Source organism: Python bivittatus, unplaced genomic scaffold (assembly GCF_059951505.1).
Source record: "Python bivittatus isolate LINGU-HERP-01145 unplaced genomic scaffold, Pbiv_v1 ctg000850_np1212, whole genome shotgun sequence".
Lineage (NCBI taxonomy): Eukaryota > Metazoa > Chordata > Lepidosauria > Squamata > Pythonidae > Python > Python bivittatus.
In genome coordinates, this window is record NW_028277112.1 from 57,276,098 (window position 1) to 57,348,186 (window position 72,089).

Below are 72,089 nucleotides of genomic sequence, written 5' to 3' on the forward strand. Positions count from 1 at the left end.
ATTAATATTTGTATCACACCTTTCCTCCTCCTCCTCCTCCAAAGAGTTCAGGATGCTGTAAAAAGTCCTTTCTGATTTCATCCTCACAGTCAGCCTCTGAAGTAGAATGAGCAAGGACTCTGGTCTGAGTGACCTAGTAATTTCAGGAGAGGATGGGATTTCAAGGCAGGAGCCATATTAGTGAATTGGGAAAGAGGTGAGCATCGATGCATCTGCAGCAACAGCTTTTAGATGGTGATCAGGGTATACAGTGTGTGCAAGAGCTTGGAGGTAAGTGAAAATGTTGAGAGTAGAGGTAATGGCATCTGCTGGGGGACAAAGGGGAAATGGGACAGATGTATGTAATTGCTGCATTTGCATGATGTCACCACGCATATGCCATCATTGCACTTTCTTGCAGCCACTGTTGAATAATGTAACGGCATTTGATACATTCCTAGCTTGCTCATCACCACTGCCTGTTAAGAGTTTTTACAAATGCTTTCATGACCTTTGGAATATTGACATCATGATAAATGAATCAGCCAATCATGTGTGCTTTGACTACATAGCCTTGGCCTAGGAGTAAATACAATCGCATGACATCAGTCTAGTGGAACGGCAGCCAACCAGGTGCCCAAAGAGAGAGGGGCACGTTTATGGGATCACCTCTGCTGAGAGATTTAGCTAAATATCAGTGCAAAGAAAAGATCTGCCCTATTTTCCTGCAGTCACTCCCCCAAATGAAGCAGATTAGAGTAAGACATCGGAGACAGTATTCTGAATTGATGAAATGAACAAGGACAAAACAATTCAGAATGTTTTACTCATGGCAAAAAGCTTTTCACTTTTGCGGGTTGGTGTGGTGAGTGATAACTTGTAATTAATCGACTATGTGCTGTTACACTTTCTTCACTAAGTTTATTAAGCAGGCTCAGATGGCCGGGCATGTATGAACTAAACAGGGTAAATATTATTTCTAAGAGAATTTGTCCAAGAACAAACTAAAACAAAACAGTAAATTATTTGTCTAACTTTATGTATTACTTTTATAAGGCAGTTTTGTGAAAACATGATTATCAAAGACTTGAGACAAAATCCAAAGAGAGCAAGTATAGATGGCCAATAGAAGAAAGAAACACAAATAAAGAGACAGACATTAGCTTAACAATTAAAAAGGGAAACCTAAAGTAATAGACAAGAACGCAGAAAAATTTGAGAGTACAGATGTCATGACATTTATTAAGAGGCATGCTACAACTAGAGTTTTAGAAAAAGAGTTAGGTAGATACTCAAGTAATAATCAGCAAGTACACAAAACTTAAAAGAAATGGAATAAACGGCAGTGTACAGAAATTCAAATTAACCATGCACTACGCAGTTAGAAAATAGGTTTCTTTAATATTTCAACTTCTTTGCATTTATAACATCAAGTCATCTCAACAACACAGAATTCTTTCTCCCCTCCAATGCCACAAGCTGCTTAACAAACAAAAGCTGGTACTGTTGCTTATCAAAATATACAAGACAATTGATGTTCTTTTTTTTTTTAATAATATAAAAACCATTTTATACTTGTTCCCAAAAACCTTTTTTTTTGCCAGGTAAAAAAATGTTGTTACAAATATTTACAGCATTTTCTTGTGTCAGATGAATATTTGTACAAACTTAAAACGGGATTCGTGAACACATGAAAAATTAGGGAATGTCTGGCTCCTGTAATTGTGTGCCTTTATTTCTCTGAATACAGTATTAAATATCCATTCGCCCCTTCCCTTAGGCCATTTCATTTGGTTCACATTTTTAAAAAATCTTCTCTCTCGTCTCATTAATTAGTCCGTTCACCAACAGCAATCACATAAAAGGCCACTTTACATGGAGTCTTTCAAGAAAAATACCTCAAGAGGGAACTGGCAAGATGTCTCAGTAAAACCAGAGCAAGCAATCTTTGGTCATTGCAAATGAGGTGACAATCTGATGCAACGTTTTGTTTGGTCGGCAACCATATTTTGAGAAGGTGGGATGACCCCCCCCAGAAACTGGAGAATGAATTGGGGGAAAAATGAAAACACAGTTACAGAGATGAGTCAAAGTATAACTGGTTAGGGGTTTTTTTTTTCACTATCATCACTAATAATGCACATTAATCCAAAACTGGGAATTTCTGCAAGAGATTATTTATAATAGAGGATTTTTGGATATAAGGATCCTCCTCACTCATTTACTATTTTTCAGGTTAAAATCTGTGAGAACCGTTAAGCCAGATGTCTTGAATTCCTGGATGGCGCAGCATGATTCATGTTACAATGGTAGAAAGCAAAAGGGTTATAAACTGATTGAAACAGTAAGCAACTAACTGCACATAAGGACATTATGTGTTCATGGGTCATTTGGTATTTTACTCTATATAAATACACATTTCCTTGAACGTAAGCATACTGACTTTAAAGACTGAAACAGATAGCAAAAAAAAAAAAAAAAGTTACAGAAATCTACTGAAGGCACATAAACTTTGGTCCCATTTTGTTTTCTTCTTTGTAAAAACCCTGAAATTAAGATTTCTGAAGCTTTCAATTTTTAAAAAATAATTCCTAATTGTTAAGATTTGCTTTAAAAATGAAGAACAGTCTTATATACTACACAAAGATTTTTGCAGACAATTAGGAGTTTGTTTGCTTCAAGAACATATTTGTGCAAACTTCAACAGTTTTCAGCACAATTCAAATCTGACAGTTGTAATTAAAATTACCAGTCCACAAGAGTGTCAAGGCAAACAAAATGGCTTTAATACAGTTATCTACTCAGCTCTGCTCCTTTGAACAGAGCAATATATACTATGTATGACAGGATGAAGACTGGAAGGGCACAGCTCAGATTTGCTATTCCCAGAAGCACCACCATGGTCTTACTCAGATTTAAATAGGCAGCAATGGAGTTGCTTCACAAAACGCACCCTATGTGCTAAACTTTAGAGTAAGTTTCCACTGCACATCGAGCCTTTCAGTCTGGGAAGAGGTGCTGTACAGACAACTCAAGGCTACTATTGAAAATATAGGCACAAAGAGCCTACAGAGTATCCTTCAAGCACAGTAAGAGTACAAAAGGTAAGAAACAGGAAAGGCAACAAGTTAGGGCAAGGCTTCAAATGAATGTTGCTTTGATATTCAGAAACTTGTAAATATGTTGGGTAGAAAAAAATCTGTGGACTAATGCTGAAATTAAACCACTGACTACATATTAAAATTTGGGCACACATATACCAATTATTACTAAAGATAGAATGCATGGTATGAAGAGACTAAGAGGTTGCAGCTCTGCTAGCATAATGCAATCATTCTTCCTGAGCCAGTTTTGAAAGAGTTTATATTCAAAGGTAGCCACAGTCTTTGTTTCATTGTTAAGCTATTATGGCTTTACCTCTAGGAGTAAGTATCCTAAGGATTGTGGGTGATTACTTGGTTGAAAACTTGAGCCAATACTGTTTTAAACTTAGGCCCTCCACAACCCTGAGGAGGTTTGAACTTGGTTGTTTCTGAAGGCATTTTAGCTCTGATGTATTGCTGTCAGATCAGGAATATGCCACATTCCCTAATTTAGAAGGCATTTCCATCACAAATGATGTTGATCTATGAAACTGCAAATCCCCATTCACAGAAGTGCTATTTAATATATTAAAAGGGCACCTTTGCTGCTGCCTTTTATGAATGAATATGCACTATATGTTGATTAAAAATCAATTATCTTCAATGCTTCAACCTGAATACTAGAGGTAACAGAAATGCCTGACAAGATTGTTACTTCAACTGCACTTCCAAAAGAATTGCAAGGGCCACAGAGCTTTACAGCTTAACTATGGAAAATAAAGGGTAAGAGAACAAAAACTGATAATGTAAATGATCAAATAATTTGGAAAATTAATTTCCTATACTAGGGTGCTTAACAAGGCAATTTCTGCAGAAAATTATGCTACCCAATAATCATATCCTTAATTAAGCCCCTTAATATTCTATGTTAACATTAATTATCTGCTGCTAATATTCCACAGCAAAGGAATAAAAGGACAAGAAAGTGGTAATGTCTGTTTTTATCTTAATCCAAATTCAAGAGGTTGCCTTCTAAAACATTTGACCGAAAGGAGAAAATCAAGCTAACTATTGCTGTAAATGGAATTCCTGTTTTAAACGCAAAGTTTGTACTGCCATTTCTTATATTTGCAACTCATGGAAAAACAAGTTTGCCAAATAAAATCAAACTCAAAATGTTAAACACACATATACTACAACCATGATTTATACAGAATATAATATAATTATGATGAGACCTCACAAAATGAATATATCCAAAATAAAATCCAAAACATTTGCCAGCATGTAACTATAAGTGTACGTTCAAAAACTCAAGAGTGGAAGTAGGAAGTCTTATAGAACTAAGGTATTTTTTATGTTAAATTGACCATTTATTTCTCTTAACGCTACAAAATTGTTTTGTTTTTTAAGATTAGTAAAATCAATAAATTAAATGCTTGCAATGTTTATCAGCATAAAACAAGGTATTTCACATAATACACATGCGCACGCGCACACACACAACACTCTTGATATTATACATGTTAATGCTCACTCTCATTTTCTTCCTGCTTCAATTACATTCATCAACTCCAATTACATCCCCCTCTGTAGCAGCATTAAACACATGGTGACCAAGCTTAAAAGTAATTTAGCAAGTTACAATATGAGGCAAATTTATTGGTTCTCTAATCCAAGAAGCTATTTAATGGCTTATGGGGCTGTCATCCTGAATATACTTGCTCTGAGCCATGGTCCACTAAAACTGATAGAATGAAGGGGACATACTAAGGCTCATGTGCCATGCCAGAATCAGGCACTCATTTTAATCACTTTGCTAAACTAAGAAAAGACATTGCTACTCTAGGGTTGGTCTGTTTTAATAGACTGTTATTTTCAAACAGCTGCAAGTCATAGTTAGAATGGGATCAGATCTTACTGGACACTAGTGTAGCTTTACACAAAGAAACATACATGTTGACAAAACAAAACACACATATGCTAATTGTCCAAATTGTGATTATCAGCGAACTACCTTCCACACACAACTATATAAATTTAAGGCAGCCAGTGTCTCACTGCGTATCCTTTCATGCTACAGCAATGTTAGTAAGAAACTTGCATCTCAAAGGTAACTTATGGTTTTATCTTTTTAAAGGAGTTTAGAGATTGATCTAAAGCTGTGAAGTACTTTTTGCCAAGCAAAAGCTGGTATTCACAGAACAACCTGACCTACTGAACATTCCAAAGACAATGAGCACACTACATATTGTCACATTCCATTTCTTTTTCTAAACCTTTGTCTCCATTTTCAAATCAATGGAAAGGATTAACCATCCTTATTTACGAGAGGAATATTTTATAAAACAATGACATTTTTCAGTAGACATAACATCTCGAGACACCTCTAAAAACATTGTATTACAATCATAGAAATAACTTGAGTATACCTATATTTCACAAAAAAATAGTAAGATTGCATCTTCCTCTCCAAAAAGGAGTGAACATTCAGTCCTGAAGTTTTGACATTTATGAATGTAAGCCCATCTGCACTGAGCACAAGCCCATCACTGTTGGGTGAAAAGAATCCTGAGGCAAAATATTCTCAGAGTCAATAACTCAACTGTTAGACATTAGCCAGAAACTGAGAACATTCTCTAAAGCCCAACAAGGGCCTCACTCAACTGCAACCCCTAAAATATTGTGAAGAGGTCTAGAAGAATGTGCACTGAGTTATCTTCAGTCCCAACCTACCCATCCCTATACCAAAGCACCAAAATCTGATTTGACTATTACTTATTAAAAACATCTTTAAAATCACCAAATGTTTAAAAACTAAGACAAGGGGAAAAAAAAATCACAAAGCCACAATACAGTTAAAGATACTTCAGATAAAACTCTAAACTATTATATCATTATAAGCACATAATAAGGCACATAAGAAATTAAGTAAATACACAGTAATTCTGATTTAAGTATTAAGAGATTATAGTGGTACAAAAAACCCTTGAGGTTTAACTTTATATTTTTAAACAAGACCTTACCAAAAATAACCTTTCTAAAAATTTGTCAAACCATATGACAGACCTGATTTTTTTTTCCTTAGGAGTGTAAACAATTTTTTCTGAAAGAAATGTACAAAACTTGAAATCAGGACATATTTCTTCTTTCATTTTCTCCAATATCTTATTACACTTCATCTCATAGTTAAAACAGCTAAGTTATCTCTCACACCATGACTTAATGCCTAGTTAGAATTGTCAGCATGGTCACCTTAGGACAATTTACCTGTGTTGGTTACAGAATTTATTGAATTTCGTTAGTTTACTCCATGGAGAAATAAGGCACTGCCCTTTCTCCAATATTTTCAGTAGAGAATGATTAAAAAGTTAGCTAATTGGTAAAAAAAAATATTCCCACCAAAAATATTTTGAATGTAATTACTATATAAAGTAAATTGCTAAAATTATTTTTGGAACATTCCGTTGATCACATTGTTTGACAGGGAACAGAAGTGTTGTGTAACATTGTTTGGGAATTAAAACTAAAACTATGTTCCTGAAATCACCAAAAAAAAAAAAAGATGGGTTCTATTAAAGATGGTAGATTATTAACAGAAATTTTTGTGGAGGATTATTTGCCATTATAGCAAGAGATATGGAAAGGTAACCCCATGATTTGTTACAAAGTATAGAACTACACATGAACCACACAAGTTTCATTGTTCAAGGATGCAGCGTTGGTTTTGCCTACTACAGTCTCTGCCTGAAGTTTTTACTGGGATTATGGGCAAAGCGTTGAACTTCAAAAGGTCCTCAATGCATCAGATTCAGATTGTAGATTTAGAAAAGGAAACTCTGAGGTGATGATTTTCTCCAAGGTCATGATTATGAAGCTCAGTAAGGGCCTGGATTGCTTCTTCCACAGTGCCCAATTGGATAAGAGCCATTTTGCGGTCTTTTCTAGAAGAGAAAAAGGTAACAATTAAGTTCACATATTTACAGTGCATTCAAAAAGTATTCAGACCCCCTTCATTTTTTCAGTGTTATGTTGCAGCCTGATACCTCAATCATTCAAATTCATTTTTGTTCTCATTAACCTACACTCAGTACCCTATAATGACAAAGTGAAAAGAGAATTTTAGAAATGTCTGTAAATTTATTAAAAAGGAAAAATTGAAATAATACATTGGCATAAGTATTCAGACCCGTTAGTCAGTACTTTGGCAGCAATTACAGCCTCGAGTCTTTTTCGGTATGACGCAACAAGCTTTGCACACCTGGATTGGGGGATTGTCGGCCATTCTTCTTTGCAAATCCTCTCAAGCTCAGTCAGGTTGGATAGGGACCGTCGGTGGACAGCCATTTTCAGGTCTCTCCAGAGATGTTCAATAGGGTTCAAGTCAGGGCTCTGGCTGGGCCACTCTAGGACATTCACAGAGTTGTCCCTAAGCCACTCCTGTGTGGTATTGGCTGTGTGCTTAGGATTGTCATGTTGGAAGGTGAACCTTCGGCCCAGTCTGAGGTCCTGAGCACTGTGGAACAGGTTTTCATTGAGGATGTCTCTGTACTTTCCTCCATTCAGCTTTCCCTCAAGCTTGACCAGTCTCCCAGTCCCTGCTGCTGAAAAACACCCCCACAGCATGATGCTGCCGCCACCACCACACTTCACTGTTGAGATGGTATTAGGCAGGTGATGAGTGGTGCCTGGTTTCTTCCAGACATAACATTTAGAACTGAGGCCAAACAGTTCAATCTTGGTTTCATCAGACCAGAGAATCTTGTTCCTCACAGTCTGAGAGACCTTCAGGTGCTTTTTTACAAACTCCAAGCAGGCTTTCACGTGTTTTGCACTGAGGAGAGGCACTCTGCCGTAAAGCCCAGATCAGTGGAGGGCTGCAGTGATGGTTGTCCTTCTGGAACTTTGTCCCATCTCCACACAGGATCTCTGGAGCTCAGTCAGAGTGACCATCGGATTCTTGGTCACCTCTCTTACTATGGCTGTTCTCCCCCAACTGCTCAGTTTGGCCGGGCAACCAGCTCTTGGAAGAGTCCTGGTTGTGCCAAACTTCTTCCATTTGAGAATGATGGAGGCCACTGTGCTCTTGGGAACCTTCAGTGCAGCAGAAATTTTTGTAGCCTTCTCCAGATCTGTTCCTTGCAATAATCCTGTCTCTGAGGTCTGCAGGCAGTTCCTTTGACCTCATGGCTTTTGCTCTGATTCAGTATGCATTGTCAGCTGAGGCCTTCTAAAGAAAGGTGTGTGCCTTTCCAAATCATGTCCAATCAATTTAATTTACCACAGGTGGACTCCAGTCAAGGTGTAGAAGCAGCTCAGCAACAATCAAGAGAAATGGGAGGCACCTGAGCTAAATTTCAAGTGTTCCTTTTCCATACATTTGCAAACATTTCTAAAATTCTGTTTTCACTTTGTCATTATGGGGTACTGAGTGTAGATTAAGGAGAAAAAAAAATGAATTTGAACAATTGTAGTATCAGGCTGCAACGTAACAAAACTGAAAAAAGTGAAGGGAGTCTGAATACTTTCCGAATGCACTGTATAATGCATCGTCCTCATTACCACCACCCTTATGTTCTGCCTGCATGGTATTTATTTCTCAAAATCTTCACATCGGCCCTTCATTCTGCTTACATTGCAAGAGAAAAACAATGCTGGACTACTTAGTTGGACTACTTCTGAATAATTTTTTTCTTCTACGTCAGTGTGCTAAAGTCTTGCTACCATTAACTCTGTTAAAGCAAACACTTTTCAGCTACAGCTTCCCAGTTCTATGCTTTTAATTTTAGAAAAGGAAATACAAAAAGGCAGCCAAGCTGTTCAGATTTATGTAACTATGTTTTTTTCCTCCCAATGGAGTTCAATCAATATTAATTCAGTATCATCTTTTCCTATTCCTACGGATGAAACTGATGCATTCTGTATACAAAGCATGGAAACTTACGGAAAAAATTTGAAGGCTTTCACAGTACACCCAGTACCAGCAAAAAGATTCTTCAGGTCATCAACTGTGATAGAAGGCCTGTAACATGGAATTAAGTACCCAATGTTAGTGAATATTCATGGATTTTTAAAAAATTCTTGTGACATCCCTTTGGTCCTGTTCCCATTTGCACTTAACTATAGCATAATCCTGTGCTGACAACAGCAATTTCCCCCCTTTTCCTCAGGATATTCTTATCTCATTCCCAGCCCCTGAGTAAGATAGCAGAACCAGCATAAAAGTTCTATTTTCACCCCCCTTTGGCATTATCTAAATATACACTCAAGGTACGTACAATCTGCAAAGTTTCACTACCAATTATTGTGAGTCAACACCCCCTAACAGATGCAGGGGAGTCTTGGGAGGGGCTGGCGTGGCCCATCTGCTCAGTTCACTAGCCAGTCTGCAGCTATTTCTGTCCCAGCTCTTGCCCCTGCCACGGTGCTTTTGTTTCCCAAGTACCTTTCATACCTTTCACTCCCCTCCATTTTTGAAAACTCCTCTCCAGGCTTTCCATAAGTAAAGGACAGGGACAACTCCACTATTTGATCTGGGGAAGCAGAGGGGATGTTTCGCACTATTTCACTTTAGCATTTTTACTTCTAAATGCAACAGCTCCACTTTTTCTCACTGCAGTATCCAGAATACAAGTAAGAATGTTGACCTGAGTTTTTGTTGTTTATTTTGTTGTTCCCTCTATTTGTCAGTTTCACTCACTCACTCACTCACATGCACACCCAGGCAGGGACATCTTTACACAGCTAGTTTGTTTTCTGGTTTCACAGAACTTAGCTAGTTGCACAACCAAGGCAGAATCTGACTCTTTCCTCCCTGAGGCTACCCTGGAGGGCAGAGAAATGAATCTAGTGAAACCCAGGAAGACCCTTGCCAATCTTGCTGCAGATTGGTGGGAGTTTTTTCTCTACTGGCTTGTGAGGTATTGAAAGGAGAACCACCTTGCCTATAAGAAGTGGCCCACTCATAGTTCAAGACACTCCACCAATAGTAACTCAGAAAAGTTCAGTATAGTGTTAGGACTGTCTAGGGCAGTGTTTGCCAACCTTGGCAACTTCCAGATGTGTAGACTTCAACTCCTAGAATTCTCACCAATGGCCATTCTGACTGGAATTCTGGGAATTGAAGTCCACACATCAGGAAATTGCCACAGTTGGGAAATGCTGGTCTGGGGGACAGCAAATATTATGTCAGCATTGTTTTGTGACAACTCAAGGACGAGTTTAATTCAGAGGTCCGCTGTCTACAGTATCAGATGTACCAAGTGATGCTAATTCATGACTGTTTGACGACATAATAAAGGGTTAGTTTTAAAGTTGCCAAGAGGTTGTTTGTTGCTGCATCACATGAATACAGCTTTTCCTCTGAAAACAAAACAAGAGTCTTTAGATTATGAAGGCCAAGAATGGAAAAAACTTTATTCCTGCAGTAGTCAAATTATCTTGAGCTAAGGCACTGCGTCTTTCACTGAATGGGAACAACTTTACACCTACAAAGATATAATGCTTAGAAACAACTCAGTTAAAATGCATTAGAACTACGCTTAATGTTCCTCAATCCATGTCAAAGGCACTTCTTTGGCTGGAACTGGGCTGTGTCTCTCTGTAGACCAGCATGAAAATGAAATATTGGCTACATTTAATTTTCTGCTGTAGGTCCTTGATCCAGTTAATCCTTGCAGGTACGTTTACCTCCTCCTGGTAAAAAGTATAGCCTCAGATTTGCCTCACTGTGGCCTTTCAACTCAATCCCTGCTAACGTTTGGACCAGAGAAACACATGACAGAGGTCAAACAGTGTCTCTGATTTGGATCTGCAAAATGATAAAATCTCAACCCATTACAAATGGGGCCTCTATAAGTAGACTTTTTGCTATACTTAACTTATTCTCCACCAGTCTCTCCATCTAATATTTATATTAACGAGGCTTAACCATTTGCCCTTGCACGTATCGGGGAAGAGAGTGGAAAACATCACACACTCAGAGTACATCTGTCCATATTTGAATGAGGCCATTTAGACAATTCTAAATGTCTCATTGTGCTGCCCCTTGTACCATAGTTGACACTCCAAGTTAATATTACTAAATGCACAGGTTAGCCTGATATTGAAGTTGCACATATTTTCCCCACAGATCAACCTATTGAGATTTCTATGAAACTTGCCAAATTTTGTTCAAATGCAATTGCTGTTAGAAGATGCTGCATATGAACTATGCTCAGGCTTGGATGTTCTGGCTAAATATGTCTTGCCCAGAAGATTGTCAGCATTTATGTTTGTCACTAACTTCTGCCCTAATATGTTAATTTCTCATCTTGTTTTATTAGCTAATACTGTTTTACTGCTTTCCTTTTGGTCTTTGACTGTAAATTAAACTCATTTGAAGTTTTATTTATTGTCCCACAGATAATTAAGGCTTTTTATAGTCTAGTGGCATTATAAATACATTTCATAATACAAAACTGCAGTGAGACAGCAGAGTTCATTTTTGGGGCAAAAATAAAAGACTGTTCTCTGGATTAATGATTTTGCCACTCTGATATTTCTGATAACTATAATCTACCCTTCATATTATTTAATGTATGTACATGAAACTCTACAGCTTATAAACAGGCATAACAATTCTGAGGTTCAGATTCCTACAATTTCTGAAAACAGCTTATATATCTTATAATGCAAACTGCTGCTAGCAAAAAGAAAGTTCATTTCTACCCCATATGCAAATTTATAAATTCAGTTTTTTGTATTTTTGTTGCACTCTACCAATCAATTTCATATCCTGGTAATAAATATTGGCAGGAGAATAATACAGTGGTCTCTGGATACTCCATATAAAACAAGAAACACCCTTCTTGAAATGCTCTCTTAAACTCAGAAGTGCTGTGCCATTACCAATCTCTCAAATCAGCTACGCATATCCAGAACTGGCCTTATGATACAGCAGTTTCCCTCAAGTAGCCGATGAAGAGGGCAACAAATGGTTAACTTTGTTAGGCTGAATGCAAAGGAGGGAGACGTGCCAGCCGTCAGCAAGCCCTCTTTATAGCAGTCGGATGTACTTACGGAATGTTGGAGAGGTGAAGAGTGGCAGATGGAGGGAAGATGTTTTGGAAGTTCTTGGAGCCAGGCTTCTTAAAGCGATGCAAAGGGCTACTGCTATAGTCCTTGGTTAGACCCTGGTCCTCTTGACCCTCACGAGGGAGTTGTACTGTCTGATGCTTTGAGAGCGTAACACGGAGCGCTTTCCCATATAGTCTTTGCCCATTTAAATGATTCATGGCTAAAGTGTTTAAGACAATGAAGATTGGGGGAAATTAGATAAAAAAAAATACTGTACCAAGGGGTACTTTTAAAATACCTGTTCCAATAATCAGCCAGTAAATTAGATTCACCTTTTGCTAATTCTCAACTTCATTTTGTATGCTGCTTTCCAATATGCTATTTACAGCAAAAATGCTTCATTTTATAATTTTTCTGTGTTAAGATCAGGTGTACTCTAATTATTATTTATAAGAGAATCAGATCCCTATACATAACAAATGAAGTGTAGGAAATGAATCACACTTTAACTTCACATTGAAGAACCTTCAGTTGAAAAAATAAAGTTCCATTTTTAATCAAATGGAATTCAATATCCTGTTACAGGGGTAAAAGCAGCAGTAATGTTTAGTTTCAATTTTTAAATAGTTTTGCTGGATTTCTTAAAAAAAAGAAAATGATCATAGATGCCTACTATAAAGGAAAAAAAATTAGCAGTTTATATAATGCAATTACACTATATTTTATTAGCATTGTTAATACCTAGTTGGGCTTGAGTTGCATCTGCCATCTGAACTAAGGCATTTTCCTTCTTATTAAACATGATTTTTACACGGTGGACATCACCATAAACACCTGCAACAGTAAAACACATTTTGAGTTCACTTTGTGCAACAAGATCATTCTAGTTATTATAATGTTCATAGAATATAATGCCTGTGTTATGCTAAGAATAGCTTCAAAAAGAACATACATTAATCATATCAGAGAATTGTGCAAGCACCAGCCGGGCATCATCACAAAACAGATATAAAAATCTACAAGTCAGATATACTCTTATTATTATTTACAAGAGAATCAAGTTCCTATACATAAACCAACAAATATACAGATGTCACCCAGTATTTTTAAGAACACAAACCAACACAATTTGCATTCCATTATGAAGCATAAGCTTTTTAGACAATGTTAATTTATGTATTTATTGTATAAACTTACCAAACAAGATAAAAAGCCCATCTGGTGTGATTGCCTGCACAGAATAACAAGACAATAATTTTGCAAGGAATAATTTGAAAAATCCTGAATTATCATATAGTTATCTAGGAACTAGGCTCCAGGCTAGAAAGCAGGAGACCGCACGTTCTAGTCCCACCTTAGGCATGAAAGCTGGCTGGGTGACTTTGGGCCAGTCCTTCTCTTTCAGCCCCACTCACCTCACAGGGTTGTTGTTGTGGGGAAAATAGGAGGAAGGAGTATTACGTATGTTCGCCACCTTGATTTATTTATAAAAAATAACGAAGGTGGAATTAAAAAATCTAAAAAAACAAACCCTATGATAGGAATTTAGTACATTAGTAAATATATTGGAATACTTTTCGGCTGTGTATGTTTGCTTTAATATATCCTATACTGTAGTACTGTATATATCTCACATCGTTTTAGCCACATTTTTCATTGATAATATTGATCACAGGCCAAATGATTATTTAGAACTTAACAAGCAACACAGATCAAATTAAAATAGTCAGCAGTTCAGTCTAAGTCTGAACTGTGATGTTGGGGGCTGCAATGTTGTTAAAATCATCTCTGTTATATATCTATGGCTGAATTTAAGTGCATTGTTACTGGAAAAAGTAAAAGAATTGCTCTAGCACTAGAAAATTTAACGTGTTCTTTTTATATAACTTGTCATAACTATATTAGATACTCAAAAGCATAAGGAGGCATGGAATAAAAAACTGGAATGTCTGGCACACAAATATAATAAAGACCATTCTGGCTATATGTCATATTTGTACAGATTTATAAATAACTTAAAAATACCACTGCTATCAGTTAGGCATGCATGTTTTTAGGAAGAAATTGGCAGGTTCAGTCAATAGTAGAAATATGGTATTCAAAATGCATCACTGGTTCATAAAAATGAGGTCATGTACTATAATATTCTCTTTTCAAAAGAAGTTACTTAACATACTGATTTTGTTCTGAAAGACTCAATATTTTTTGTGGATGCTTACATTCTTCTACCAGCTATTCAGAAACTAACAGGAAGACAATGGAAAATGTCACTCTGCTTTTACAGTCACAAGAAAATCCTGATACTAGAAGGTGGGAATGACACTCAGTGAATTACCCAACTGTCTGAAGAGCTTACCTCTCTTTCTTTACTTAAGCAAGCATTTTACTAGGAGTCCTACCTGGAGGATTACTTAATATTTGGACTGCATATATTAGTTTGTATATTTGATTACCCCTTTCCCTGTTTTAAAATGCACTGACCGACATTAATTAAGGGCATGAATATCACATTAATATATGTAGGAGTTTTTTTGTTTATAAGATGTGCATGCTTTTGTGGGATTATAACTTTTTTTCTTTTTCAAAAGAATAGAAACGATTAAAACAAAAGCTATGTTTGAGTTGCGACCTGTGCGCCACATGCTAGCCTTACATCAGGATTAAGATTGCTAACAAGTAACACAGAATTTCCAGGCAGTCCTGTAACTCCTGGGAGAGCCATCCGCCCAGTCATCGCAGAGGTGGAAATTGCAAGAGGACCAAGTGCGCTAGGAACAGCCGAGACCGATAATCCTGGAAAAGCCAAGAGTTCCAAGAAGCATTTCAGTAGAAGCAAAGGTAACTTCGTTTTTCTCTCTCATTTTAAAAAGCAAATATAATCTGGAAATGTACTGCAATGTATTTCTCCTCACCGAATTAAATATCACAGATTATATCTCCATTTTGAAACAGCAAATCAAATCAAATCAAATCAAACTTTCGTCCTAATCTTTTAATCTCCTCCCCATGTTTTATGGAGGAAGGATTCCTTCAAAACACCATATTGCTCAAGGCCTTGGTTCTCATGCTTCCTGCTAGTAATTAAATATAGATAAAACAACTCTCTTATATTTTCCTGCCCAATGACAGTCTAATAACCAAATGTCCTTAATTTTCTAACTGGAATTCAAAAAACCCAAAACAAAAAAAATAGTCAAGCAGTATTAAAAGCTTTGTTTTTAGTGCTTTGTTGATGTGCTGTTAAATAAAATAACAAAATGTGAACCACACAATTAAAAAGCTACTAGCACGTTTGTCAGCTTTTGGTTCTAATGCATGTATCAACATTTAACAAATCTAGACAAAGTATTAAAAGCAGAAAATCAGATCTTTAATATACTAAGAAAGACTCACCTGCAGCTTGGGGAAAGCCAATGGCAGGAGCAAAACCAGCTGCCCCTGCGTAAGGTGAGGAGATGATACTTGGAGTGCCTGAAGAGGGAAAACAAATTAGTCCAGATTGTAGAAGGTTAATTTCTAGAGAAAGCAAAAAGTTACTGGATTCCTAAAGCAAAGATCCCTGTCTTAGACTTATTGCATGGGATGAATATACCCTCTTGTCACTTCAGTTTATGTGGCTTCTCCACTCTGCTTCTACTTGAATACTATACTGGCAATTAAGGGATGAATAATAGCTGTACAACCTTTCCCCTCAATATTGATATAATTCCGATAGGCATTTTAGGGCCTGCTTCTCTGAAAGGATGCTCAAGAACCAAAACCCAAGTGCAAACAGCATGTACACATGCAAAACCTTCACCTTGGTTTATTAACAGGAGCCAGATGTTTCATTTTCCTTTTTATTTTAAACTTAAATGTTACTTAACCTTTTCTGGACTCAGATGAGATTGCAGAAAAAAATGTAGCAGCTGTGTCACCTGATTCATGCTATCAATTGTTTAATCTCTGAAGACTACTGAACTGATTGAAAATATCCTTTTCAATTTTGGGGGGAACCATAGCATTAAAAACAATTGGAGCAACTTGTGCAAAACGTAGACTATGATGTGCAGAGGTAAGCCCTGAACAAAGAAATCAAGGAGGCTCTATTTCATGAGGCCTGTTCACATGCTACAGCTATGATGCTTTGGAAACAGCAGGAAATTGCCACATTCACGGCTGCAACCTTTCATGCTGCCTGAACTCAATAGCTTCCTAAACCTCTTATCTTTAGTCACAATATGGCAGTTACACAAATACTGCAAAACACTATATATTTTACACTTATAATACAGCATGCATTGGTACTGTGACTTGTATTTGGCAATATAGGCATTCATCATTTAATTCACACTTCTGCTCTCCACTATAATTCATTATGCAAACAGCCAGCAACAAAGAGCTTATTCAACCAGATAGGGCCTGCGTGAATACTGATACCAAATACATACAATACCCTGTATTTTTACCACAGAATAGTAAGAGTTTTTGCATACTACATGTAAACTCTCTTTGCTGTGTATCACACAAATGGATATCCTAATGAACTAATTAGTTCACCTGATACTGGGTCAACATATGGCTGCTTGAAAGAGAAAGTGAACATGTTTCCTCGCTCTTAACACTGCCACTTACCTGCTCTTCCAATTCTTTAAGCTTAGGTCCAAAGTTTACTGTGGATGTTTTGTATATTTAGATAGTTTTTGATAGAAACAGCGGAACAATAGGAGAGGAAATTCACAAAATCCTACATTCATGTATGGTGAGCAAAAATATCTGGGTTCAGAGTGCAGCTTGTTCACAAAGATACAAATGCAGTGTTTTGGAAATTCTTTCCACGACACAATTTCTGCATGAACATTGCTCATCTGGAGCTCCCAACTAAGTAAGTACGTAGCAACCGATTACCTGCCTGAATGAATACCTGAAAAAACTACAAAGCCTAGGCTAAATCTGAGATCAATATAATTCTCAATAGTCTGATTCTGTTTTAGTTTTGGGGACACCCCAATTCCTGTTGGGCTGCCCCCAGAGAATACCACGGCTGTCCCCAGAGAATACCACGGCTAATCAGAAAAGAAAGTCTGCATATAAAAGAATTGCAAATACTTTTCTACAAGGGAGAATGTTTTCCATTGCACGTTTAGAAGCAAGGGTAACAGTTTTTCCTCTGGTTACTTTAGAAATGCTCAGATTTAAAAATAAATAAATTACGAGCTACCTTGAGATCAATATGTTAAACCTCAGCATGTTAAATATAATTAAAATAAATTACTGATTATTTTCAAAAGTATCATTTCTGGGCAAGGCTGACAGTGATTACTGCTTAACACTGAGAATGTATGGATAAAGCTGAGTTTGTTTTGGTTCCAAAAGCTTATGGGTCCAATGCTAGACTCAAGAACATGTTTCACAGGAGATGGACAGGGCAGCAAGAACCAATTAGTTCTTCTGCTCCACATTCTACAATGATAATAATTACCCTCTAGAGTAGCATCACTGTGGGCAAGATGATATCCTTATTAGACCCTTCTAAAATGTCAGTGTCCTGTCACTCTTTATAAATAAAATTCCCCCTGAAATAAGGGGAAGCAAAATTCACCTTCATTATTCTTCTGGGCTAGCTAAGGAAGAAAGGTTTGGTGGTGATTTCCAAAAGATGCTGGCAAAGGGTTGCACAAGCATGCACAAAACAAGATTGTCAAAGATAAATCTTGCCAGTTACTTCTAGTATGCAGGGTTAACAAACACATGTTCCTTCCCGGTTTTTTTGTTTTTTAACAGACCAAAAGTGACAAACTCTCTCATATCCTCAGAGATTCATAGGACACAAAAAGTACTTTGTTAGAGAATCTCAACTTTTGCTTTTAACAATTTCATAATTCAGATACCTTTTATAGTATTTCTTAAGCAGTAGTGCTAGAATTAAAAAAAACATAATTATTAACCTAACACCATAATCTATAATAATAAACAATATTTTTCAATGCCATTTTTTCCAAATGATGGGATGCACGTTTTGCAGCTAATACAATATGTCTCTGTGCAAAGAAAAATCTCAAGAGCCCATGGTAAAGGCGAGAGCAATTTGTTCTATCTCCATCTACAAGGGAAGAGTTCTTACCAAAAGCAGCAGCCATAGTGGGGTCAAGGGAAGGCTGCCCATCCCCTGAAGGAAGGTCCAGACGCGTGAAGTCTCTGCTTTTATCATTGTTATATTTTACATTAAGGCTTGTTAGCTTGGAGAAATCAATACGAAGAGTGCAGCAAGCATTATAGATATTTTGACCATCCAGAGCCTATGGAAATATAGAAAAGTTGAGGTTATGAAATGCTAACTTTTAGGATTTTTTTTATAATCTAAATCACAGACACATGTAGAGTTGCAATGTGAACATACTCTGGCTGGAGCAAAGAAGCAAGTGAATTCACATTTCAATGTTTCTCTACTGTTTTATGTGCTTTGTAAAATGAACTGTGCTGCCAGAGTTTTGTAACTCTGTGATACGTAAATTATACATCCAAACATAGTTTTGAAATTGTATTTGTTTGAGACTAAGCACCAGTCATGCTTGTATTGTATCATTAATGCTGTCAGGTTAGTAAAATATGGCTGCCAAATGGTAGAGAGTATTAGGAACTGCTCTATTAGATGATTTGAAAGGTTTGCACATTTAGCCAGACTGGTTTCTTGGAGCACCTGCTTAAAACTTGCAGAGCTGTTCTCTGCAAGTTTCTCTAAAAGTTTCTATTATCAGCTTAAATGCCTGTCAGAGTAATTTTTCAAAACTGCAACAATGATGTTAGCATCTGACTTTTATTTACAGCAGCGGCAGAGTAAAGGAAAAAAAGGGAGGGGAGGCACCTCTGACAGGCAATGAAATGGGCCTTTTGAGAGCTGTGCCCTGTCATCATTTAAATGAAGCATGCTTATAATTTACAACTATGTGCCATCATCACACATGAACTTTTATGCAAAATCTCTGAATGGTGAACAGATGTATGATACCATAATGCAAAGAAATAACTATATAGATGATTATGCACTGGTGTGGGTTACAAATATATTTCTGTGCTGTAAAATTCCAGCATAATACTTGTGTGACATAACACCAGAAAAATAAGGCAGTTCATATGCAGAAAACTGTTAGAATGCTAACCTATTAGGTATCTAGTTGCACACTTACCATTTTGGCATACTGTGCATTCAGAGGATCAGCATATTGAAGCAAGGCCTGAAACTGATTGTTCTTTGTAAAAGTTATGATCTTCAAAACTGTTCCAAACTTGGAGAAGATCTAAATAAAAAGTTTAGATAGTCAATTCATACATTAATACTTTCTTGGGAGCTTGAGATAGAATAGATATTTCAAATAATCTAAGTTTACAGGCATGGGGATTTTTACCATAATTCTGAAGTTTAGCACTCTGAACATAGTATTAATGTTAAGAATGTTATATGCTGGGAGTTATAACAAGTTTCGTAAGTGAAACAGTTCTCTCAATACAGTAAGACAAAAAAATACTGTTTCTTTCCAATATCTACAAATTAGAATTGAACATTACATAGTTGAATTGGCCAGTTACATTACTGTTTATGCTGCAAGGAAAATTTCACTTCAGCTTGGAGGTTTAGATAGACAGACAGACAGACAGACAGAAAGAATATTTACATTAAAAAAACCAGTAAAGACTGAAGTGTACCACAGCTCTGACAGTATGTTCAGATGACCAAACAAGGCTGCATAAAGCCTTTGAAAGAGTTGCCTTGCAACACATCTCTCTTTGAATTGTTAAAGCAGCTGTGTCTTTTGCAAGGCTCATGCAGCTGTTTTGGAAGCTATCCCCAGCTATCTCCACATGCATGTGTGTGAACATCTGTTTTGCTTCACTGGGGGAAAAAAGGCTTTCTTTTCCAAAAAGCAAGCAAAACAAAATGGCTGTGCATACACAAACAGGCAGAGATAGTCAGAAACAGCTTTCAAAGCAGCCATGCAACCCTTGCAAAAGACATGGCTGCTTTGAAAACTGTTTCTGGCTATCTCTGCCTGTTTGCGTATGCACAGCCAAACAATCCAAAGAGAGACGTTTCATTTGCAACCCTGCCCTTCAAAGCTTTGCACAACCCTAATAATACACATTAATCTTGGGATTAAACGTACCCTACAGCTATGATCTAACAAAATTTATCATTCCACTTTTAAGTTTCTCCTTTCAGTTCTACAGAATCACATTATTACATGCTGATTGTGCTCCCTGATTTGCGCTCGTGTTCGTAAGCAAATAATTCAGATGGAATGTATAAGGGAGAGAGGAGAAGGGAACAGACATGCATGACCTGCTGACTGGCTCACAAGTGCTGCTTGTGGTACTGTTTACAGCATGCAAGTTATCCTCTAGTAAATTAACTTTTTTTTTGTTTCTTTTTTATTTAAATCAGAGGAAGGACAATCATTCCTGTGTTAAGATATTTGGTAGGGGGAAAATACACCTAATAACCATATTTTAATGGCAAACATATCAGCATAAATAATTACAACAAGAACATTTGTTTATACCTGATATAGCACTTCTAGAGTAACAGGATAGAAGAGATTTTCCACGATAATTCGAAGAACAGAACTCTGACCAGGAGGCAGCCCACTCTCAGTAACTGGAGCACCTGTGAGGGCCATGCCTCCAGACTGCACAGCATTCACTGCTTGCAATGCAGCTTGAGTTCTCTGAGAGGGAGATAAAATGTTGATGTATCTATCACATATACTAACAATATTACATACAAATTATGCTCTGAACAAAATCCTTCAGTAATCAGTAGGACTTCAGGGAATAGTCTTATGTTTCATTTCTTTGCACCCACCTAAGTAATAGTGCAGATTACTAACCTTTCATTCCACTGCATCTCAAGCTTATGGAAACATCTAAAATATGTTCTAAGCTTTTGGAGCAATTGAATAGCTATATAAGGTAAAGTAATTCTATTTCCAAATCGTTGTTTCTTTTGACAAATACTAGCCAAACAAGACATATTCCTTCAAAAGCTTATTCAACTGTGCTGTAGCAGCACAATTCTACACCAACCTCATCAGTAAAACCCAGAGAAATAAGTCATAAGAGATATAGATACAGATGCTCTAGCTGCTGCTCTAGTTGAGAAATATACAGTATTTGTCTGAGACCTGCTAGACACACTGTTCCATTTCCATGTTGAACTGAACTGCTATATTGAATGAATTTTGGAGACTGCTATGATCCACCATCCTCAGGTGGTTTCTTGCCAAAAATCACTTGCTGCTGTAAGACAGATGACTCCAGCAGAACATGAATCTGAATAGGCAACTCTGTATACATCACTGTACTTTCTTTTAGGGATCCAAGACTACCTCAAACTGGTCTGCAAATTCCATTTTCTCTTGAATTGGTGGGATATAAGTACAAATATCAAGATTCACCTTAGTTCCCAAAAATATGGAGCTTCGTTCTTCATCAGATCTTTTCACCAAAGTCAAGACACACATTTTATCTGAAGTCTAAAATAATACATTGTTCCTGGACAGAAACATATGCAAAACTCCCTGCCTAATTTGAAAGTGTAATTCCACATTTATCCTGTCTCTGTTTCTCTATAGCATTTCCCAATACCAATTATGCAATATTGTTGGTTCTCAAAGTCTAACATAACAGAGGCCTAATGTGTGTAATAGTTAAGGTGTTGGGACAATTGCCAGGGAGACCCAGGTTCAAGTCCACACAGCCATAGAAGCTCACTGGATCAGTGAGCCAGTCATTCTCTCTCAGCCCAACCTACTATCTCAAAGCAATGATGTTGTGGGAAGATATTAGGAGGGAGCAATGTATATGCCACTTAAGCACCAGAATGAAAGGTAGGATAGGAATCTAACAAATGAACAAAATATATACATAATGGATTTATGAAGAATACAAAATCTTTAAGTATGCTATTAGGTCCTTCACGCTTGAATTGAAAGGAAATTGTCCTCTTGACTAATTTACTGCTTCCTACTGTAAGTCATTAAAGTTTTGTCTCTGTTTGCTGTGTTGAATATTATACCTGACAGGTATAGATTTGAGTTTTGATTAAGATGAAGACAATTTGGCTAAACACTGAGATGTTGGGTCCTTAAATTAAAGCAGGGAACTTCAGAGGTTTGGGACTATAAATGATACATTGGGGGTACAAATGTTTTTGTTGTTGTTCTTGTTGCTGCTGTAGTCAAAAACATCTGGAGCATACCAGCATTAGATTTTCTATAACATTTTTGCAAAACAAAGGCTTTGTAAACAATAATTTATGAGCTTTGAATGTGATGCTAACAAGGGAGTTCTCTCCTATGGAGATAAACTAATTGAAAAATGGCTTTGTAAGGAAAACCTAATGTAATGTTTTACTACCATGTCATATATGCACATCAAAGCACATGAGAGACAGTATATAAACCTCAAGTGAGAAAAAGTTACCAAGAAAACTAGATGGATGTATCCATGCAGTTTTGCTTTTAATATGTGTCTGAGGTGATTGGAGTAGGGCTGTTTTGACTGGAAAGGTGATAATCTAATATAGCAACTGGATACTATGGGTGCTCTGGATCCATTGGTTTCTTATAAGCATCTGATTAACATTTTGCTCTCAGACCAGCCAAACTAGATAAACGTTTCTCCTGATACACATATATTCCTACACGTATACTTCCTCAAAGATCTTCCGTTCCAGTATCAAGTAGCTAAGTATTTTCTCTTCAACTGTCATTCATCTGAGAGGGCAAAATATATTTCTCTTCTATGTAATCTGCCAGAATTTGGGTCGAACAAAATTGAAACCAGATAATTTGTTGAGGGAAAAAAAGACAAGTGCGAAGAAGGCTAGATATTTTGAATTTCATAATGAAATACTACTGTTACATTAATTTAACATATATAGAATGGGAAAGAAGAATAATTACAACACTATCAGCCAGACATCAAACAGTTAAATATATTTCCCAATTTCACAAGCAGTTGGGGCAGCAGAATTACCACTTCTTGAAAATAACCCACAGCCCTTTTGGTAAGCTGAGGCCTTACCACCACCCTCCAAAAAAAGTTGAAGTGGGCCATAATAATAATAAAGAAGTGGGTCCTCATTAATAATATTGAATCGTAGGTGTTTGCTGGAGTGGTGGCAGGAAAATTATGCAACATGCATGACTATATTAACACAGAAATGGCACAACTTAGTACTTGCATCAGAAATTGGGATGCAATTATATAATGGCACCATTTGTATGATGATGTCATGTTTGTATGTTGTCATTCTGACAGCACTGCAGTTTGCTGACACATGACTGTATTGAAGGTCATATATTTTACTTAGAAGTAGCATACTTACAGCCTGGTTGGGCAGATTGTCAGTCTTAAGTTCTCTATGATTGGAATACTGAATATAAACAGGCTGACTGCGAAGGTGAGGAGTAACAGGAGTGTAGTAGTTCACCATAGTAACAGCAGCTTCCTCTGAAGCCATTTCTAGAAAAGCCTGAAATTAATACAGAGAAATATTTTGACTGGAAAACCGCTACCCTAACTGAGAAAGTGTGTAATACATGTACATGCCATCTGTAGTACTGTCATGTATAATACTGTTTTATTGTAAGCCACCAGAAGATTATAGCAGCATATAAAGGATAGAAATAAAATAGCAAAATTGCATTACTGTTATCACCAACCAAAGAAAATTTTTAAAAGTTATTTTTTATCTCACTTAAAAATGTACTTGCTTAAAAGGAGGTTGGGGTTTTTGGGGGGGCAGATGTGCCTTTGAATCAGTATTGACTCCTGGTGACTACTTGAACTAGTTCTTGTAGTTTTCTTGGCAAAGCTTTTCAGAATTGTTTTGCCACTGCCTCCTTCCTAGGGCTGAGAGAGAGTGACTGGCCCAAAGTCACTCAGCTGGCTTCCTGCCTGAGGCAGGACTAGAACTCAGTTTCCATGTTACTAGCCTGGTGCCTTAACCACTACACCAAACTGGCTCTCAGTTCTTTATTAGTGTGATATAAATAAGAATTAAGTTGTAAAACTTGGCCAAATACACATCTAGCAATCTGATGTGGCCACATACCCTACTCTTATGGAAAGAGAGATTTATAAATACATAACCAAATCCAGTTTACTTTCACACCTCAATCCTAAATGCATAATAATATTATGCTGCAGAAGGGTATTGTAGAAAATTAATGAAAAAAATTTTTTTTAATCAATTCTAAATGGTAAAAATGCAGCAGGAATGATTTTGCAAAGCTTTTTTAATTTACTGCAATACAACAAGAAACCTAGGTTTTCTCCTATAAGAAGAAATACTGAACTGATGCTCTCTATTCTTTTCATCTTTTTGAGCAGGAAGAAGCGATAACATGTTGGAATTTCATGTGACATCCAAACAAGGGGGACTGAGATTTGAGGTTCATGAACTAAGTATATGAAGCCACATTTTCTCATTTTCTACAAAATCTGCCTAGTATTTTGCATGTTCTAATTAACATCTTTCATAACCAGAATACAAGATACAGCTTGTAATTATCTCAGTAGACTGCCCCAAATCATGAATCATGGCATTTTTTAAGTTGAAACACTGGATATTTTAAATGCAATTAAATTGTTCATGAAGTTGGTAGCTGTTAATTTTTAGCAACAGCAACATTGTTTACAAATTAGACATTACAAAGCAGTTAATATTTTAATGGAATTATATTCAGTAAGAAAAATAAACTTTATAGGATTATTTGCAGCAGCTGAATTCCAGCCCCTTCTTAGATTAGGTTTCGGCCTAATCTGGAATTAAAGTTCTCGCCATTTAATTGATTGGCTAGAGTAAACAGCACCATCTTTAAACCAAACAATCCTGTTGAAATTGACACATTTTCACTAAATCTAAATGAATGTTTGCATTTAGGTGTGGGTGTATACCAATATCGAGTCTCCTCCAAATAAATAATTACGGTAGTGTGAAGCATATGAAAGACGTGCTTCTCAAAGCATTAGTTAAGTACTCCTGCCTCCAACATTGGAAGTTAAATCTTTTGGAAGATTTGCATGGCTGCTTTGAAAGCTGTCCAGATTGCCTGAGACCACCATGAAAACGAAGCAGCTATGCACCCCACGCATACATGCTAAGAACCATTGAGAAACTTTAAGGGACCCACAGAGCTTTCCAAATGATACAGCCGCTTTAATGTGGTTAAATGCATTGCATTTAATGCATTGGTGGTTCAGTGGTAGAATTTTCACCTGCCACGCGGGAGGCCCGGGTTCAATTCCTGGCCAATGCACCAAAATGTCAGGGAAAAAACCATGTTAAACACGGGAGGCAGACACACCATAAAACAAGTTACTTCAAAGTTCTAAAAGCTTTATTAAATGTTAGTTCAACAAGCAAGTAAAATTCAACCAATAGCATACAAGGTACCTACTTAGAATCACATTGCAATGCCGTGACCATCTTAATCGAGCCGTCAGGTAGACAGTTTGACCAAAATGGTACCGACCCCCTCAGATGCAATTCTTTTTATCCTCAAAAACCAAAAACCACAGACATGACTCCTAGGTTTAGCAACTGATTCGTAACGTCCTTGGTGCTAATTTTACCATACCTTCCTGTTCTATTCCCATCAGCAAGTTGCTTAGTCTTGCATTTGACATTTCCTGTCATTGCCCTACAGGTCACAAGAAGCTAATCTGGCTTTATCAAATGCAGTCAAAACTAACATTAAAACATATAGAAGGCTACTAAAATTTTCCTCTCACAAATGCTTTGAGAAAAGGGTCTTCACTCACATTAATATGATTTGCAAATCACCTTTTCTATTTTTTTATCACCACCCTATAAAAACAGCCAATATTTTGAAGCTTTAGACATATTCTGCTTTCAGTAGTTTCAAGACATGTTGATAAAGCCACTGTGTCCGCATGTGGATATGAACTTTGGAAACTTACAACATTTCTATCAAAGAAGAAAGCATTAAGAGCTCAAACCTTCAAATAATACATGTATGTAACCAGAAAAGAATTCTCCTGCCATGCAAAGCTCATTTTCATCAAGGAAATATGAGTCTTACTAGGACTCCCAATCTAAAGGCTGGAATCACACTCTCTGCAATTCGGGAGATATCCTACAAGCTGCTTTTTTGTAGAGTGGGAATTACAGAAGCTTGAAAATGTTATCTTGAAAGAATACACGATCTTAGCTGAAAATGAATATCTAGTTGCTGGAGATGTGGCTGGACAGCTGGATTCAACTTTCATTCAGAAATGGGAGTTATTTCCCAGTTTCAGGTAAGAATATTTAACTTATATCTGAGCCAAAACATATGTACCACCACTGATGTGGTAGTGAAATCTAATAATTCCAAAGATATCAGACAAATTCATCATATATTACATACATTATTTTCTGTGGTAGCTTATATAATGCAAAACATACCTGGCTTTTTCCCTTCAACATCAAGAGATTGGTTACTTTGCCAAAAGGTACGCCTAGAGAAATTACTTCTGCTTCAGTGACATCATTTGGAATTTTACGAAGATGAAGAACTCGAGAAGGGGAGCAGGGAGATCTGTCTCCTTTAAATTTCTTGTTGTCATTCCCATTAGCTAAAATGAATATACAAAGTGCTTCAGCATATGAAATATACTTAGTATAAGTTGCATTTGCTATATGAATTCTAAAACGTAAAGCTACTTCAAATTAACTAGAATCAACAATAGTAACTTGCATTTTGTTTGCTTATTAATCTTGTGTTTGTTCACCTTTTTTTTTGCTTTAGCAGTATAAAAAAAGTTAAATAAAAAAAATTAGAATTCTAATAAACTAACCTGCGTAGTTTATTTCACTAAGTCTTTTTTTGGCATGTTTGCAAACAGAAACTGAACCAACAGTCAGAAGATTTATGGAAGTAGGATCTGCTACTAGTGGCCTTCTTCTACAGAAATGTTTACAAGTACAGGACCTAGGGATTGTCTTCTTAGAGATTATACAAAGGCATAGGGAATGACAGAGCTGGAATAGATTGAAGATCCAGAGATTAAGAATGAGAAAATCAGAAAATAAATAATGGTGATTAAGCAATGTTATTTATGCCCATTTGCTAAAACATACAATAGTATGACTATACCAACAGACCAGGATGAGGTTTAGTGCATCTTGGAAAAGAATGTACAGTAATAACAAACATTGTCAAGCTTTTGCCAGAAATGCATAATCCAGATCCCTTAGCCAGCACATGCACAGTAATCACAAGTTGCCTTTGCAGGAAATAGCCTGCCATCTGTAGATTCTCCAATTTAAATGAAAATCTCTCAATTTGCTGTTCAACTGGCATAGGAAACTGGCTGGCAAATTACAGAGGAGGAAATACAATAATTGGAAGTGTTTTATACATGTGCCTGTCAGTATCAGCCTAATCTGTCCTGGGATCAGACCAGGAAGTTTAGAAAGCATTTTCTGTCAAATTTTAACAGCACTTCCAAATATCTACAACAAAGCAAATGGTTAACAGATGATGTTTTTATTAACACACAGAGGATTCAAAATTTAGTATTTGCTACATGTGAAGATGCTTTTCAATGCTTATTCTTTTTTATCATATCAAGGTTCAAGTGGATCAGAAACTGTCACGCCTGCTCTCCTTGTGCTTCTAAAATTATTAAGATTAAATACAGCCACTTTTTCCAAACTGGGTGCCTTCAAAATTCTGACAACTTCAGCTTTTAGAATTCTCCAAGCAACATTCTGTGTACCAGTAGTTTCCTTGTAGGAAAACAGAAAATGAATCATCTTGTGATTGTAGCTTGCACTAGCTATGAGTGCAAGACACACATATGAATTGCCCTGGGCTCAGATGTACAGTAGACATTCCCTTATGGGAGAAATGCATGCTCTGGGTCATGTATAGAGCTTGGTTACTTCTGCTTCTCTGCTGGAAAAAGTAGACTTATCCTTTTAATAAATAGGGGCAGAACTGAATGAAGAAACTGTAAGAGACCTGTGGACTGAAGGTGAACTTGAGTGGGGTGCATCATCTCCTTCGCAGCTTCTGATTAAAGTGAAATCTCCCTCAAAAGCTGCAGTAAGTTCAGATAATGAAGCAAGATAAACTTTTGTTTCAGCAACTTGCTATTTTGGTGGTGAATTTCTATTAGATATTTTTCTTGGTGATGTTAAGCCATGTCTGGTGTTCTTATTTCTCTGTATAAACCCTCACCTCTTCCCATTCTTCAGGGTGAGCATGAATTATTTTATTTATAATCTTCTTGTAGTCTGTAGTATTAAACTGCAACATTTCCTGTCTCAAGGGGAGAAAGTGCCATTTGTAGCTGACCATTGGTCTCTGGGAGTCTGCTGGGAGCAATGTATTCGCTTTCTAAATTTTCTTTCAAGTTGGCAATTGCATCATTGGGATAGAAACAGCTATGTCATTTACGTTTGCCACCACTAATTATTTGCATTTTAATATTTAAAGTTAAAAGGGGAGATTATATTTTACCACTTCTTTTTAAAAATTTCTTTATCTCTGATGAGGTTGGTCTGTCTTCCCAGGAGAGAAGGGTAGGCAGAAATCTTTAGGCACACACCTCTATGCTATATGGCCATGAGATTACACTATTGAAATAATTTTGCTTTGTTTACCTGCTAATAGCCAGAGAGGCAATAAAGTCTGTGATAGGCCTCTCACTCTCACACACCAAGGTTAGGGAGAGGATGCCAGGTTAAGTGCTCCCTGGAAGGCAGATGGTGACAGTAGGAGCTACTAAGCTGCTATCCCAAAGCAAGACACAGAACCAAGATGTGAAGACTCAGAGGGCTTCTGGGGGAGGATGCTTGAGACTTCCAGTCTTTCACTCTATGGGCTCAGCCGTCTGCTATACCAGCCCAGCCAGTTCAATCCATAGTTAACATCTCATAGAACCAGAAACTCTGATATATTCCTCTTGTAAAATCCCAATCTTAAAACATAAGAACAAACTATAGTTTCATATTTTGGCTTACTTCAGGAAAACATGCCAGAGTTTCTGGTTCATATGATAGAGTAAACAAACAATGGATGTATGCAAACATGGTCACTGATTTATTCTTGGAGGTAAGACATTTTCCCCACAGTTCTAACCTATCTACTTAAAAAAAAAAAAAAAACCCAGATTGGAGTGGTTGCAGCCATCCCTAGGTGTACCTACATTAACCCATTGAGAAAATCTTTACAAATAGGTAATGTTTACAGAATATGCAAAATGCATTCTTAATCATACCTGTAGCAGGAGTAGAATTGCTCATCGTAAGAGGCCCGTATGTGATACCAGAAGGAAGAAGCTCATCAGATCCACGCTGAAAAAAATTGTAAATATATTTGTTCCTCATTCTGATATTTACAGAATATACTTTTTGATAACAGTTAAGGCAGGGACATTTTTGTTGGAAATACAATAAAAAGACATTCAAAGCAATTCTAACATTAATGGAGCATCTATTTTTATTCCATTATGTGTTGCATTATAAGATGACTAGGATGTAGAGCAGAAAACACTATATGAACGGTATATAAAAGCAAATATTTGAGGAACGGTACTTGCTAAATAGGTTCCATGTTAATATATTTTTCCCACTCATTACTTCACAATAATTAATTGATCATTGCTTTATATTCTCAAACAAGCTAGCTGACTCTCAAACATTTCTGATACCACTTTCTCTTTTTGTTCACTTTGCTCAACTTCCAGACATGATTAAATAAGCAAAACATTCTAGAACCATCCTGCTAACAATATGTTGTATTTCAAAATTGTTTTCTAAATTATTGAGACCTTACTCTTTTCACCAATACATCTGATCAGGAAATGAGATCAAAGGGATCTCAGATACCATTACAGACAAACCAATGGACAACACTTCCATTAAAAAAAAAAGATACATTGAGGTATGGTATAATTCTGACTCATTTGGCTTACTGCTATTTCTACAAGCAACTTTATCTGATATATACCTTGCTAGCAATATATAAACTTATGGGAGTTGGATATCCTGCAAAACTGGATAGGATGTTCCATAGAAGTAGCCATATCTACTTGATGTGGTGAGATAAAACATTACTATGATGTATAAAATGTTGATCAATGCCAAGTAGACTGAGACATAGCTATCATTTTATGACACAATTATGTTTTTCTCCAAGAAAACATTCTTTCAATATCTTGATGCATCAAAACTCAAAGCAAAGCTTCTGTATTAAAAAATATTTATTTTATTTGCAACTCACTGGGGAAAACAGAAATATATCATGTAGTATGCCAGGTGATGAAGCCTAATATACAATAATAAAATTTAACTTTACATGCTAAGAGAAAGGAAAATCAGCACAAGGGAATTACTTTATTTTGTCAGTTCAGCTGCTGCTATACCTACTTATAATGCCATTAGCCATCTTTAATTTTTACTGCTGTGAATATCAGTAAAAATAGAGGATAGGTATTTCAAATGTCATGTGCCATGTTTTTAAGTCCACATATGGGAAGGTTCAATGCCTGAGACTAAAATTACCATATCCCAAATTCACCAACTTAAATAGCAACAAACCATCAGATCTTTCTGTGAACCACAGTATATGATACCTGTGATACTCCATGTGAAAGGCATGAATTTTTTTTTAATTATTAAATAAAAATTATAGGAATTGCTTAAAATTTCAGAGAAAATTAAGATTGTAATAGGTGTGCTCTTGGAGGATGCCATTCAATTTAAGATGAATCCAGCTTCACTTGTTACAGATAAAAGGAGCAGATCATTCAAAGTTTTCCCTCAAAGACAATGGAATAACAGCACCATGGAGAAGCCAGAGTTATTCTTGATCATGTATTAGCATCAGTACACTTTCAAAGATTTGGTGATGAGTTATCTATTTGATCTCAATAAATTATAAACAGGCTTTGGGATAAAATTAGACTGTTTATTCAGCAAGAGTGTAGAGGTGACAACTGCAATTCCAATTAATGCACAGATAAATATCTACAATCCTGAAATGATATATACCTAAATGGTAAAAAGATTCTTATATTATCAAAACTACATTTAAAATTAAACTTAAAATGAATAATCAACTGAGCAGTAAGTTCAACCACAAAGGACTCAACGTTCTCTAAATTAAGATACTGAGATTTATTCTCAGGCCATGGTAATTATTTTGAAGATCAAAGTCTTAGCTGATAATGGGCATGAATTTGTTTTAAAAATGAATGGAAAGTAATGAATGTACTTCAATTAATGTTACTTTTTAATACATAACACTAGTCACAAATATAAATATCAAGGGCAGCTGATATGATCTTTTGCCATTTTATGTCTGATAAAATTCCTAGTTCTGATTGCTAGACCTCTCTGGGCAGCTGCTTAAATCTCTACCTGGTCAAGAGTTACTCCTCAGTACTGCCATGTTTTACAGCACTACTCATTATATTGTAAATATGCATTTTTTTTAATTAAGAGTCCCCAAAGTGGTGGTTTCTGTTCATTATACAGACAGAAATCTGGCAGCTTTGATGTTTTGATATAATACCTGTACGATTTATACAATTTAGATGCAAAATATAAAATTTACCATCAGTGTAAGACTTGCAAAATCTTCTGTTACAATAAGTAGTGAGTATCTTAGTGGATGCCATCCTTTTAACAACCTGTAAACCAGGAGTACTTTCTCCATTCTGTCTGGAATTTGGTGGGCATGATACCATTAAAGAAGGATGCAACTGCTACACATTTCATTTGGCTGGGAGATACCACAATTACAAACAGTGGAAGGTTGAGTGGTTGCCCACTGAAGTTGACAGAAAAAGTTAAAGAAGCTTTAAGAGAGAGAAGTATTTTCCCCACTGCAAACCAGGCTGGATTTAAATCTGCCTAAAGAAGGTTGACTTAAATGGGTTTAAACTAAGTTTTCCATTAATACTTCATACATTTCCTAAACTATTATCTAAATCTTAAGACTCATCATGCCTGCAGGCAGAAAAACAGAAGCAAACATACTAGTTTTCTTTTGTTTTCCAATATTGTTCCCTTTTGCTTACTTCTATCTTGGCCCATCCTTCTTGCACACAGAGACAAAAACAATAAACAAAACTGAATGATCATGACTGATGTGCCAAATTAAGGTCTGAATTATTTAATGAATTATTTAAACTCATTAGTTAAAAAAAATGGCAGTGTTTGGAAGCCAATCAAAGATAGGAAATTTACTGGCCTACTATAAGAGCAGACACTGACAATATGGCTAATGGTAAAGGACACTGGAATTTGCAATTTAGTCACAAACTCGCAGGCTCACAACCCTCATGCAAATATTAATATTTGAAGAGCTGGTCATAGAAGAGCCTCTTATAATTCAATGTATTTGGCAAAAGCATTGATTTTATATAGCAATTAATGTAGGGTTAGTGTATTAATATATCCAGATTTAATAAAATACTTATTCCTTGCAAAATGTTATTTTTTAAATTGAAATAAATCCAATGTAAAACAAAAAACTAATATTCTTTGGTCCAAAAGAGAAAAAAAAAAAAACCATTGTAAAGTTGCTAATAAATGACCACTCCCTATTCATATTTAAAGAAGCAACTGAGTTTAATAACCAAGCCTAAGTCATTGTTAGGCAGCACTGTAAAACCTACTTGGGCCAGAATCCGCACATATATATAAGTAGTACTAGCTGCACATTTGAGCAAACAATAATTTGTTTAATATTGAACAAACAGTATACTAGTGCACACTGCTATTGCCTATTCCTCTCAAAGTAAGGCAGAGAACAAACGCAGGGTTTGGATTTAACTTTCCTCTCCAGCTTGCCCTGACAGATACAAGTTAGAGTTCTGGGTTCATGCAACATAGTAAACAAATTACATACACAGCAACCTGAAGGAGCCAGATAGTATGATCTGAGCAATGCGAGAGGGATAACCACTAAGTAAAGTTATGGCTTAATTTGCCACCCGAACATAATCAGTGAGAAGGATTAAGATTTGCTTGGGGTGGGTGGGGGAGGATATGACCTACCCCTAACCCTTTAGTCTGGTGTAGGCCATATGTCAAAATAGGAAAAAGAACTAAGGCCTACGGCGCCACTCCTCTTTCCCCATGTACATCAGAGACAGATTGAGAAATGGAAAAGGCAAGTTAATTCATAAGCAGATATGCTGTGTTGGCTAGCAGCAAGCCTGCCTTCCAACTTTCAAGATGCAGAATTAGGCAGGATTAACTACACACTTCTACAATGACTGACACACACACACACACACACACACCCCGCAACTCCAAAGCTAGAAGGAAGGCTGGATGTTGTCTGGCTGCCATCCAATAAAAGCATCTAAAGAATATTAGCTGTACGGAGTAAAACAGACAATCTCCTACCTGCTATGAAGCATTAGATATAAATTGCTTGAAATGTCTTTGGGCTGCAGCACCCAACAGTGTGTAATGTGGCATTTCACTTGAGAAAATCTGGGGGGAAGATCTCATCACTATAGTCTTTGGCTTTGTTGACCAATCCAATAAAAAATTATCAAGCTTTGTCATTGCCACAGATAAACAGTTAAGGGCACAGCTGTATCATGAAGTTACACAGTATTAATCCTAATATCAAATAGTTAAATTTTAAGTCTTAACATCTTTAGTCTAATGTGTTGCCATGAAGAAAATTCTTACAATCTCTTGCCAAGGTATCAAATTCTTTCTAATATGAATCTTTTAGGAGATTCATATTCAAGAAAAATATATATTAAGCATAAGTTAGTAGTTGCAATTAAAGTGTGTCAAGCAAGTTTGGTTTGCTCTAAATAATCTACATCCCATTAGCACAGAATGTCACTTTAAGTTTTGCAATTTCTATTACTGTAGAATTAGTTAATTCGGTGAAATGCATAACTATTTCTTAAAAACGTAAGTCACACATAACTTACTGCTAACTAGGCCTCCAAAACCACCACAGAATACTATATCCTGATCTACAATAACTGTCACCTGGGACCACCACAATGCATCCATGCTCCTGTAATATATTTAATACTGTTTAGCTAATAGAGTTATAGCAGCAAATATCTTGCATACTTTGATTAAAAGAAAAAATATATGTAACACCAAATAAATTAATCTGATTTTATGAAATTATTTAAGGCAATTTAGGCTAAAAGAAGGTCCTGAGATACACAGACAAAAATATTTTGGAGAAGAATTAAATGAAAAATAATTTGAACTTCCATGTTATCATGTCCTTTAAAAAAAATCAGCATGCAAATCTAAAAATTTTACTCAATGAATAAAAGGATAAGAAGTATGCAGAAACATTCCAAGTTTATTTACAGATAGTCCTCGAGGTACGTTCATTAATTCAGCAACTGTTCAAAGTTATCATGTCCTTTAAAAAAAATCAGCATGCAAATCTAAAAATTTTACTCAATGAATAAAAGGATAAGTATGCAGAAACATTCCAAGTTTATTTACAGATAGTCCTCGAGGTACGTTCATTAATTCAGCAACTGTTCAAAGTTATCATGTCCTTTAAAAAAAATCAGCATGCAAATCTAAAAATTTTACTCAATGAATAAAAGGATAAGAAGTATGCAGAAACATTCCAAGTTTATTTACAGATAGTCCTCGAGGTACGTTCATTAATTCAGCAACTGTTCAAAGTTATGATGGCGCTGAAAACATGGACTCATGACCAATCCTCAAAGTTCCAGCCATCGCAGTACCCCTGCAGTCATGATAAAAATTTGGGCCCACCTGCATTTACAACCCCCACCCAGCTGACCATCACTTCTTTGCCTGGGAAGAGGCAGGAGTCCCAGGCAAACAGACCGGCGGGTGACAGCTACAGGTGGGGCGGGGGGTGCTGTGGGCAGGTGTTAGGGAGCGCGGGGCTTGAAGCAACACAGTGCTTCCTGTGATGTGGGGTTTGCCACGGTGCTGGGACTTGTGGCTGGGTGGTGCTGCTGGGGCTTGAGGATAGCGCTGGGGCTTGAGGGCTGTGGTGAGGGGCTTGCCGTGGCACAGTGCTTGAGGCAGCACTCTAGCCGGCACTGGGCCTGAAGTAGAGGCCTAGGGGCAGTGGCAGCAGGCTAAGATTGCTGAAGGCCACCGCTGAAGAGTGCTGTCTCGAGCTCTGTGCCATGGCAAGCCCTGCACTCCCTAGCACCTGCCTGCAGCACCTGTCCCCCGCCTGTAGCTCTCACCCACTGGCCTGGGACTCCTGCCTCTTCCTACACTGCAGTCACATGAGGTCCTCACTTAATGACTGCGTGGTCCTGGAGTTATGACAGCAACTGGGACTGCCAAAATTTCAGTTGTTAAGTGATGCGGTCACGTGACATTGCACTTTACGACCGCATTGCCTAGTGATGGAAATCCTGTTCCCAATTGCTGTCATAACCCGAGTACTATCTGTATATGCAGGCATGCAATTATTTTTTCTCCATTTAAAACTTTTAAAAATTATGAACTTTTCAATAATTTCCATGGCACTACTTTTTCAATATAAAGAAAACTTCCAGTATCATTCTTTATGATTCCTAAAAGAACCTGCCTCTGGACAAAGCAGAATCAGAACAATTCCAAAAGAACATTATAGTTTTCCTACAACCTGCAGGTTTGTTTCTCTAGAAATCTGCCCAATGCTTATCTAAAGGTTTACAATTTATAAGCATTATAAGTAACCATTATAGGAATATAGCGCCAACAATGGACTATACAAAATGTCAAAGGAGCTCCATTCTCACTCTGTTCATTCATAGTCTTCTTCTATTTGTCTTCCACTTTCAAGGAATATCAATTTTAGCATCATTTGTTGTGTACCTGTTGGAACACTTGTATGGAATGCAAACAGCAACACTTTCCCATTTTCAAAGCTTTTGGAGGGTGTTCCTGGGTACCCTTTACATAAATGTATATAAATGGAATCAGCAAAGACAACCTACAGCAGCATGTCAACCTACCTCACAAGTCTGTTTTTATGGAAAAGGGAGAAAGGAGTGCTATGTATGGCATCTTGAGCTCCTGAAGAAAAGGCAGGATATAAATATAATAAATAAGATTAGATTGGAAAATTCCATCTTCACTAAACATTTGTACCGTTTGGGGGACAACTGGAAACTCTTTATAATGAAGTAATTTGACACATAAACAGCTTCTGGTGTCACTTCCATAGATATCTAAATTCTGTATAAACAAAATCTGGTTCAGCTACAAACTTAGCAAATCCACACTAAATCCTATGCATGAGTTAGGCTGTCCTGAAGAAACAAAATTAAACTGATCTCACTCTACAAGAAGAGCCAAATGGAAGCATATTCAAGTATTTATATAGATTCAATAAAAAAGGGAATCATTTAGATTTACAAATGGCCTTGGAAACTAAATATAGAAAATTTTTAGAAACAAAATGCTGTGGAAGAGCTAGACCTAAACAAAGAATGCAATTTCACTACACCAAATTACTTAAATGAGATAGCAACAAGCTTTACAAAACAATCAACATCCCTTTTTACTACTGGTTCAGTGAGTTGATCAGCCATCTCCCTAGAAACAAGGTTCTTAGTTTAACAGAGAGAGTGAGCAGCTGTTTCAGTCTTGCTTTCTCACTGGCACAGTTTGCATGCAGCTAGTTCCATTGTCTAACGTATCAATTACTCAAGCGTCCTGCTAGATCAGTATCAGGATCTGGTATGTCTTTTAAAAACACACACACATACAAAACTGTAATTCAAGAACCAGTAGAAAATATGACAATTATTGAGGGAATGAATTCAATATCTGTATATAGACTAGTAGGACTAATAAAATCAAGATACTTGAACCTCAAGAGATTCTTACCAGATGGTCAATCACAAAGAGCTTAAAATATTCTTAAGATTTCTCTTTTTACCAAAATGGTTAGGAAAAGAAACAAAGAACTTTCTGAATCAGTGGCATAAATGGACTCACAAAGTCTCCAAAAATCAGTGCTGTGCTTTGCTTCCTTAACTGGGAAACCCCAACAATCTCCTAAATGACTGCTTTAAGTTCAGCCTTACCCCTTTCATTACTACGAAGGCCAGAACGGGGAAGCCAAGAGATCAGTTGAATAAACTGTATTAATTGCGGGCTGCATAAACTATATTAATATAGTTACCTGCTGTACATATTTGCATAGATTTTAAACACAATAGATCTTTGCAAGGAACCAAAGAATCAATGCAAGGAATTCAGATAATGAATTTTTATATATGTAAAACTGACTATTCCAATGAGTATTAAACAATATGTTAGGAGTAAAACCTCTTTATTCAGTATTTTATGATTTTGGTGTGGTCAGAATCTATATTGTCTGTGTATTCATTCTAACTAGATTTTTGCCAGTCCATTTGAACTTTTAGTCCCAAATTATGCAATAAGTAAAAGTTATGCTCCCAAATTTTCTACCAGCTATGTGAACTGAAAAGCAAAAGACCATCTGTAATTTCTGTAACAAACCCAAATGACTTTTAATATCCTATCTGAGACATTCAGTATTTATGTAAGGTTACATAACATAAGGCTAGGATTTTATATTTATTTCATTGCCTCATTAAGAAAGCACTTTTAATAAAATCGATGAGGAAAAAATAAATCTATTTTATAACTATAAAATTCAATTATTTTTATAACTCCAAACTTTAGTGCATGCACCACTGAGACAGTGAAGGAAAATAAGATGTTAATACAGCTTAACAACTGAGAGGTAACTTTTGTTACAAGTAAAAGTCTTTTTAAGGATTTTGTTACTGGTCTTGTAACAAGACGAACTATGCTTTGAGCCACAACAGGATTAATAAAAATGGAATTGGCAATTTACAGATTTGCTGATTAAAAAGGGGTTGAATATGGGAAGAAGAAAACCATGTTGTAACTTTAAAGAGGGAGGAGAGATAATGAACTTGTTTGTAACTGTTGTAAAGAAGGTCGGAAGTTGCTTTTCTTTTCTTTTCTTTTCCTTTCCTTCCTAACCTGCACTGTTTTTTCTACTTTTTCTTCCATATCCCACGGTAACACCATTTGGCAAGAATTTTCAGAATAAGAAAAAAATGCTATGGCAGAAATTGAACCTTTCCCAAATGACTGCACGTGAACAAACTATCTGCAACTTCATTTAAAATTTGTTCCATTAACTATAAAATAAGAAAAAATTATAAACATCCAGTGCTATCACTTTCTAGTTAAATTCTCTCTTAAGCCTGTCATATTATGGAACTAGTATAATCATAAGCAGTCATATAAAAGTCTATTTCCGAGAATAAACAATTAAGACTTCCTACAATGGAAGGGGGTATCATGGTTATTCTGAACAAACTTAGAATAGTATGTGTAGGACAATACTTAAATTATTCTTGGGTAAACTTCAGAAACACATTGTGCTGTCTAAATGAAGTAACTGTCCAGAAAGCCCTACTGCTCTTATTAGGAAGAATTCCTTCTGGTCATATTTCTGATTAACTTGAAATTTAAGTAAGCAGAACAATATTTACAACTCTATTTGAACAAATTTCCCTAAGATCCTGGATTTCAAAGTATTCTAATATGTATTTGAAATGTCTGGGCATGTTCTACCTCACAGGATCTTTTTTTTTCCTGGAAAAATGAATTCTACCAATTGGAGCCAGGAGTAAACTGGTGCTGAAGAACATGAACCCAGAGGTGTAGGACAAGGTGACTCCTCTCAGAAGATGCTCAGTGTAAGGATTTCTTTCTAATGCCAAAATTGGAGCTCTCACATGCAACTAATCCTCTCACAAAGCTTTATTATCTAGTTTAGGAGGGGAAAAACAATTTAAGTTTTGCTCTTTTTTAAATCAGTGGTATTTGGAAACCACCACACAATTAACCTAATGTATCTTTTCCCAGGATTGTGTATCAGCTGCAGAGGGGGGCAGCAGATGCCCAGAAAAAGACAGAATCTCCTTACCAGTGTTTGTGAGAGGTGCTCCACGCATCTCCAAATCATACTTTGCCCTTTCAATCTCAATCACTACAATTAATTCCTGGAACCCCTGATCAAGAGACATAGTTCTAGTGATAGAAAATCAGTTGTTTGAGTAAACCTTCCCACCACCACCACCACACAGCACCCCGTCACGTTCTCCTGGAACTCTAGGGGTCCACGGAACACTGTTCGAAAAACCCTGCCTTAGAGATTAACGATAGTGATTTTTTGGACAGGACTCCTAAAAGCAAAATGCTGAAGATTTATCCATCAATGCATACTCATAATAGATTCACTGGGCACGTTTGCACTTCTAACTCGTACAGTGTATATTACATTCACACTGAGAACTTTCAGCTAATTAAGTGCCTCCTCTACCACCAGAAGTGGCATGTATCTTCCAGATGACTGCATTACAAACATCCCAATCCCTTGCTATTGGCCATGCTGTTTTGGAATGACGGAAGTTGAATTCTGAGAGTTCTCTGGAGAATCGTTTTGCCCAGTCCTCTTTTAGGAAGTGCTCCAAAATAATCTATGCTATCAAATTATTCTTTTGCAGATTAGGATACCCTAAAGTTAACAACACTGAACAGCTCAATTAAAACAAGGTAAGAATTTTGCAAACCGAATATAATGACTGCTAATTAAACTGCTAGTGCTCGGAAAGAACAAAGAGGCTCTTTTAAAATATTCACTGTTCCATATTAGTTGTTAAGATTTGCACATTATAACAATTCTTTTCTACGAACAGGCAGAAGTGGTGAAGCAGTTTACAAATGAATTGAAGAAAAACAGCAAATCTAGAATCAAAATGTATCTGTAACCAAATGAACAAAGTTCAGGGTGTCAAGAGAAAGATACAACTGAAACTAATAAGCTAATGAAAGTATCAAACCATATAAAATAAGCTCATTGTGCATCTGACATTGAACTTAAAGATATTCAAACAAAATTCTGATTAGCAAGAAAATAGATTTTCTAAAAGCCATTGTATGTAATCTGCATAGCATTCTATTGTTTATTTCTCTGAATTAGTAAAGTATTATATCCAAAAATTGTCTTTCACCTGGTATGGTATGCCTAAATGAAAGGTCAAGATGTCTACTGGTGATAAATTACCATCATTTGAGAAGCAGAGCAGTCCAAATACTTGCAGGGACAAAGGATCATATACATACAGCATTCTCCTTCTGCTGTGTATCCCTGACAATATGGTATTCTCCATGCAGGCACAAAAATCCTAGAGCAAAAAGCACCGCAAAAGACAGAAGCACTTTTTTGCCATCTTCTTAAAGGGAAAAAGACTGGTTCAGAGAACACATAATTTCTGGAAGTTCAAGTCCTCTAAACCAACATTCTCTGCAAGGGATCCCTTAAATTGTGAATTTCAGCTCAAAGCATGGGTAAGGAATTCTCCATTTCAATAACCTCCCATCCAATTCTGCAAACTCTTCTCGTAGAATGAGTCCTTTTTCCTAATGTTAAGATGTTTCCCACCAGACACTGTTTTCTGTCCCTGAAGTCTGTCACCTATATTGCTCAGGAGAAAGCTAAAAAACCATATATGTGGGGGGGGAAAAGCAAGAAACTATATGTGTAAATGGATTAATAGTGTGTACATGTATGTGAACATTGGCAGAAAGAGAAATGAGGCATCTGTGTTTACTCCTGACTTTTGATGTATCCTCCTTTTCCAGGCCCTGATTACGTTTGTTTGAGGAAATGTGACCTTGTAAGGAAAAGGAACTCTTGCTCTTGCTAGAAGGATCTTGAATTGGGGGAAGATGAAATCTAACAATGTGTCCTCCCTTAGCCCAATTTTTTACCTCTTGACCCATGAAAAATTTGATATTGTAATTCATTATATAGTTTGGTAGTGATAGGGCTCGGATGGGTAAGAGCATATACAAGAAAGGCAGACTTCAAAAAGTTTTCTTGGTTTTTTTTTAACTACAGGTAGTCCTCGACTTACGACGGCAATTGGGACCGGAATTTCCATCGCTGAGCAATATGGTCATAAATCACGACCACATTGCTTAGCAACGGCAATCCCTGCAGTCCCCATTGCCATCATTAACTGAATCCCACAATCATTAGGAGAGGCAACTTCCTGCTGGCTTCCCACAACCAAAGTCAGTGAGGAAACTGGCAAGAAGTTACAAGTCCCAGGCCCGCAGGTAGCTAAGTGGCTGCTGCCCAGTGGGAGAGAGAGGGAGTGCATGGGGGTGCGGAGGAGGGGGTGTGACTGGGGTGGGGAGGATGCATGAGGGTGCAAGGGGGTGTGTGAGAGGTGCTGCACAGATCAGAGAGGGTCGGTGAGGGTGCAAGGAGGTGCATGAGAGGCACCATGCGGATAAAGGAGAATGCGCAAGGGGGTGCTCAAGAGGACTGGGGAGGGTGCACTTGGGTGCGGAGCAGGTCAGGGAGGGTGTACAAGTGGGGGGCATGAGCACAGAGGGGCTGGGGAGGGTGTGCAGGTGGGGGAGACCTGCAACCTTCCCTGCCAGCTTCCCAATTGACTTTCTGGCAGGGAACGTTGCAAATGGTGATCACATGATTGCAGGCCACTTGGCAACCAGTTGTAAGTGCAAACGGGTTACAAGCACCCAGATCGCAATCACATGACATGGGTGCTGGGATGGCTGGAACTCTGAGGACCAGTTGTAACCATTTGTTCAGTGTCATCATAACCTGGAATGGTTGCTGACTGGTCATATGTCAAGGACTACCTGTATATTACAGATAGTCCTCGCTTAACGACTGTCCTGTTTAGTGACCATTTGAAGTTACGATAGCACTGAAAAAGAAACTTTATGACCAGTCCTTGCACTTATGACCACTGCAGCATCCTCATGGCCATGGATTCAAGATTCAGGCACTTTGCAACCTGTGGGTGTTTATGACCATCACAGCGTCCCATCATTGCCATTCGCACACTTCACAGCTGGCTTTTGACAAGCAGAGTTAATGGGGGAGCTAGCAGTAAAATCACAAGTCACGGTCACATGATGTCTCGCTTAACAACTGTAGGTGATTCGCTTAACAATCACGGCAGAAGTGAGGTCATAAATCCATCATGGTCATGTGATGCCTTGCTTAACAACTGCATCTTAACAACAGAGTTGCCAGTCCCAATTGTGGTCATTAAACTACCTGCATACCTATTTTAGGCCTTGCACAAAAGTTTTCATGTATTTCCTCTGCTACTAATTTTCAACAATAATATTCAGAGAATCATCAAGGCTTGCAGGTTACCTATGGATGGCATCCTGATCACAATCATCACACGTAGTAAAAAGATACATTTCTCAGACACTGATGAAAACTTCTATCATGCCACAAGAGGACTGAAACGGTACTACTTCTTCCTCTTCCCTTTTTGGAAAGACAAAGGACTATTTTATCATTTCAGTACTACATTGCCACCAAAAATAAAGAAAACAGCTGAACCTCTCTTCACATGAAAATCTGCTTACTTGAAGCCATTGGACACATTTTTTAATTAAATTCAACTCATAAAATATACTTAGAAAATGGTGTCTAAACATGTGCTTCCTATTTTGGAATTATGTCCACCTTTCAGCAATAATCCACACTATCTTCAATTCTGGAAAGTAGAAGGATCTCATAAGGCTTCAGCAGTATGCTCTCAGCATGATCTACAGATTTTTCTCTCACTGATATGCTACAAAACCCAGTGTCTGCTGTTTGTATACTACTCCCCCAACAAAATCCAAATAAAGGTAGTTGTCAGTTAACTATGGTTATTAGGACCGGAATTGCCATCGCTAAGTGATGCAGTCTTAAAGCACGACATTACATGACTGCGCTGCTTAGCAGTTCCAGTAGTCTCCAGTTACTGTTGTTAAGTGAGGACTATGAGGGTTATTAAGCGAGGACCTCAAGTGATTGTGACTTCCAACTTCCTGCCAGCTTCCCCAATGACTCTGCTTGTGGGAAGCCAACAGGGAAGGTAGCAAACTGTGATCACATGACTGCTGGATGCTGTGATGGCCAGAAATCTGGGCCGGTTGCCAAGTGCCTGGATCACAATCACATGACAAGGGCACTGCACCAGCCAGAACTTTGAGGACCAATCCTAGCTACCACTTGTTCAGCACCATCACAAGTTTGAACGGTCGCTGAACAAGTGGTCATTAAACAAAGACCACTTGTAACTTAAACCATTCAACCTGAAGAACCATTCAACCTAAAGAACCTAAATAATGCAGCTCTACTATAACACACTGTTAACTTCCTGGTGTGTACATACAGCAAGGGAAAAATAAAAGGACAATAGAGGGTTTTACTTTCTAAGCATATCAATGTCACTGCCCTATGTCTGTAGTCCAGGGGCACACGTATTCACCAAACCCTTTGTTGACAGCATATATTGTCAGCATAAACTCTGGAATTAAGGCAATCTTAGCATTAAAAGGGGTTGGTAATGGCACATACATCCTGGAGAAGGCCTATTTTTGTGGCTGTTAACAGTTGACAATGACCTGATGGCACATAAATAATAAACTGTGCATACAGCCTTACTGTGACCATCTGTAGCTATTTTAAAAACAAAAATATCCCTACGTCACCTGAACATTTGTACTTTCATTTGTGTGCAAATGCATACCATTTGCTGTAAAACTATAATTACAACACTTAAAATATTATATGAATTATCATATTACTCATTACCAGTACAATGTTAGTGATTCAGTTCAATAAGAAGTATAATCATCAACTCTCTCTATATCTTTTGTAAGAAAGCCATAACATGATGCAATAAGTCTCTTTTTAAATTCAAACTATAGTACATTGCCAGAATTTAGTTTTGTTTTTAAATCCTACGCCTTATTAAATTAAATCAATGATCTAACAAATTATATTTCTTCATATGCTAAACCTTATCTTTAAAAAATGTGCTACAAACTCCTGATAAAAATATTCTTTCTTTAGAATGCATAATTTCTTCTCATACATCTCTTAAGGATGCATTGACAGTAACGTATTTCATTTTCCAAACTGTTTTTATATTTATTAATCACTCTGCTTTCTTAAATAACAAACAAAATTCAGCATGCATTTGGTCTATGTTTTTATATTAGTCATAATATATATCTTTTTTGTTTTTAAGGCCACAAATCTGGGAATAAATTTCAGTTAGTTCAACAATACTTACTTCTAAGTAGAGGTATATAGAATTACCTACAATATTAGGGTTCTTTAACTGAAGTAGCTCCTATAAATTATATATAGTCAGAAATTTTCTTGAAAACATTTATTGTTAGGAGTAGCCAAAAGGATACAGCCATATCTTCAAGATTACATATTCCCCATCCATTTGCACTGGCCATAATGATTAAGACAGTGAGAATTACAGTCCATTGAATTAATGATGCTCATAATTATGCTTTTAATTTGTGTTGTATTTTTATTGTTAGCTGCCTGGAGCTTCATTTTTTAAAACAGAAAGGCAGGGTAATCCACCAAATAAACAAACAACCTAAATATCTGGAAAGCACTAGTTGCCTATCCCTGCTTCATAACATTTAACAAAGATTAGGGTGCAAATAATCTTTGTGTGTTTCAGAACTAAAGCTCACAATGTCATTTTCATTGTATATGGCGCTTAGGTATTACAATGCTACTCTAGAATTTCTGAAAAGCGTAAGAGTAGCTGGAGAAATATTCGTCAATTTGGCTCTGCAAAACATTTTAAAATGATGCTTCACAAAAAGTGTTGGCACAAACAAAGCATCTATTTTTGAAATGTTAAAGCCACCTGTGCAAAGCTCATGTAGGTATGTAGGTTACCTGTGTATGCATGCCCAGAAACACTTCAGCTGAGACCACCAATCAAGTGAAGGGGCTGTACTTGTGGACAGATGTGAAGACAACCAGAGACAGTTTTCCAACAGCCACACAAACCTTGCAAAGGACTTGAGTACTTCAGTGCTTTGAAGAGAAGGGCTTCATTCACACTAATGTGCTTTAAATGTACCTTTTTTTATGCTTTGGACTGATCTATTCAGCAGCCAGAGTTCAAAAATGGGTTGCAGCTTTTTATAGTTACTTACCTTTGAACAGCATTCCAGCACAGGATAGGGTGAAACGTACATATTTTATAGCTGGACTGAGACACAGCATGTTAAGTTATTAATATCCTTAGCTGAATTGAAAGAAACATAAATTATGAACTCTTTTAAGAATTAAAGAGTTAAGATCCACTTCATGAGGAAAGAAATTGGACGAAAACAAAGCAATGCCACAAGAAAAAAGAAATGATGCACAAGTTTCAATGTGTTATCCAGAAATAATAAAAATGTGGATAACAAGTTTATATGAAAGGACAGAAAAAGATTCCTACCTTTAAACCGACTGCTATAAGATCTGTAACAACACTGTGTGAAAACAAATGGGAGAAAATGGAAAAGTTAGAAAAGCAGTTATTGTACAGGCAATGATAAATAAAGCTAAAGGAAGAAAAAATATCATAAGAATGAAATGAGTTATGGAGCGTTTTTGCAAAAGAAATGGGACAGTTTAGTAACATACAATATGAAAAAGAGAGGCTTAGATAGAGCAATCAGATAAAACTTTGTACAACTAATGTTAAAGGATTCCTGTTCTTGACACACATCTATTACACAGTACAAAAGGCCCTTTTAATTGACCGGCCAAGCACACATATGGATAAATGTGTCATACTTTTTTGAAGAAAAAGTCTCTACATTCACATATAAAGAATCAGAAGAACTAAACACTAGTTATCTAATGAACCATGAAAATAAGACTGCATCCCACATTACAGCTTTAAGGATGGTCGCATTTACTAGTGAGAAAAAGTATCACTTTTATGCATTGTCTATATGTTGAATGCCATTATCAGAGATATGTATCTTTAAAAAGCTATAGTAGATATAAGCAAACAGGTAGTAATACTCTTTTAGGGAGAACGTTTTCATAAAAATAACAGATCAAGAGCAATGCCATATAATCTTATCCAAGGAGCAAGACAACTCCCAGTGCGTCCAAGCCTAATCATAGAAATATATTTCAGTAGGAATCAAAAACTATGACTGAGCTGGCTGAGGTTGTAATCCAACTCATCTGGAGGGCACCCAGCTGGGAAACACTGAATTAAATTAAGTTAAACAATGTAACTACATTATCTATCATTATATAATTATTTCTGAAATAATTATTTCTGTCTTTCTTACATCCAAACATAACTAATCCAAAATGGAGGTAACATTTTCCACAATGTACTTCTATAGATAAAATGAAAGTCTTCTACTTTCAGTACTAGTACTCTCAGACATACTCTAGCTAGAACAAAACATCACTATCTGAAGTTAAGAAAGTCTAATACTTGATTTGCTGAAATATGATACAATATCAATCAATTAACTTCCTTTCTATTACTCATACATACAACATAAATCACCATAACAATGCAGCACCACTGAGATTGCTAAACAAGAAATTTGATTGAAGAGGAATATCTATTCCCAGTAAGCATTACCTGGACAAGTAGTTTCAGACACAGTTCCACAAAAGTTTATACAACCTCTTTCTTAATTACAGTTCTTTGACAAAAGAACTATGCCTTATTGGATAAAAATGAACATTCCTGATCAGGTATCATCAAGGTGTGGTGGTCTTCAAGCTTCAATTATTTCTTTCATAATCCCTAGCTATTAGTCATTCTGTCAGGAACTTATGGGCCCTTGTCAAGAAAAAGTTCAATGAAAAAAAATCCCAAGGTCAACATAAACTGAAGCAAATTTAACACAGTATCTCAGCAATACATTTATTAACTCAGTAGAGCCTGTACATTGCTTGGTAACAGCCTTAGGTAAATCAAAACAAATGAATACCAAAAACTATTGTACACATTACAATAACTAAATTCAGACCTGAATGGAAAGGAGGAATTGACATGTAAAAGTTGTCATTTAAGAGGAGTATTACATTAATTTGCAGTTTGCTCTTGCTTAACCAAAATTAAAGGACTGAACAGCCATACATCTATACCAAGAGTTCATATGGCAAGATAGACATTTCTATAGCCAGAATTGAAGAAAAGGTCATAGGTCTCATGACCACTCACAAAGTCCCTTCTTATAATATGTAACAATCAAAATATAAGCAAAAATATTAATAATACAATAGTGTACTTTAACAGAATCAGAAAATACAATCTGAAAAAAATTTAAGCATAATAATGATTAGAATGAACTAAAACTGAAGGGAAAAAAATCTATGTATTAAATAAGCATTTACTGTGTGACTACACTATTTAACAGAAACTCCTAGACTTATTGCAATAATTGTCAGAAAATTGGTCATTTAGATCTACTTGTCCATAGCCAGAATTAGGAAGTTAATGAATGTATAAGCTTAAAGTTATAACTACAGGCCCAACTGTCAAATAAGATATGGTTCTTCTGATAATGCTGTTTAAGACTCATAGGAACAGCTAGATTTTTCCAGTGACGGAGTTCAATTGTCAAAAGTTAAGGTACAATTAAACGCTAGATATTTAATTCTGAATCTACATAGTTTGCATTTTAAAAGTTTTAATTTAGAGTATAGATTTTGTAGGAAGAGTAGACATTGTAGGAGGAGAGCTGTTTAGTCTATGGTGGCAAAAAAGCTTCCACCCAGAACACACCACCAAATCTACCATCTATAGCCAGGCTCTATACTATAACCACATTTGTTCTGACCCACTTGACACAGATGTTCAACTGATAGAATTAAAAGAGGCATTCAGGAGAGTGAACTACCCACCCAATGAGATCAGTAGACAAATCAATAGAACTAGATCAGAGAGGACCTATTAAAAGATAGACCACAGAAAAGAGAACAAAACACCACTGGTTGTCACTCAAACCACTCAAACATATTATTAATAAGCTGCACCCCGTACTGAACAATGACACTGCACTTTCTCAGACACTGGGTGGCAGGCCCATACTTGAATACAGACAACCACTCAACCTAAAGCAGTTTCTCACAAGCAACAAGAAATACCAAGGCAATGCTGCCAACATGGGAACCAGACCCTGCAACAAACCCAGATGTCTGCTTTGCCCCCACAGGCCCCAACAAGTACACAGATGATTAAAAGTGCCTCTGCACGCTCTTCCTCCAATGTGAAAATATGCCCTTCTGAATTCTACATAGGACAATCAGGAAAAACTTTGTGCAAAATAATTAATGGACCCACATTTGATATAGGACTTAAAACAAGAGCAAAATAATATCAAAGTGTTTCAACCTTCCAGGACACTCCGTGGCAAGCTTCAAAAAGTCTGTTTTGGAGAAATGGGACATTAAAAACAACATGAGTGGGAAATCAGTGAACTCCCATACAACAACATGTTTCAGCTATCTCAGAAGTCTTAACAAAGTAGGTTTTTAACACATTACAATTGTCAACTGATAAGTTATTAGAAATCTGTCTCACATATAATCTGCATCGGCATAACCAACCTTTCTTTCTCTCCCCTCACCCCAATTTAAGTCTAGCCATTCCATGCATCTGATGAAGTGAATTGCAGCTCATGAACATTCATGCCTTTTAGTAAAATCTGTTAGTCAGAAAAGGCTGTGTAATTCTGAATTGTTACTGTGTTAACAAGTCACATGCAGAACAGTTTGTATTGGGGAGCAGTCCAGAACAGCAAGAATCACAAAATGTATCAGTTCAGCTAACTCAGAAGGCCAGGTATAGCCTACATGTAGAGATGTGAATGCATGGAAATAAATCAAGGTAGGAAAGAATTTCTTCTGGGGATTTGTCCCCCGAATGAGGAATACCAATACTCCAATGATCTAAATTGGTATACAAATATATTCATCATTTTGTTTATACAAATTAAAGTGTTTAATTCTCTCTCAATCTAACATTTCTCAAAGGTGAACTTAGGGAAAATAAAATAGGGAAACTTCAGTCCATGCAACACAGAAGTCCCTGGGGAAGGAGACAAATTGTAATATTTGTATTATGCTTCTTCTGTTTAAAATTCCATTTTATCACTCAGACATTGTTTCATTTTATCATTCAACAACTATCCCATTTTTCTACATTTGTTTATCAATGTCAATGGATTGTGGGTTCTAAAAGCATCTACTGAGTACAGTTATATCTCCCAGCAAATATTTAGTATTTCACAGAAACCGGATGGCATCTTTTGGCCATTAAGGTTTAAAGAAATAATTTTAAACATTTTCATGAAACTTGTAATTTTAGATGCTCAGGAGGTATCTGTACTGCAGAGTCATTCTAATTGTATAAACATTATTGTTCATACTGTTATATTATTATAATACAGGTTTTCCTATCCTGGCAACTATTGGACACTGTGAACAGCTTCATCATGTCTAACGGTCATACTGACTGGAGCTGATGAGATATTCAGGCCCAAACACTTGGAGGGCTCCACACTGTAGTAGAGGAATGTAACTTTCATTTACATCTACAGTATAGGCTTGTCAGAACTTGCTTACCTAGGGCCTCATTTTCACAATTTTTAAAAACAGGCTAATTAACCTCCTGTTCAGTAGGCTTTCTTTAAAGATGGATATACCTGTGGAACAAATTAGCCATCATTGCCAAAAAGCTATTTTCATAATTTAAAAAATTAGATATATTGTTAGCCTTTTGAAACTCATCTGTGTTCATGCATCCACACATTTATGATGAGAATAGGAACTGCTACAATGGGTATATAATACCCATAAGCATTCTGCATCCTGTCCAAATTGGTAGCATGAAAACAATCACATGAACATTTGTCAGACTGTTCTGTCATGAAAGTTTTTTACATCATGGTAGTGTGGACTGCAGCTGCTAAGCTGTATTTTGAAGCATGTGTGCTATGTAATTTACAAAAGTTGGGAATATTCCTTTCAACCATCAAGCAAATTTCAAGTAAGTAGAACTGCTAGACCAACAAAGGGAAATCTAAGCGCCATGTCTTTTAGACACTTCATTATATTGTCAATTCCCAGCTCACTCACACTGCAGCAGTTATAGTACAGAGTGTTATTAAAGTCAGTTATTAACAATTACCTTAGATTACTGAAACAACTGAACTAAGCACAAGAAACCAAGCTAAAATGTTTAGAAACAAATTAATTTTTTTTCTGATGAATTATTTGCAACTTGAATAGATTTTCAACATTTGAATGCTTCAGTTACTTGGCATTCAGAATACCTACAAATCCAATTCCTACGCTTGTAATTCCTCTGTTCTGTGAAATTCAGGGGGCTGAGGCCCGGAGGTGTTTCTCTGTCATGTCCCCTATGTCATGGAACAAGCCTTTACATGAAAGTTCAACTTGCCCCAACACTAACAACTTTCTGGAAGCCAGTGAAGATGAAGCTCTTCCAGATGTTTTTTTAAACTCTGTGTGTGTGTGTGTGTGTGTGTGTGTGTGTGTAGTTAAGATGGTACCTTCTTGTGGCTTTTTTTTCTTATGCTGCTCCATTTTTAAATTGTACACTGGTTTTTAGGTGGCCATTTTATTTCACTGTGGTTGTTTTATAGGTTTTTGTATACCGCCAAGAGTCTCATAATTATGGCTCTATAAAAATTTAATATACATGAATATTATACATAAAGTGACTATATTACAGCAAAATATAGTTGTGACAATTGGAATAATATTTAAAGTTATTCTTAAACATCTTGCTTTGGAGTTAATGCCAATATATTCAGTGAAATTTATTTTCAAAGTAGCTAGCATTCTTAAAATTGAACTGATAATATGCTAAACATTTTGCAATATGGTCAGACTTAGTTTCTAAGCAGCAGCTGCATTCTCAAGCTGCTCATCTTTTCCACCTAGCTGCATTTGAGGAAGGCAAACTGCAAAACTTGTTTTTCCAGATCAGTTGGAATCAACTGACATTTTGGTTTCTCTTTTGCCAGAATGACCTCTGCAGGAATAATGCGTTGGACCACTGTAAAATAGGTTTAAGAATTTTAAGAAATGGTACCTGGATTTGCTTGCTTCCAAACTCTCAGTATTTTCACTATTAGATTATAGGCTCATGTCAAGGATTGTCTTTAAAAAACACGGTATAATATTTGAAAAATTATAGACCCTTTGTACATTTTTATATGTTCTATGCATGAACCATTCCATGCCCAGAACATACGTTTTGGGGTGATCTGTGTCCAGACTAAAATAAGCACATTCCCAACAGAGGTATTTGGGAGAGGAGAGTGGAAGGAGAGCAGGAAAAAACCAAGGGCATCAGCAACAGCAGCACCACTGTCCTTGGGGTAACGAAAAGAAGATGTGGGTGGGGCATTCTGGTTGGATATGCTGTTCTTGAATCCAAGGACACTGGTATCAGTTAAGGAAAAGCACTGAAAGAAAGCTACTTGAAGATCAGTGCAGCACACAGGCCACATAGAAAACCCAGAACAGTGTAAAATGGGTACAAAACGTTGGCATAAATTTCAGATGGAAATACAATTTGGAATTATGAAAGAGATGGAGAAAGGAACAGAACATGAAATGGAAAGTATGCATTTTTCTGCAGTGCAGAGAATTTGAAGAAATTTATGGCCCTAAAGTTAGCCTTCTGTTGACTAAAACCAAATCAAGGCAGCAGGCCATAAAAGACACCACTTTAGGAAAGTTTAATAAATATGCTGTTTGTGGTAAGACAAGGAAGTGCACAAACAGTGAGCAAAAAAATAGTAGGACTGGGTGCTTGAATGAAGCACTGTTATGGAACTGCTCCAAAAATGTTGAAAGGAACAAAAACGATGTTCAACTTACTAAACATCTTTTACATCATCCTATTTTTAAGGACCATCTTTTCTGGTTGTAACATTTGGATGGGCTTCTCACAATACTACTGGAATTCTCATGTTTGAACAATAACACAATTATTTTGTTTAAAACAAAATAGACAGAAACAGGAATTTTACTATTCCACTTCAATCAGTGTATGTATTCTCTAATACTGAACAAGCAGGTACCTAGTTGCACTGATTTCTTTTGTTTGGCTGGGTCCTATATGAAATTATCTTGGTTGTCCCCCCCCCCCCATTTTCAATATTATCAATATTCATTAGGGCTGCATTCCCCTCCAAACCTGCTGCTAAAGCATTGACTCAGTCAGGTCTTTGAAGGTTTAGCATGGCTTCTTTGAAACCTCGTCCACCTTCTGAACATACACGTGCATGAACAGAAAATCTTTCTATTGGGATTGCTGTTTCAGTAAAGTGAAGCCCTACTGTCTTCTATTTCAGAGTTATCTGATAGCAGTGTTCCAGCTATATCACCTGTGCCAAGTGATGTAGTTTATCATCCATAGCTGCAAAAAGAAAATCCATCCTGCAGAAGCAAGTATGAATGCATTTGCAATAAAAGTCAGTGGATTACAGCACGAAGCAACTGATAAAAGATACTGCTTAGTTTGGTTATATAACCAACTCTCCTTTCCAGATACTTGAAATTGCAGGTTTCATTGATAGGTTCAGTCATTTCTTAGCAGGATACAATTCACCCAACAGAGTATATATTGCAGAGGAATAATTAGATAAGTGTAAGGAAGAAACCAAAGAGGTCAAATAATCTAGTGGACAGTAGCTATCCTATATCTGGATAGCTAGAGCAACATCCACAATATGTCCTTGTCTATCAACTAGATAACCAGTTTCTTCCTTACTGAACAACCAGGAAACCTACATGCAGCTGAATATTTACAGAAAAGGCTATCACAAACTCAAAATAATTTTAAATGCCTAATACAAAGCTTTGTTATGAATAATATTGCCAGTGTACCCAAGCTAAGAAGAAATTTAGAATTAGGAAACTAATCCCCGAGCTAATGGCATATACTTGAGGTTACAGGTCATGTGAAAGGGAAAATTACATTCCAAAAGTACTGCCCAACCAGTATTATTTAGCCATGGTAGAAGAAATAAAATCCAAATGTTTTGGTTGCTCCAGGTTTTGGCTGAAATAAAATCCAGAAGGTTCCCAGTGATTTTATGAAATGGGTAGAACAAGGCTGGTACACTGCACACACACCTTCTTCTCCTCCTCCTCCTCTTTCACACAGCCAGCCTGCCCACCTGATTTCCCAGCTCCTTCTTTTCTCTTCCTTCCCTGCCTCCTCTCAGATACCACTGATGTCCCATTCATTATCTACCAATCTACCCAGTGCCTTCCCTTCCTTTCCTCCCCAGCTGTTGTTGCTACCAATCTTCAAACATGTGATTGCTAAAGAAAACCCTCAGACTTGGCTTTTTCCTCCTCTTCCCCCCCCCAAAAAAAAACCTTTGCCTGGATCAATTGCATTTTGATCTGCATCCAGAACAAAATAGTACAGTGCTATTTTGTTCCTTATACAGGCCAAAATAGCTGAAGCACATTTATAATGGTTGGACCACGAAGCACCCAAAAGCAGCTGTTCTGTGTACAGAACAATTCATGCACAGAATGCTTTGCACATCCCTAGTTGCAGGGCTTATTTTATGTACCTACTATCAGGGCACTTCAATGCTCTAGAAACAAAGGATAACATAGTATATACTGAAAAGAATTTACACAATAATCAGTTTGCAGCAGCTGCTCGGAAGAGAACATAGGGAACCAACTTAATTTTCCCACAAGATGTCCAATAGGACACATTAGTGGATTGCCTGAAATGCTATTATCAAAAACTGGCCTAATTCAATGACAATTTTTAAATGAATTTGTGAAGAAATACATGAAAATTTGTGAAGAAATACATGAAATTCTTAATACAGGCCTAAAGAAATATTGAACATTTGATAACAATCCCAAAGCCTATTTCTATGCCTTGAATAGCGTAAAGAAACAAATGTTTTATTTCAGATTGTGTGAAAGTTCTGTAACCTTGAAAAGAGAAAAAGGAAATGACAGAATTTAACCACAAACATTAAAAAATGTCCACGGATGAACCATTCCATGTACAGACTAATCTATCCTGGCAAAAGTGTTTCAGGGGATGAGAAAAAGCTAATGAATTGGGAATGCAATGGCAACAAAGGGGCAGAAAGTTAATCGTCAAGCCACCACATAGGATGTCCAGAAGAGAAAGGGTCAAGTTAGCAGTGACTAAGGGAAGGTAGGGAAAAGAAGGCACTGGGAATATCAGCAAGCGGGCACAGAAAATGCAGAGGAGGAGGGGCAAGGTACACTAGTCTTGCTGTACAAGTAGTCCTCGCTATCAAACCACAATAAGGACCGGAATTTAGATCGCTAAGCGATTTGGTTGTTAAGTAAATCAGAGCTGATTTTACAACCTTTTTTATGATGGTCGTTAAGCAAATCCAGCTTCCCCAATGGACATTTTTTGCCAGAATTTGCTTAACAATGCGATTAGCTTAACAACCACAATTTGCTTAATAACCGTCATAAAAAAGATCGCAAATCATGATCATGTGACCATTGAGGTTGTAAAGCACTTTTCCCAAGGCCTTCGTAACTCTGAACTGTTGTTAAGCAAACGGTAGTTAAGCGAGGACTACCTGTATATATATTTTCTGTTTCGTGCACATCCTTATTAACTATAATAAATTTCAGGGCAAAGATTGATCCATTAAAAATAAGTTTACTGAGGAAAGAAAGAAAATCACACCACTGATTTGGTGGAAATGACTTAGACATTTGAATTCACAAATTTTTGAGAAAGTAATCCAAAATGTATCAAAAATATTTTTTTCTGGTGTAGAAATAATTTGAGAATTGAAAATGTAGGAAAACTTGCATGTCTCTTTTCAAACTCTAAATAAAAGAGGAAGTTATTGATAGGAACTAAATTAATCACCTTTATAATATTTAATGTTTTTTATACTGACTTAACTTGCACTGGTAAACTACTGTCCATAACCTTCAATAAAGGTGTCTTCATCCTACAGTGTATTGATTTGAGCTGATAATAATAGTAGTCCTCGATTTACAACCACAATAGAGACTGGAAAATTCATCATTAAGTGGTATGGTCATTAAGTGAGGCATCACGTGACCGTACCCAATTTTATGACATTTCTGTGACAGTCATTAAGCAAATCACATAAGTGAATCACACCGTTCCCCATTGATTTTGCTTGTCAGAAGCTGGATGAGAAGGTCGCAAATGAAGATAACACAACCCTGGGATGCTGCGACCATCGTAAATATATACTGGTTATCAAGCGCCCGAATTTTGATCACGTGACCACAGGGACACTGTGACAGTCATAAGTGCAAGGACTGGTTGTAAGCCACTTTTTTCAGCACCACTGTAACTTCGAACCATCACTAAGTGAATAGTCATAAGTTGAGGACTACTTGTATACACACACATACTTATTTTTGTTAAAATAATCATTTTGCTATTGTTGGCTGAAGAATGTTAGCTAGAATAAGATTAATACAAGTTACAGTTGTTGATGGCTGGTACCCAGCATTTCATGGCAGATATCCTCCCCCCAAAATTCTGACAAAATAGTTGTTTATACAACTTCTAAAATTAAAATTGAAATCTATATCTTCTTCTAAGTGAAAAATATGAATTCAAGTTACATCAAAAATTTTATAATCAATTGATTTGATATAACCTGTGAGATTCTTTGACAAGGAGTTACAAAGCCCGAAAGTAGCCACTAAAAACCCTGTGTCTTGCATACCCATCAAATTGTCCCAAATCACAGAAGACTTAAAAAAGGGTCTCTCATCCAAATCTTAAAACACAGGCATATAAGGAAAAAGAATTCAAATCCATCTGCTCATCAGTCATATAGATGAGGCTTTTATACTTATTTAGGATTTTGAGGAAGTACTGGGACACAATCTCAAAAAGACTGCTAAGATGCCAGAACCAGTAAAAATAATAATAATAATGTTCTTCATATATCATGTTTAATCATCATTATCAAAATGTTCTGTTGGGTCACTTGTTATTCCCCATTTTAGAATGAGCCACCTAAGCAAAACTAGTACCATTTTAGGCATTTCCTGCTTCTGTCCAATTGCTCCGTGCAGTGACCACAGTGCATCTATATATATAAAAGCACAAACAACATGTTCTAATCCATCAGACATCCCCTCCCCCAAGATAAGGCACCAGACACTTCTGCAGATCCTGAGTGTCCCCGCTTCCCTTGGTTTAAATGTGTTGTTATTAATTAGATTTAATATAGCTGCCCTCTCCAATAGCCTCTGGGCAGCTCACAAAATATAATTAATAATTAAAACATGCATGGCATTATTATTATTTTTTTTTTGCCATGTTGCATATGGCAAAAATATAAGAAAGACAGGAAAGAAGTGTAGGCTAATCATATTAGTGTTTTCTATTTCCTGAAAAAACTTACATTAGTATTAATCAATACCAAACACACAGCTGACAAACAGAGATGCCACATTACACAAAATGTTGGGAATTTTTTTAGAAATAAAATTCAACATGGTCTAATCATATGATTAATGATATATATCCTTAAAATTTTAACTACTCATATTATATGAAATGCTACTTTTTTGCAATACAACATTCAACGTGGTCAATGATAAAAATTTAACATGCAATAGTTAGATCAACCCAATAATGTCAAGCTGTCACTGAATCTCTATATAAGAATTACTATATATCAAAACCCGAATTTCATAAGTTTTAGAGCTATTTAAATTACAACAAAACCATACACCTATCTCCTCAGAAGTTACAGGATTGCAATCTTAAGCAAAAAGGTGATAATACCGTACGTTATTTCCTTATGCTCAGCAAGGCTTGAATATAAATATTCCACTACACATTTGTTTAGACCTAAAGGTCACCACCAGTAAACTAAATTCACATGTCATTATACTTAAGACACTTCCTTGCCTGGGTAAATCTGAAAAGAGGTTGTATTACTAAATCAGATCAACAGAACTTCTGCAGAAATGTTTCTTATCCTACTTTCTTGCTGAAAACTGTGACATTTCAGTCAAAAAGGATGTTCGACTCAAATATTGTGAAATTATGCTCAGAATAATAAAAGTTCTATCCCAGAAAGCAGTATCTAAACATATTGCTTGTCAAAAACCACAGAACTTAAAATACATATTTCAATGAGTTTTAAAAACAGTCAACAGAATGGAAGCTATTTCTAACACTGGAGTGTCAAGACAGCAGCACAAAGACCGGTGTACAGACAGCTGCCTTTCAGCCATTACTTGAACATTTTATCAGCCAAAACTGCAACAAGAAACATAAGGTCTGGTTTCATGGTGATGTGAGACAGGAATTCCAATTCATTAGCTAACGGACTTCATCAGTTCAAAACCGAGATTACACTTGTAAGCTTTCTCAGTTGGCACTCGTGACGGTGCAAGATATTGTGGAAAGCTCCTGCCTCACTTCAGGAGAGAAAAACACTCTGAATAGCCGAGTTTGGCAGTATTTTCTCGGGCCTGTCTGCAACCTTTAACTTAAGGCGGCGCTCTCGATTTCCTGGTTCTGTTCCTCTCTAGTGGCTGGAAAGGCGTGACGCGCTCCGACAACAACTCTCCCCACTCCCTCTACGGGAGCCTCCCATCCTCGAGATCACGGCCGTCCAGCTCGCGACCCCCCCCTCGCCGCACGTCTGTCTGCACCTCTGGGCCAAGAGCGCAACTTCGAGAGCGACCCCACGGGCAACTCCCAGCAAAACTCAAGTCGGAGCCACACCTGGCAATCCGGGGGGAGGCGGGGCGGGGCAGAGCCCCGCGCACCCTTCGCCCTTTATTGTCGCAAGCGAAGAGGAAGAGAGCGCGGGGTGGACCGGGAAGGAGACTGGCTGCTTTTTTCGGAGCTGGCTTTTCTTCCGCGGAGACAAAGGCCGTCGAGGGACCCATCCCGAGCGGCGCGAGAACTTCGGGGCTGGGTTACGGGCGCCGGCCCGCCGGCCGGCCACACCTGAGTAAAGTTGAGCGCGCGTCTGATCTCGCCTCGCCCTCGTCGCGAGAGAAGAACGCGCGGAAGCCCCGTTTCTTCTTCGCCCTCGCACGCCTACCAGGAAGCGGCTCCAGCAGCAAACTCCGAATCACCCCCGGGTCGGTGGGGAAGAGAGAGGAGGGAGGGCGGGGGGGGGAAGAGAAAACAAGACCCGGGCGGGACTTCATTCTCCGCTCAGGAGCCCCGTTCCGGGCGAGGACTTCAGCCCACAGCTCCCGTCTCCCCCGCCGCGGGGGGACGATGAGCACTGTAGTCCAAGGTAGCTGGAGGGCGGTGGGCAGGGGGCCGCGGCTCCCCCTCTCCCCTCGTCTCGCTCCCTCGCCTAACCGCCGGGCCGAGGTCCTGCCTGCCCCCCTCGCCCTCGCCTTCTCCCCGCGTCCCGCTCTGCCTGCCCCGCGGCCAGCCCCCTCGAGCTCTGCGCGACGTTCGGCATCTCCAGAGCCGCAGCAGCCGCCACCGAGCGCAGGACGGCCACGCGAGAATGGAGGGGAGGGGGTCCTCTCGCCTCCTCCTCCTCCTCAACGGGCGGCGGGGAGATCCGCCCGTCCCCCACGGCCGGGCGAGGCAGGTACTCACCCATCCATGGCAAGACAGGAGGAAGGAAGCGGCGAGGGACGGGACAGGGCGAGGGGGAAGGGAAGGGAAAAGAAGCCGAGCCGCCGCTCTCTCAGGAAGAAAACGAGGAAAGGCGGGGCGGAGGGGGCGGGGTTGCCGGCGGCGCGCATGCGTGACAGATGCTCGACGCCCTGCCGCCTCCGCCTCCCCTTTCCCCGCCCCCTGCCAGGCCTTCGGGATCTGCGCCAGAGCGTCCTGGGGGGAGGGGAGCACGCAGGCAAGGTGCGCGGCTGCCTTTGCCGGCCGCTGGAGACTGGACGGCCGCAGCGCCCGCCCGGCGAGCGTGCCTGTGCGCGTGACTGAGCGCGCCCGAGAATGCGAAGAAGAATGCAGGAAGATGCGCGTGGCTGCCTGGGAGGTCGCTCCGGAGGCAGCAACGGCGGGTAGCAGCCGCGGTCGCTGAGGCGGGGGGGGGGGGGAGGTCGCTCTGGGGGCATTGCTTTTTTCCCTCTGGGCGTCGGATGGGGTTTATTTTACTTATTTATATATATCTTTTGAATTAACGAATCGGCGGACGGGCAAAAAAAAAAAGAATCCTCACCGATGAGGACAGAAATGTACAGGAAAACGCACTCTTTCCAGTACGCGACTTGAGTTGTGTCGCAACGTTTATCTTTAAAAGTTTTTCCACTGTTTCGCTGCACTTATTTCCTGATTGACTGAATAAATTTTTGAAAGGGCTTTAATCAAATTTAATGAATAAATTTTTGAAAGTACCTTACTCAAATTTAAGAGAATATGTGTAAGCAATTATGTATTTATTTTCACGTTTGTATGTTGCCAAATCTTCACAACTCACAGTGGCTTCCTACATACTGAAATACATTAAAAATATACACAGAATGACAAAACCTCAAAACACAGTACTTTTTCATAATAATTATAGTACATAATAATTACTGTAAAAAAAGACATCCAAGTAGTGACGATTGTCATAATTCCTGAAAGGCTTCTGCAAAAGCTGGATCTTTAGAGATTTCTGGCAGGCTGTCAGAGAGGGGACCACATTATTCCTAGAAGGCAGCTGCAATATGTCTGTTTTGCTGTGGAACAGCAATGCATTTTAGCTTCAGCAACTCTCTTCTCACAAGAACTGACACATCACCAGGTGCTTCTTCACAGAGGAGCTCCTCGAGTCAAATCAAGTTGGAAGAGATGGTTCTAGAAGTACCTGGGTGTCAACCCATATATGGCTTTATAAGTCAAAACTAGCACTTAAAATTGTATTCATAAACCTACTGGCAGCTACACAGAGCCTGCAAAATAGATGTAATATGCTCACACTAGTCAACAAGAGGGCCACTGCATTTTGAACCAACTGCAGTTTCCAAATGGTCTTCAAAGGCAGCCCTGTTGGGAGCACGCTGCAGAAGTCTAATCGAGTAATGATACAGGCATGAGTCACTAGCCAGATCCTGCTGCTCCAGGGAGGGCTGCTTCTGGCACATCAGACACAGCTGGGCAAAGGCCCTTCTGATCATGGCCTCTATCTGCCCATGAAGCAATAGCTGTGAGTCCATGAAGATTCGCAAACTCACAGGCCTATTCCCTCAGGAGTAGCACAATCCATTCGAGAGACCACACAGGCTGGCAAAAAACTGTGATGAACAAACTAATTTAGTCTTGCCTGGATTCAATTTAACTTGTTTTGTCCCATCCAGATATCAGAAACCTCCAGACACTGGGACAGCCCTTCAGAAGTATCTTCAGCTGGGCCCAGGGTATATAAAAAAAGTATCATCAGCATATTGATGGTATCACTCCCTGAATTGCCAGATGACCTCTCCTGGCAACTTCATTTTGATATCAAACAGCAAGCACAAGAAGACCTACCTAGGGCATCCCACAAGTAGCTGACCTCTCCTTCCCCAGTACCAGTGACTGGAATTGCTCTAGGTAGGAACAAGACAGTGTCCCCAATCCCCAGCCCTCATAGGTAGTCCGGAAGGATATCATGGTTGAGGGTATCAAAAGCTGCAAAGACATACAGTCCCGCTAGCAAGGTCCCAACAAAGTTCCACTAGAGTAATTGATGCTGTTCCTGCTTCATGCCTGGACCTAAACCCTGTCTGAAAAGGGCCCAGATGCTTCTTCTAGAGAGCTCTGAAACTATACTTATTATAATTATAATTAAATATACCACACAACATGCTAAGCCTATTTGCTAGAGACAGAAATTGATTAAACTGGAACTGGCTAGGTTCACATAACATGCTAAATCACAAACCATGGCTTATGACAATAGCTAAGTTCAGTCAGTTGTAAATTACAGACAGGCAGACCCATAAGTTACTATGTTGTGATCACTGAAATATTTTGGTCTGCTACTAAAATGTAAGAGAATCTTAATTTTACATGTTTTATCGCAGGCTATGTCATCATTCTAAAGCTACAAACAGTCAAGAGCTTAAATTCATGTACTTCAATGGGCAAACAGTTACATTCTATATATGACTGCTCAGAGGTAAATGCTCTTGAGTTTGATAGCGTAGGGATTGAGATGAATTGAGAAATTTCCAAGTTCTCACGGATATACTGTCTATTTTTGCTTTGTCTTCATGAGATCACTCTGCTTGTTTTTCTGAATGCATGGGAAGAGACTGCATAAGGATTTGCATAACCACATATGAAAGAGCCATGCTCATTTGGTAGGCTGAAAGTAATGAACATAATTAAAGACAGAAGGGAGCATCTTTTTTTTTAATAATCCTTTTAAATATTCTTCTAATATTTTAGTTGCAATTCTATACTTGCCTTGGCTTTGGGCCAAACAGTGAAAATTGATAAATTGATCAACTGACTGATCATGCTTTAGTTTTTCATGTTTGTATACTACTGTAATTAGAAATGACTCCTGGCTGTAGGTGTTCATGAGGGTTGGTGAATAAAGGGGGCAGGTGATGTCATGATGGTCCCATGACTTACATACTTGTGACCGATATTGGAGCAAATATTAAATTGCAGGTTTTACATTGTGATGTCACTATGTATGCATTGTCACTTTTATACCATTGTGGCTAGATGCTAATGTCCATGCTCTTGGCATACACACAGACTCTTAGAATGGGTTCAAATACTGTGCTCAGTTGTAATGCGGTTTGTTTATGTGAATCTAGCCATTGCCATTTGTCATACATACTGTAGTTTATGTTTTAGTATGTTTTATGAACCTAACCTTGGATTATGCAAAAAACGAAACATTAAATCCTGGTTCACTGTAATGTGTGAACATGATCTCTGTGTGAAAGGGCAGCACGGATGATGAATTAGGGACCATGTGGAATCCATGACAGTGCCTGAGGATTCTTGAATGGACCTTGCATACTGAGATGGCAGTAATCATCTAAGTGAAAAAATGTCAAATGCATGTTAGTGTTGAGACCCAATCCATATTCACATAACGTTTGGCCCTTTCCCCCCATAAAGATCACCTTGCTGAATGTGAACAAGGCCCCGTGCTTTTCTGAAACAAGAGGAGAGAGTGCACTCAGGAGAATCTTGTGGGCGGTTTATTGCAGTTAGATGTCTGCATTCGGCTAAGAAAACATAAGGAGATAGGAGCCTCAGCCTGAAACTGTGTTTTGGTTGTTGAAGCTGCCAGTTCTGTTTGTTTTGATAAGAGATGCCTAAGCTTTTATGTCAGGGAGGAAGAACTGGGCCTTGAATTTCTTCCATCCCATAAATATGTGAGTATAGAATGTTTCCCACCAGATGGCTTAGTTCTCAGTATTGCCAGCCTTAGGGTTCTAAAAATGTGAATCACATTTTTTTTTTAATTTTCTTTTTTAAGTACTATCACGCTTTAGTACTCGAAACATTTGCTGCTATAGTTCTTTTTTACACTGATGGGTGAAAAATGTCCAGTGAAGCTATCAAAGCTGTGGTTCAAACCAGGATTTGTTTTAAATAAGGTTTTTTAAACAATCAAGACATGAGTCGATGTCAGGCTTGATTATAAGGCATGTATAAATATATGGCAATCCTTTTTAAATTGCTTTTGCCTTGCACCTGTGGACTGGACAGAATACAAAAGCAAGGCATACATTCTTGTTTGCACATCATACTTAGGCTGTTATTTTAAATTTAGTGTCTCAGGGAGTTAGCATCTTCAGATGGGCAATATTCTTAATCTTTTCAAACTATGACACATAAAGGCCATTCCGAACAACAATCAGACTCAAGCTGAGGCAGTAGCTGGGTATACGGGTAGTCCTCAGTTAATGACAACAATTGGGACCAGAATTTCCATCATTAAGAGATGCAGTTGTAAAGTGCAACGTCACAAGACCATATCACTTAGCAAAGGCAATCCCTGTAGTCCCTATTCCTGTTAAGTGAGAATTGCAGGTTGTTAAGTGAGGACCTCCTCGCGACATCCTGCCAGCTTCCAACAAGCAAAATCAATGGGGAAGCCAGCAGGAAGTCACGAGTCCCAGGCAGCTCACAAGCAGGCCAGCAAGCAGGTAAGTGGCTGCCATGGCTTGGTGCAAGTGCAGCTGGGGCAGGGGTGACTGCTGCTGGGGGTGGGAGGGCGTGCAAGCTGCCGTATGCTCAGTGAGGGCAGCTGCGGCAGCCGGGGCTTCGTGCCATGGTGCTGGGCCTGGCTGGGGCGGCTTCACCCTGCAGTGCTGGGCTGAGGCAGCTGGGGCTTTGTGAAGGGCCAGGCCAGGCATGCCTCATTAGCAGTGGGAGGAAGAAGATGGCAAAGGTCAGTTGGGGGTGGCAGGGACGGCAGCACCCTGAACTCCACGGCCTCTACCACCCTGCATTCCACCATTCACAGCTGACCTCCACTGTCTTCTTGCTCCTTTTGCTGATGAGGCATGCCCAGCCTGGCCATTCATGAGGCAGTTATGGCCATGTGAGGCTTTCTTCCTGAGGGCTCATGAAGAAACCTTGTGAGGCCTCAGGAAGGCCACACACAACCTTGGGAAGAAGGCCTTGTGCAGCCAGCAGCTGCCTCATGAAGGGCCAGGCTGGGCATGCCTCGTCTGCGGTGGGAAGAAGAAGACAGTGAAGGTCAGCTGGGGGTGGTGGAGCACAGGGCATCTCGGGCTGCAGAGTGCCAGGGGCCAAAAGGGCATAGATGGGGGGGAGATAGGCGGATGGGGGTTGTTGAAGTGCACCCTGCAGTCGTAAATGTGGGCAGGCTGCCAAGAGCCTGAATTTTGATCATGTGACTCCAGGGGTATTCCAACAGCTGTAACTTTGAGGAGCAGGGGTAAATACCATTTGTTCAGTGCTGTTGTAACTTCGAACGGCTGCTGAACAAATGGTTGTTAAGTGAGAAGTACCTGCAGTTCAATCTAGAACTGGATGCGTATGTGTCCCATCTCAGACTTCTGGAGATAAGTTGCTGGCAATAGAAAAATGAGCACAAATATGTCAATGGAAAACTGTTTTTATTGATCAGTCATGGACAAAAGCCCAGGCCCCAATATTCATACTATGTCTGGTCATCCCAAAGGTTTAATATTGCCTGACAATTGCAAAGATGAATGTGGCATTCCCGGCCTCTGTTCTGTGCCTGAAGAAAGCTGAAAGCTTGATTCACATATTGCTCTAAGACATGATTTGTTAAACAAGGTTTACTTTATTAGGTAAAAGACCAACATGTGAAGGCAAAATATATGCTGTGATTTTGATTTAGAATATTACAGTAACCCAGGCTATTGTAGCTTCTTCTAACAAATTATGATTAAAACAAATACATCTTATTGCAGTGTGTGAACACAATCTTAAAATAAAAGCAAATAAAATATATAGTATTACTGAATGGAACTATTATCAAAGCCACTATAGCAGGCAATAATATTTTAACATCCTTTTTTAATGTATCTGAAACATCCAGCCATTTATCCCAAAATAATGGTCACCTCTACAAAGTCTTGCTTCAAACATAGGTCTAAGCCAGTGTTTCTCAACCTTGGCAACTTTAAGACATGTGGTCTTCAACTCCCAGAATTCCCCAGCAACATGCCCCATCTCAACAAGTTTGAACAACAAGCAGAATTCCCCACCTCAATAAGTTTGAGAAACACTGGTAAGCTATTTTTCTTTAATTAGTTAAAAAAAACACAGTTCGCTGAGCTTACATGGCACACTACACTGGGCAGTTTATAAATTATAATGGCTGGGCTTCACACAACAAGAGGTAAGTCACAGCAGCAAACCACCTTACAGTTAATATATTTTGTGAAGCAGCCTTGGGAATCTTAAAAGGGAAAGGGAAAGGGACTCCAACTCTGATAATAAAGGATAGATAGGTTCATGTGGGTACAAGAAAAGCTTAAAAATATTCTGGCTTCCAGCCATTTAGAGTTTTAAAGATTAAAAGCAGCATTTTAGATTGGGTGAAAAATATACTAGTATCCATTCCAACTAGTACAATATCCATATGATATGGCTAGCCTCAATCAGTACCATTTGAAGAGTTCAGGTTATCTTCAAAGGCAGTGCTGCGTAGAGCACATAAATACAACATAGCCTGAATGTAATTCTAATATATTCTTAGCCAAGTTAAATTAGTTTTTCTAAGCAGCCTTGCAACTGGCCTAATCATTAATAAAAATTACTCCCAATTACTACTGCCTCCTGTCTTTCAAGAGACAGTGATTTGTCTAGAATCCCAGGTTGCAAACATTTCTTTGAAAGAATGTAGCCTGACCCAGATCAGCTAATTTCCCTACCCATGGGATCTATGCTTTGTCAGGATCAAACCTAACCCACATTCCAACTTAAATTGCCTCCAGACACCTGGCACTTGTAGGTGGAAAAGATTAATAGAGTTGCATGCCAGCAGCATTTTGCTGATGCCATATTCTAAACAATTCAACATGCCGGCATTAAGCCAGTGTGCTATCATGGTTTAGGTTTTAGACTAGGAAACACAAGTTCTAGTCTACAATCAGTTGTGAAAGCTCACTGGGTGGCTTTGGTCTAGTCACTCTCAGCCCAACCTCCCTCACAGGTTGGTTGCTGGGGGGGAAGGTAGGAGGAGGGAGTGCTGTGTGTGTCACCTTGAGTTCCTGACTAAAAGATGGAATATACATCTAATAAACAAACAAACAAAGTATGGGACCATGATCTCTTTGGAACTGTCTCCTTCAGGAACAATCTACCCATCCTGTCTTGGCTGCATGGGTGGGGATGCAATGGGTCCATTCACCTTGCAAATGGGTGGGGAGGCAGCTTGGAATCAGACTTTCTCAATGGTGGCCTCAGCCCTCTGGAATAATTCTAATGCAAGACCTAGTTCCCTCGCTTGCTACATTCTGGAAAGAAGGGAAGGTGTGTCTTTTCTGGAAAGCTTTTAGAGATGAATGATCATTAAAGGTGCAGGGCTGTTTAAATTTCCAAGTTTAGTTTTGTTGCATTTTGTTTGAGTCCATTTTGACTGTGTTTATTATATTTTATTATGAAAGTTATATATGGTTTGGAATTTATGAAATCCATTGCATGTCACCTAGAATTTGAGAAGTAAGAGATATATTAATAATGCAATAAACAAACAAACAAACTGGGGACAATTTCCCCCAGCATATCCCTAGAAATGTTAAAAAGCATCCAGTAAATCTAAGTACAGTAAATGCTTCTCAAGCATTACACCAAAGGCTGACCTGTCATAAAGATCTAGAGCACTGCAAAACTGTGGTTTCGAAATCCCTTATTCAGCATCCCAATAGCTACTGAAAAATCTAGACCTGATATATTGCATTCCTGTTTCCTATTGTATGCTGTTCACCAGAGTAAACAAAGCTATTTCCATCCTGAATCTGAGCCTGGCCTGAGATTTGAATGGATCTGAGTAATCAGTTTCGTTCAAGGCTATTTGATTGAAGGGATATCTGCCTGCTCTGATATCTTGCTAAAACATGGAAGTATGGATACTTAGTGGTAATATTTCTTGACCGTACATTGTTTATGCTTTTTCAAAGAGGACCAGTTTAAGAACGACAGCCATCTACAGAGAAACATAACACATTTTAGAGATGAAAAACACTAATGCTTAGAACCAATAACCAGGGAATGTGCAACTTTAATTGGACCACACAGTCTTTGAATGGAATATCAGAAGCTACACTGCAAAAGGAAGAAGATTTTTTAAATGGTAAGTTAAATTAAATGGTAATTTTAAAAAGTAAGGTAAAGACTTTTTGGTCAAGTTCAGCTACAGGGACTGTATAAATATATTTGGCCTTCGTCTTGTCCCAAGATTTTTATTACGGTCATTATTATTGTTTTACCTCCTATTTTGCAGCCCTGGGATTTTTTGGCAGTTTCTCATCCAAGTACTAACCATGTCCAATATTTCTTAGCTTTTTCAGATCAGTAAAAAAGAAAGCGAGTGTGGAATAGAAATGTAATTAGTTACATTACTATAAATTGATTAATTAAACTGTTAAATATTAACATGCCCAATTTCTTATCATTTTCACACTTGGTATTTGTTGTCAGACCCCTGTTCTCCAAAAGCAGATAAGGAACAACTGGGAATGAGAATGCTATCCAATATAATCCAGAATAAAATGAGGACTGGGCAGAAACAGAAACAAAATTAAGCACAGTGCGGTAGGCGAATTTAATTTACTTCATTTTATACTGCTAAATATTTGTAAATACATGGATGCCAGTTTGCATCTTTTCTGTTACAATATATACGTGAATATTCTGTAGTCTTCCATTTGTGTGCACATATACTCCATACAACCCAACCTTATACATATTAAAAGGGTTTTTTACAAAAATAAAATAAAATAAAACAAAACAGAGTATTGGAAGACAGACTAAGAGTTGGAAATCTGACATTTGCTTTCTTTACCTGGAAAGAGATGGTCTGGGAAAGGAGAAAAGTAGCTAAACTGGTAGAACTATCTAGCTAATTATCTGTGTCCATTATCAGGCTATGAGTTCCAAATCGGAGCTTCAGAATTACTAGTACATAGGATTAAACTCGTGGGATGGACTATAGCATAATTTCCCTTTAGAAGTTTCCTCAAGAATGTGTGGATCTGCATTTGTATTTCCTAATCTAAAAGCTTTGATGTCACTGATCATTCCATGAAAGCTCACAGTAGCAAGCGGTGGAAAAGTAATTGGCACAGTTTCGTTCTTGCCCTTCAGGAGGCCCCTTCTTGTAAAAACCAGGCTTTTGACATTAGCACACAAGAAAATGAAATGTACTTCATCTCTGTATCCTTAAAAATATCTCCCTTAGAAGTTTAGCAAATAGACCCCAGATTTTTTTTTTTTTTAAACAGGACGCATATGTTTCTTATTAAGGCTAAATTTAAAATCTGACTTAAAATACTATGGAGAATATTTCTATATTTGGTATATAAAAAGAAGTCGATGCTGCCCTGCAAGGAAGCCAGATTAACTGCTATTTCCTTTTGCTACTTACAGCTGTAGCTATAAGAAAGTGCTTACTATGTAACTGCAGCCGTGGCTGTTCAGAAATGTGTCCCATGAATTCAGTGGAGTTTTCTCCCAGATAACTAAGCTGACAGATTTGCTGAAATCAGCTGGAAATAGTCAAAGAGAGGAAAGCTAGGGGAAAATTACCCAGGGATGAAGTAGAAGGGCAGGTATCTCAAATTTACATGAACTTCTGATATTTCAAAAAGCAAAGGTGTTATTAGACTCAGATAAACAAGATAATGCTATCATTATTCAGAGAGAAGTAGGGGATATATTTATCTTCCTTCATTATAATTTGCAATTCAGCAATTTCACAGTGAAGTTTCCCCCTTTAGATATCTTTGTTTAAGAGCAGGGGAAGACTGTGATAAACGAATATATTACCCACATTTCTTTCTTTTTTTAATTGCCAACTCAGAACCAAAATAATTTAAGTGTTTGAAATGCAAATTATGAATACACATAATTGTTTGATGATTAGTAGTTACACTTATATGCAATTATACTTATTTTATACTGGCTTCAGTGCCCTCAGAAATGCTGACTGAAGTCCAAGCTTTTGGATGATTCACCCAACTACCATTTGGAGAAATTAGGTGGGAAAAGCCAGGCATTTTTCTTCCTGGGACAAAGCAATATGGATGTGAGCACTTTAAGAACTTATAAAAAGTTGGGAGTTGAAGCAAATGGCCAAAAACATTTTAAAAAATTTAAAAACAGACCATTTCCTGCCTACATTTTCATCAGCTCTAGTTCTCGTTAGCAGCCCCGCTGGAATGTGGGACATGTAACACGTCCTTCCCTTACACTGGCAGCTGTTGGCAACTGATCTCTGCCTGGGGATCACCTCTGCCTGGAATATACTAACGTCAGCTTTGGTTTAATGTGATTCTTTCTGTTCTCTTCCTGTGCTTTGACTGCTTGGCTCAAAGTTTTTGAATGGTTCTCCTTATTTAAATGTTGCTTCCATCATTTTTTTCAAAGTTCTAAATTCACTAGTTTTGTATACAGTATTGAGAAAACACATCTATTTTTCTAAAGAAAACGATGAGACTTCATTCTGATCTGAGAGCTGATTATGCTTCGTTGTATTCCACAAATTTAATTAGTGGCAACAAGTCTGAATAGATGAGATGCAATTCAGTTCCCATTCCTTTTTTCCTCTTCTTTCTGCCCTCTCTTCTTAATTGCTCTACCATTTTCTTGCTATGTAATGAAACAGTCCAGTCATTCCCAAGAACAGCATTAAAACTTCTTGCATGTATGATGGCAGATGTTAGGAAGTTGGTATTTACCAAAAGTTGAACCTATCCCTATTATTTTAAGTTTCTTTTTGTTCCAGGTCAGAGTTGAACCTATGTTGATCTTAACAGTCAGTTTATCTCTTGTGCTATTGCCTCCTCATAAATGAACAACACAGGAGGATATTTATTATATATATATTTAGCATCTATCTTCACCTTAATTTGCTCAACTAATCCTGACAACAGCTCTGTAAAGTATTAGAGTCTTCACATTGCAAATGAAAGTCTACTATATTATATCCCTTTTTTAAAAAAATCCATGGCAGAGCTGACATTTGAACTGGGGACTTCTTATTCATTGGCTCATTCTCTCTGGCTCAGTTAAATATTTACAAAGCCATGTCTTCATACCTGAATCTGGCAGTATTTGAAAAAAGGAGCTGTAGACTCTGAGTTTCAGGATTCCATGCCTGATTCATTTCATATGGTAATTTGGCAACTGCTGTGCCATAGCAAACTTGATGCACCAACTTCTGGAACTCACCTGTGAGATGTTAAGTAGCAGGCTGATGCTGGGGGAAAACCAGGAACTGTGGAGGTGACCCATGGTAAGAGTAGTAGAAAAGGTGAATTTTGTCAGAAATGTGCTAATAGAGATATTCATAGGAGAAAGGGATAGATAGAAGAAAGAAAAGCCAGAAGAAAAGCCAATCTTGTGCTTTTATTTTTACAACAGGAGACTAGATCAGAAAATCTGGCCTTACCGGTCTTCTAATAGGAAAACGCTGGCTGAGCAAGGTGCTCAGCCAAAATGTACTTGCTTATCTATGCCTTAGCACATTATGCAAATCAAGAAAAGTATGGCTTAGTATGTTGTTGGAATCCAGCTATCAGTTGGATAGCTCTTGCTTCTTGAAAACATTACGGAATAATATTACAATACACAGCCCTGCAAAATAGGTCTCTCCATTAATTCGAGAAATAACTTTGAAAAATTAAATAAATGCATTTATTCAATAAATTTACAGATTTTGAAACACTGTTAACAATCTCCATGACTAAAAGGGACTCTCCAAAATCTCAGGGAGTGATCTTTCTCTGTTATCTTACTAACTTTTTTTTTTTTTTTAACTTCTGCAAAACATTTTAAGCAATTGTAGAATTTCTGGACATGGCATTCAGCTCAATGGGTAGGTGTCATTATTATTGCTTAGCATGGTAATATACAGTGGGGCAAAAAAGTATTTAGTCAGCCACCAATTGTGCAAGTTCTCCCACTTAAAAAGATGAGAGAGGCCTGTAATTTTCATCATAGGTATACCTCAACTATGAGAGACAAAATGGGGGGAAAAATCCAGAAAATCACATTGTCTGATTTTTAAAGGATTTATTTGCAAATCATGGTGGAAAATAAGTATTTGGTCACCTACAAACAAGCAAGATGTCTGGCTCTCACAGACCTGTAACTACTTCTTTAAGAGGCTCCTCTGTCCTCCACTCGTTACCTGTAGTAATGGCACCTGTTTGACCTTGTTATCAGTATAAAAGACACCTGTCCACAACCTCAAAGAGTCACACTCCAAACTCCACTATGGCTAAGACCAAAGAGCTGTCGAAGGACACCAGAAACAAAATTGTAGACCTGCACCAGGCTGGGAAGACTGAATCTGCAATAGGCAAGCAGCTTGGTGTGAAGAAATCAACTGTGGGAGCAATAATTAGAAAATGGAAGACATACAAGACCACTGATAATCTCCCTCAATCTGGGGCTCCACGCAAGATCTCACCCCGTGGGGTCAAAATGATCACAAGAACGGTGAGCAAAAATCCCAGAACCACACGGGGGGGGACCTAGTGAATGACCTGCAGAGAGCTGGGACCAAAGTAACAAAGGCTACCATCAGTAACACACTACACCGCCAGGGACTCAAATCCTGCAGTGCCAGACGTGTCACCCTGCTTAAGCCAGTACATGTCCGGGCCCTTCTGAAGTTTGCTAGAGAGCATTTGGATGATTCAGAAGAGGATTGGGAGAATGTCATATGGTCAGATGAAACCAAAGTAGAACATTTTGGTCTAAACTCAACTCGTTGTGTTTGGAGGAGAGAGAATGCTGAGTTGCATCCAAAGAACACCATACCTATTGTGAAGCATGGGGGTGGAAACATCATGCTTTGGGGCTGTTTTTCTGCAAAGGGACCAGGATGACTGATCCGTGTAAAGGAAAGAATGAATGGGGCCATGTATCGTGAGATTTTGAGTGAACACCTCCTTCCATCAGCAAGGGCATTGAAGATGAAACATGGCTGGGTCTTTCAGCATGACAATGATCCCAAACACACCGTCCGGGCAACGAAGGAGTGGCTTCGTAAGAAGCATTTCAAGGTCCTGGAGTGGCCTAGCCAGTCTCCAGATCTCAACCCCATGGAAAACCTTTGGAGGGAGTTGAAAGTCTGTGTTGCCCAGCGACAGCCCAAAAACATCACTGCTCTAGAGGAGATCTGCATGGAGGAATGGGCCAAAATACCAGCAACAGTGTGTGAAAACCTTGTGAAGACTTACAGAAAACATTTGACCTCTGTCATTGCCAACAAAGGCTATATAACAAAGTACTGAGATGAACTTTTGATATTGACCAAATACTTATTTTCCACCATGATTTGCAAATAAATTCTTTAAAAATCAGACAATGTGATTTTCTGGATTTTTTTCCCCATTTTGTCTCTCA

General features: G+C 38.0%; 1 protein-coding gene, 2 long non-coding RNA genes and 1 other non-coding gene across 7 annotated transcripts; 3 read left to right on the top strand and 1 right to left on the bottom strand.

Moving 5' to 3' along the window:
• Positions 1-2,724: 2,724 nt before the first annotated feature.
• PTBP3 (polypyrimidine tract binding protein 3) lies at positions 2,725-58,775 on the bottom strand. 4 transcript variants are annotated; one of them, XM_088130268.1, is made up of 15 exons: positions 58,659-58,767; positions 45,486-45,519; positions 29,394-29,469; positions 26,572-26,741; positions 23,485-23,631; positions 20,657-20,821; positions 19,286-19,396; positions 18,223-18,397; positions 15,513-15,590; positions 14,773-14,912; positions 13,317-13,350; positions 12,861-12,953; positions 12,123-12,339; positions 9,007-9,084; positions 2,725-7,006 (listed from the first exon to the last, which is right to left on the bottom strand). In XM_088130268.1, the coding sequence occupies exons 1-15, from the start codon at positions 58,664-58,666 to the stop codon at positions 6,874-6,876; spliced, it is 1,659 nt and encodes a 552-aa protein (XP_087986394.1). In that variant the 5' UTR covers positions 58,667-58,767; the 3' UTR covers positions 2,725-6,873. The 4 variants fall into 4 exon arrangements, with proteins under 4 accessions (XP_087986394.1, XP_087986395.1, XP_087986396.1 ...); XM_088130269.1 differs by lacking the exon at positions 45,486-45,519 and having other exon boundaries at positions 58,659-58,775; XM_088130270.1 differs by lacking the exon at positions 45,486-45,519 and having other exon boundaries at positions 58,141-58,766.
• LOC148213851 (uncharacterized) lies at positions 14,829-27,956 on the top strand. The gene is made up of 3 exons (XR_015793870.1): positions 14,829-14,957; positions 24,492-26,423; positions 27,741-27,956. It is a non-coding gene; the product is annotated as an uncharacterized LOC148213851 (long non-coding RNA).
• TRNAG-GCC (transfer RNA glycine (anticodon GCC)) lies at positions 25,350-25,420 on the top strand. The gene has a single exon. It is a non-coding gene; the product is annotated as a tRNA-Gly (tRNA).
• Positions 28,088-52,574, top strand: LOC148213852 (uncharacterized). The gene is made up of 5 exons (XR_015793871.1): positions 28,088-28,216; positions 38,750-38,867; positions 39,678-39,726; positions 40,348-40,521; positions 52,402-52,574. It is a non-coding gene; the product is annotated as an uncharacterized LOC148213852 (long non-coding RNA).
• Positions 58,776-72,089: the final 13,314 nt, after the last annotated feature.

What these genes read in the sequence shown, in the direction of transcription:
- PTBP3 (XM_088130268.1), bottom strand. An exon ending in CAATTCTACTCCTGCTACAG is followed by an intron (nt 26,742 to 29,393) that starts GTATGATTAAGA and finishes TATTCATTTTAG; the next exon opens with CTAATGGGAATGACAACAAG. An exon ending in AAAGCCTTCAAATTTTTTCC is followed by an intron (nt 7,007 to 9,006) that starts GTAAGTTTCCAT and finishes TTTCTCTTCTAG; the next exon opens with AAAAGACCGCAAAATGGCTC.